The 56,379-nt window shown below is 54.8% G+C and overlaps 4 protein-coding genes across 4 annotated transcripts; 2 read left to right on the forward strand and 2 right to left on the reverse strand.

Annotated features, from left to right (window-relative positions):
- Positions 1-1,850: 1,850 nt before the first annotated feature.
- LOC149810190 (putative peroxisomal acyl-coenzyme A oxidase 1.2) lies at positions 1,851-6,902 on the reverse strand. The gene is given in 9 exon segments (XM_089994394.1): positions 1,851-2,361; positions 2,413-2,998; positions 3,001-3,026; positions 3,364-3,409; positions 3,412-3,682; positions 5,464-5,837; positions 5,840-5,921; positions 6,165-6,369; positions 6,721-6,902. Coding segments are annotated over 9 exon segments (2,283 nt in total).
- Positions 6,903-7,677: 775 nt separating this feature from the next.
- On the reverse strand, positions 7,678-9,867 carry LOC149810191 (putative 4-hydroxy-tetrahydrodipicolinate reductase 1, chloroplastic). The gene is made up of 3 exons (XM_089994393.1): positions 9,694-9,867; positions 8,826-8,972; positions 7,678-8,199 (listed from the first exon to the last, which is right to left on the reverse strand). The coding sequence occupies exons 1-3, from the start codon at positions 9,865-9,867 to the stop codon at positions 7,678-7,680; spliced, it is 843 nt and encodes a 280-aa protein (XP_089850519.1).
- A 3,430-nt stretch (positions 9,868-13,297) lies between these two features.
- LOC149810192 (calcium-transporting ATPase 2, endoplasmic reticulum-type-like) lies at positions 13,298-27,590 on the forward strand. The gene is made up of 11 exons (XM_089994395.1): positions 13,298-13,877; positions 14,409-14,656; positions 15,265-15,730; positions 16,237-16,535; positions 17,368-17,728; positions 18,103-18,520; positions 19,447-19,668; positions 20,039-20,272; positions 20,695-21,000; positions 26,955-27,008; positions 27,095-27,590. Exons 1-11 carry the CDS (start codon positions 13,298-13,300, stop codon positions 27,588-27,590), a joined length of 3,684 nt encoding a protein of 1,227 aa, XP_089850521.1.
- A 15,559-nt stretch (positions 27,591-43,149) lies between these two features.
- Positions 43,150-45,243, forward strand: LOC149810193 (uncharacterized). Its single transcript, XM_089994396.1, has one exon. It carries the CDS (start codon positions 43,150-43,152, stop codon positions 45,241-45,243), a length of 2,094 nt encoding a protein of 697 aa, XP_089850522.1.
- Positions 45,244-56,379: the final 11,136 nt, after the last annotated feature.

A 56,379-nucleotide genomic window follows, 5' to 3' on the forward strand; every position in this document is an offset into this window, starting at 1 on the left:
CGCTGTCTGAAATAATTCAGCTAGCGCGCCCGAAACCCTTTGCTTTCAGCGTTTGCTCAAGCGGAACCTTCCGCGGAGGCTCCCTTGCGCTAGAGCACCCAGAACCCATGCGCGCTCCGGCAAGCATCATGTTTTTTTCGCCACTCGAGGACCTCGAGTCGAGGTACCATGCAGACCTAAGAAACTCTGAATATCTGGCGTAGTTGATGGCATCACTCATGCATTATTCGCCGAAAACAAAGGCCTTCGCAAGCATCCTCCCGAAGTGCGCAATACGCGCGTGGGTAACCCAGCTTCAGGAACCTCTAATGCTTTCAACTTTTGCTCACGTAGAAGCGCCCCTCGCGCTGCCGCGCCAAAAACCCTCGCGACGCTATCACCCTTGCGGTATCACTTAAATGCTCGAACCCTGCGCTTCTCAACCAAGAAAACAAACCGAAAACAAACACGTCAGCCCAAAAAAAGCAGCGTTGTCAACGCCCGTGGGCAAAAACGAATTAGGGGCTTCATGAAGCCTTACAGGGAAGTTGATGCTCATCACCACTTCACAATCACAACGCAGGTAGGCTCACCGCAAAGCATAGTGTGCTACGCAGGCTGCGGCCTATTTTAGCATGCACCGTGCTGACCGGTCAGCTTGTGACGATTCACATAAGTATGGACCTGAGTTGAATAAATAATACTGATCAACTTAGAACAGAGGAATTGCCACGAGGAACTGCCTGAGCCATTGCTATCTACACATCATAGCAATGGACGTAGCATCAAACTACTGCTACGTGATCGATGTTGGCTCAACGTTGGCACATCAAGATGAAGCCAATATCAGGGTCAGTCGTCAAGTAGTTCACATGCCGACAAGCGTCCTGCTGGACGCTCCACATGACATCTCATGGCCACGCTTGTCACAATCCGCTGCTGCTGATGGGACAAACGCTTGCTGCTCAAATAAACATCCATCCATGGCCCCTCGCAGCCCTGCGGTTGGCTATTTAGCTAGCTACAAGGCCATTTCCCTTCCATGACTGATATAGCCACTGCATATTCAGTGTCTGCGAGTCGACATGGGCATCACATCTTTGAGCGCAGCTGTTGCATGCAGGCTTGAGCACCGATTCCCATGCAGGGCCCTCATCGGTCCTATTCAAGGGGCTAGCCTTTGCCATGGTCAGCAGCGCGTTATAAACATCACCGTCTTCTCGTCCCAGCGCGCTGTTGAGCTCGTAGTCAGTGAAACTCCATGCATCCACCAATGCCACTGCATTGGGCCGCATCTCACGCAGTTGGTTCCTTATCACCTGGTGAACCCAGGCCGCCTGCGCACATACGGCTGCTGTTGAGTTGATGGATGGGTGCCACACACAGCTTCTCACGCAACTTTGAGGCTGGCTGTAAGACGATGTATTGCCAGGCATACATGTGGGGGTGCGCACTGAGTAGAGCTATGTCAACCATTCACGCTTGTTCAGGCACACGTTCAGACACTCACAACATACTTTGATCGCACTTCTGACAGCACTGGTCTGATGATGATGATGTATCTACATGAACGTAAAGTATTTACATCACTACTGCATCCACGTCTGCCTCAGCAGATTCGTACAAACCAACAAAGAAGTGAGCCAACCACTGATATTTCCGGAAGGTGCGTCACATGCCAGTGATGCAAGTTGAAAAAGGGCAAACATGAGGGGGCAATGGCCCCCCATTGAATGGGAATCCCAGATGGCTCACGCAGGTGGCATATCGGAAAGAGCTCAAAGGCATGGCGCGTCCATGGGCATAAGTGGTTTGCTTCCTGAAAGCAGCGACCCTGACGCAGCAGGCCAGCACGAGAAACACCCTGTAGTTTAGGGCTCTACCTGTGCACTGGATAGGTAGCCGTCCTCCAGGAAGTCGCCCAAGTGGCGTTGCACAAGGTCAAAGAGCCACACGCGGCCGACGGTCTGGAGCACAGCGCGTCCAGGTGCTCCCACGTCGCCTGAAGCTTGTGCCTTTGCCAAGTACAGCTGAAAGTTTTGCAGCATGGCAAGCTCGCAGTGCGCACGGGCGAGCTTGATGAGCGACGTCGTGCAGCCGTTTGCTGCATCATCTGGGCTCTGCAATGCACTTTCTCCTGCAAAGCGCTGATTTGTGTAACCATTTGAAGACGCTGCATGCAGGCATGGCGAAAAAATGCACAGCATTGCTGGCTCCGGACACCCTTTCAGTGCCGCTGCACAACTGTGGTGCCCCATTGGAAATGGGCTTGATGATTCAACGGTCTTATCCCATCCACAGCAAGAGCTGAATCGACGCTTGGTGACAGGCTGCTTTGTTGACAGAAGACTAACTTTACAGAGAGTGTGGGTCTGGGCAGTGCTTGGCAAAGTGCACAATTCATGAGCAAAACATCAGAACAAAAACGCGTACCATTGTTTATGTCTGATAGCTGTTAGCATTGCCTGCGATATTGTGCCGATTGTAGGAGAGAATAGGCAACTCTGGGCACAAGAGCAGAAATACAATGCCTCTCTCCACGGCACTGAAACCGGCGAACAAGAAGAGGGTGCCACGCTGTCATTGCTACTTTTGAGACAGAGCAACAGCGAGAAGTGCAACGTACCCTGAAGGTCCGATATTGCCTTCGCCGCCAACCTCGCGGCCCGATGGCTCAGCGCATCCACCTGTAAGTCAGCCCGGCTCCAGTCCTGAAGACTTCGCACAGCACACCTGTGCGTGGGCAGCTGTGGCAGAAGCGCGAGGTACTCGCACTCTGGAGGAAGGCTGTCGGTGCTGCCGCCCTTGAGCACGGCAGCGGAGAACTTGTTAATGTAGCGAGCGGTCTGCAGCAGCATGACGTTGTTGTCGCCCTCCCAGGTGCAGTTCTGTACGTACGATGCGTACAGGGTTGGAAGGCCTGAAAGCACACTGTAGCCATGGCCGCCACACGTTCGCCGACATGCTTCAATGCCATCTGCTGTGGTGCCTGTCGTCAGTGCCTTCATGCCGCTGAGAGCGCGTGCAGCCTGGGCAGGACATCAAACCTGCAGGACATTAGCATAACATCCTGATGAAGTCCTCCCATTTGTTGAGAACACGATGCAGCAGGTTCGTCACAGTCAAGCACTGCCAGGAGAGGAAGGAAGACAAGCGCAGTGAACGTTGAGTCGTGCTAACTCATTGACAATGGTCCCTTGAATGCAGCTGCCCTGGGAGCAAGTAGGTCCCTGAGCGTTCCCAAACGGCAGCTCACGTAATATCTACATGTCAACGTGCGTAAGCCGTGTCCTGTGAGACAATGTTTGCACTCCAATCATGCGCAAATGCAATCCAAATCACCATACGTCAGCGAACGAAAAGTACAAGCAAAACGTAACGCACTTGCCAGACTTGCGATCCTCCTCGTACTTCATGTACGCCTCCCACAGAAACTGCCCATGTAATGCGAAACGTAGGAAGCCGCAACGATGGGAAGCAGCGTGGCTGCTGTGTTCTCGTAGTCGATGACCTGAGTCTCCTGCTGCCCAGCCTGCTTCGCAGTCTGCCGACGGACAGAACAGTAGCGTACTGCGATGGTGGCAGCCTTAGCCAGGTACCGAGCCGCAAGGCGCACAATATCGGCTCTCACAAACACCATTGTGCTGTACGACGCCTTGAGGTTGTCCGGAGGAGGGGCAACGTAGGTTCCGTCCTTCAGCACCTGCACATATCGCAGCGTTTTCGTCGGACCCTGTCATTTACGGCTCGCGATGCCTGAAAATGCTTGACTTTGGGGGACAAACATGGGGTTGAACCCCATGCTGGCGAATCATTGACAGATCGGGTTTCAAAGCCTTTGACCTTCAGGTTGCAGTAGCTGCAGCGATGACTGTATTGTGGTAACTAATGTGGTGTCGACACCCTTCCGGCAAGGTAGACACGAAGTAATCAGGCATCTGTGAGGGACTCCAGAAGCATGATGAGTACACCCCATGTATACACCGTACGACCGGTAAAGTTGCTACCGAACGGCAATTGCTACATATGTCCCTTTTGATGATGATGTATCTTCTTACAACACTACCGCATCCACATGGACATTGGCAACTCCAAGAACTACTTGGGAACCCGTGTTATCATTACCACCACCTGAGGCAAGCGTACCTGGACCAGCCTGACTTACCATAACCTGACCTGACATATCTTCTTCGTCTTCGTCTTGTACCTGCAAGAAAGGAGATCAGCCACAGCTGACCAAAATCGACCCGTCAATTCCTTTGGGAGATCGTCGCAACCCACACTCATAATCTTTGTCAGGAGATCAACCCCCAACAGAGATTCCAATTTAGTTGCCAAATTCCCACCTTGTAACCCAAGACCTCCAACCGTTTCAAGAAATTGGTCTATTTTAGGCCACAAGATGGGACAATCCACAGTACAGTGAACACAGCCTGTGTGAGCATCCCCCAAATGCTCATCGCAGTCGTTGCAGTGATACTGTAAGGGATCCACAAACTCGTAAGTTTGATTTTGAAGTCGGCTTCGTAGGGCAAACAGTTTACCACTCCTGGCGCTCATGATAGTACGAGCCCGAATAGAGGGCAAACTGGACAGATATGGTGCAAGACTGCGTGGTTGTTCACCGATGCACGTCCACTTCCATGGCACTGCAGAGTGCGGCGATGCAACAAATCTGGCTTTCCCCCGAATTAGGTGCCAACTCCAGATATTGTCGAGGAGGTGTTGCCTATCAACCTCATCAGTAGGCAACGCCTCTGCTCCCAGCACTGGCATATTCACTGTACGCACTCCCCCTTGAGATCTGGAGGAGGTACGCCTAGCGGCCTGCTGTTTTTTAGGGGCCTTGAAGATGTCAGAGATATTCAGGTCGTGGCAAATGTCCGATGAAAATTTCTGCACCTCGCCTTGCCAATTCGCCCCTGCCCCCTTGGGCGCCCGACGGCTCTATGCCCGGAAAAACGACTCGCTTTTGCCAGTTTACCACCATCGAGTTCCTTGCAAAGTGGACAAATGCTTGTCATAGCATTGTTTAGAGGCATCCATTAGAAGCGAGGGGGGCAGTAGGCCCAGGTCTGTGAACAAGACTTCTGAGGCAACTTCTACGCACTGCAATCCCATCACTGCTCGCATCGCCTCCTTTGCGACGACGTCAAAGCAGCGTCTATTGACTTGTGAGGTTGACCAGACCCCACTACCAAACTTTTGTGATACCAAATGCACCTTGGGCAGGCTGAACACAGCCCTCCATATGGCGCACGCAATAGTGTAACAAGTGCTGCAATCCTGCATTATACCAGCCCTCAGCGGCAGCAGGCGTCTGAAGTTCGGGCTATGAGGGGTTTTTCACAAGTCGTAGGGTATCCTGATATCGGCCCCGTATTGCAAGCACCTAGAATGGGCTGTCTGGCAATATCGTTGAGGCAGCCTGAAGCAATGTACAACCCAAGCAACCTCGTCCATGCCCCAACAGTACGGCCGTACCTTTGAGTACTTCATGAGCATGGCGGTCCGTGGTATTGTGACGTGATCGAAGCGGAGGAAACCGTTGTCGACGCCATTGTATCCGAACTTGGGCCCGATATCGCCAACTTCGATGCCGGGAAGCTTCCGATGCGTCTTGAGGTCTCTGAGCTGCATAATGAACGCGTGCGGCCCATGGTCGCGGTCGTTGATGAAAAGGCGAGCCATGACAACGGCGTGTGTTGCCGTTTTGGCCAGGCCCCCTGGCCACCACTTTGTGGAGGTGAGCGTGGGAGAGTGCACGACAAACGACTCGGTCGCAGGGATGTATGTCGCCGTTGTCTCAAGGCCGCGCACAAAGGTTCCGTGGCCAAGTTCGGTCTGCGCGTATGTGCGATGATCTGTAGTGCGTTGCACTTGGGCAGCAGCTCTGCCTTCTGCTCTGATGTGCCCTGCCCCATAATGGTTGGTATGAACATCTGCATGCACTTTCGACAACTGAGGTTGGCAAAGTATCTGCATGATCAGACAGATGAACTCGCCCTTGCAGAAGGCTCACAATATGCGCTCATGGACGACCTCATCAGTACAAGGCAGCTCCTGATTCCTCCTGTGGCATTTGCACCCCAACTTTAAACTGCGATGTCCATCAAGTTTGCATTGCTGCATAATTGCAAAATGGGGCATGTCCTGCTGCGACTGTGCCACGGTGACGAGCGTACCCCGATATGCAGCTCCAAACCCCCTGGCCAGTCTACCATTGACCTGATCGACAGGGCATCCTCTATTGTGAGCCCCTCTTTGGACATCTTCATCCAGATGTTTACAGCCGCCCGCAAGCCCCCCACGTACTCCTCCTCGCGCGTCAAGAAGTAGCGTCGTGACTTGTCTGCCCAGGGAGCTTGAGATAACATGTTCGCAAAGCTCCTCCTGCACAGCTTCCGGGCCGTTGGCACCCTCGAGTGCTGGGTATGTCGGGATACAACCCTACATAAGTTCCCCCATGCTTTTCAACAATGACTATGCCAGAACATGACCATACACAAAACTATCGAGGAGACAGTGCCACTTTCACACTTTTGCCTCATTTCACGTGGAGGCACAGAAACCTCACGTCATGTTCGATTGTGGTCATAATATTCGCCTCATACCGGCCACCAGTGCTGCGCACAGCTACACAAACAATAAACTTCACCAAAGACGAGTACATGCAAAGAACACGCATTCATAAACACAACACGATAGACGCATGGAATTCATTCACAATTGCGATGGAACCCTGACCTTTTCAGGAGGTTGTCTTTGCCCCCATATAGATGCGCTGCTAATTCGGCAACGTCGAAGGAGGCTTTGGATCTTTCATTGATGATGTCTTGCGTGGGTTCAGGCGCGGTTCCTTGCATTGTGCGGCTGACGCGAGCCTGGATTTCTTGCACATCCGTGGACGTAGTTTTCGACATGTTGCAATGGCTACTGTGTAGCGATGATGCATGCTTGCAGCAATCTTGCGAAACTCTTCACAGACATAGAGCCATGGACATGCCGACATGAAAGTTGATGTCATATCTGGGGGGCTGTGTAATGCCCTTCGGTCAGGCCGAGTCCTCGATATATTTGGAAGGTTTTCAAGTTTTTTTTCAAGCGCTTCACTGCCAATCTCTTTGCAACGCCCTGTATCTCGCATCCCATGGAGACCCTCCCCAGATGATCACCTGCCCTTGAAGCAAGATGCAAGGACGCTGTTGGCCATGCCGGGGGCGATGCAAATGGCCTGTCTCTTGGATTGCTGCGTTTGTTTGCAGTGAACCGTCTCATCTAACGTCCACAAAAACATGCCCCTTGCGAACACCAAATCAATCAAGTACACCGATTCCGTTGAGGAACCAGCCCAAAGAAATGCACCACAACCCGCCTGCAGTAAATTGTTGCATGCAGGAATGTAGGTATCTCGAGATAATGCAGTGATTCAATCTCATGCAGGCAAATACTCATCATTAGACTAATGATTAGTAGGCACCATTTGTACAAGAGTTAGGTCATTCTACTTTAGTCTGCAAGCAAATACTTACACCTTTGCAACAAATTACAGGCCAACAGTCCAATGAACTGTGCAGTGGCGACTTTCCTAGCCCCAACCCACTGCTACGGTTTATACAAACATTCCTCAAGTGATTGGTTTGACATTACTAAAACGGTCGCACAATCACAACGAAAAACGAACACGCACACAGGCAGCTATCGCATGGAGCCAGCTCGAAGCACGTCAATCATGTTGAAAAGCTTTTTCTCGGACTTGTGCTCGATCATGCGATGAAGGAATAGTGCGGCATCGACAGTGCCCTCGGCATAGATCGTTCTGCCGCACACATTGTGCTGAAACTCGAAACCAACGGTGCCGTCCGGAGACTTGAGCCGATATGTGTGGAAGGCGTGGCCATCAATGTACTTGGCAGGGACATGCATTTTGTCCTGCTGCTCGCTGACATCACGGACCTTTTGTATCTGGTCCACATTGAAGTCGATGCCCATTTGCTGGAAGGACTCTACAATCGCTTTCGCGGTTCCGCTCGTGTCCGCTTTTGTCCGTTGGTGCGACTCGAGGACCTCGAGCGTGTACCCCGCAAACGCCCCCGGGAAGTTCTGTGCCATGCTCTCCATCATTGCTTGAAAGGCAACCACCTGCTTGCCCATCTGTGGTGCGATGACAGCGTACACTCCTGCGGCATCTGTGTCTGCAGCTACGCGCGCAACGGATTCCTCAAAATCCAGACAACATTGGCTGTTACAAATCGGTGCTCATTCCACACCTCTCCGGTATAATTCGGTGGACATTCCGTGCCAATCTGTGTCGTCCATATCGATCACCACTGCCGTAGGCATGTACCATTGTTCACACCGACACGTTCTGCAATGTGTTTTGGGCACCTACAGGTTCTCGAATTTGTCATTCAATCCATGTGTCTGTGGCCCTGATTCAAGACAAGACGAAATCGTTGCGCAAACGGTGAAAGTGATCAATTGTGATATCAGAAATACTATTCATATTCAGTGCAGTTGATATACATCTAGACTGCAGAATTTGTATGCCATCATGACTTGTGCCTTATGTGGCTTGTACAGATCCACCTTATAAAGGCCTCGTGCATCGTGCACAGTTTCATCCCTGGCGTGCCCTTGATCAAATACTCATCACTGGTCTCTCAACATCACATCACCCAAGCTGCTCGGGCCGAGCATCGCCATACCAGACAAGCAACACAGCAAATTGTCGCACGGGAGGCCCTGCAAACTCTACGTCGATGAGAGTAAAGATCCACCAGTATGACGGCTACAACGCAAGTCATGAAAACGAATACGAGATGCTGTAAGAAGGGTTGCCGTACCAGCTTTGCTCGATCCCCTCCAGTTGTGCCCATGACAAAGGGGACATTGTGGTGGCAGTAGAACTCGGCGTTGTCCATGACAGCGCTTGGCAACGTGTAATCAATGATGACAAGTCCCGGGTACTTCGCTTTGACATCCGACATAACCTGAAGACAGACATAACCGTGTGCAAGCCAGCCAACAAGGAGCGAGGCGTTTGTCTTTCCCAACTGCGAATTGTGTCAAATCACTGGAGCTCCTTGCACAGAGCTGCAGGGAGAGGAAGTGCGCACTTTGTGACAGCAAAGGCTGATGTTCCTGCCGGTGACATGGAGACGATGGGCAAGCGGACAGCGGGGATCAAGTCATTCCATGTGTGCTTGATCCTTGACTTGATGTACATGCCTTTCCAAAAAAACAAGCACGCAGGGCCTATGCTTGGAAGATTGGAAGTGGCATTGCGTCCCATCCACTGTGACAGGCATCATTGAAGCGCATAGTGCTATTTGAAAACCAGTGCTTAGCTAGCATGGAGTGATGTCAAATTGTCGCTTACTGGAACAGCCACAACTCGCCTGGCTGCCCTACTTCAGATGGCATGCTCAAGAAAAGACTGCCATTAAAGCACATGCATGCACAGCATCTACAATGGATCATTTTGCAATCGAATAAGGCCAATCCCGATGCGGGGCCATCAAAGATCACAAAGATGGCGTTGCCAGGACACCTGTAGGGTTCAATACGATTGCGTGGCTCGCGCGCAAACCAAGGGCAAGCATTCGTGACGAATTTCTGCACAGACCTACAGAATGTTGAGATGCACTATCGCTTTGACGAAAGCACTCAAAAAAATAAAGTGCATACTCCCAAGACGCAATAGGGTCGCGCCTGTGCTCGTTTCTCTGGCGTTACTCGCTCCACAGGAATTCCAGAAATTCCAACGTTTCCAACTGCGACCCCAGTAGAATGTCCACAGAATGTGAACGGCACCAATTGGAGACCAGCACGAACAACTGCCTCCGCTGTGGCGTGGCCCATTTTACCAGTGCAGCTATTCACCATGATGGGCGGAGAACTGGCTGTACATAAATGCGAAGAGCGTCGAGCATGCATTTGAAAGGGCTCCACAGATCTGACGCAGCAAAAAGGTCTCGACCCCATCGGTATTTTGGACACCCGCATTTGTCCCGACTTCAATGACATCGTGCATGAAAATGAGGGCATCAAGCGTGCATTCCAGCGCAGCCGAGAAACACAAGTTGAGCGCTTTCTTGGCACAGCTCTGGCATGCAGGTTCGCTGCCCACCCGCTGTTGCACGGCTTTCGTCAAACAATCGACACAGACAGCAATCAAAACACACCATGCCATGATGTTGGCTACGGCTACGTCCGTAGCTATTGAGCATCACCTCCCGAGCGTGGCATGTAGTGTTGGAAAAAGAGTTTGGTACATTCGCTCGTGCAAGCCTTTATGACAGAAGCCAGACTGGTTCAAACACACAGAGTAAATCAGCACACTGCTGGATTCACAAGACTTGTGACATGTGCAGGCAGGATCTGGATTCAGGATCTGGATCGGGATAAATGACCATGTGACCATGCAAACAACTCGACCCTTCTCCTTGGATGACCTGCGAACATTCACAAAACGGATAACAACTGAAATACGTAAGTGTATTCATAAACATTGCAATTACAAGCGGCACTCTGCCAATCCACTGAGCGCTCCCCGGAGGAAGACGCGACGTACCCCATAGCAACAAGGCATACAGCAAGTGCAGGCAACGGTGAAGCCTTTGCCAATATTCACTGACATTCTCAGTGGAACTACTGTACATCAACTCGATGCTTACTGCCAAGATTGTCTCGGCTCCGATGCGGGCAGGCCACTGCCAACACACGGCCTCAACAAAACCAAGGAGCTCCCGCAGCCAGGTTGTGTAAGGCGGCGCGTCGACGGGGAGCACGGCATGTTAGATCTGCAAATACGTGGACGTTGGCAACTTCACAATATGAACGGAAAGAGGCAGATGCTGCATCACCCCCCGCCAGCTGTTTGTAGGTTGCAATAGTGCAGATCGTGCAGCTGCACGATGCAGGGGCAGTGTGCGCTGTGAAAGTTCTTACCATTTTGTGCGGTCATCAGGCTGCCTATCCTTGTGCAAAGACCGCAAGGAAACTCAGCGCTCCAAGCTCATCTCGACCATCCATCATTTTGCGCAGGACCATGTGGCATCCGGAGAGCTGAAATTTGTGTAACTGTACGTCGGCTGACAGTATCAGCAACGGCTTTACTAAGGCGCTGTCTTGTCCGGGTTTTGATGTTGGTCTGGTTAGCCTTGGCATGCTCCGCGTGCGAGACACACACAGTAAACTTTGCACTGCGCCAGACGAGCTGCATCTTGATTACTTGATTGATGGGTTGCACCCCAAAAGGGATGTCCGCATACATGTCTCGCCCATCTTGTGTTGTGCATCTTTGGTCGCGATATATATTGACCCGTTCACTTCGTCCCATTGTAGTCTATACCCTCTGACCCCTCCCACCGCTTGCGCAGTGCCCGACCCATTGCAGGTGCGCCCCTCGTCAAATGACACCTTTGATGCCATTCCGAGTGGCGTGAGGTTACGAAAACCGCCGGGGTGAGGCTTGAGGCATTCCGTTCGCCATCCGAATGCCACCTGCCCACCTGTTATGCAGCTGTGGTGGCACCAGGTGCCCTTGCACGCTTGACAAGACCGTCGGTGGTTGAATAGTGTGTTGAGAAACAATTACCGTCGAATACTTATTGTATTTACACAATTATGAGGTGCTAGAACAGGCCACATGTATAGGACTGTATGTGAACAAAGACTCTGCATAAGTTCTGGAAAGTGGTACTGACGAGTGTGCTGGAGGAACTGCCACCAATGGATGCCCTCAGCGACATCGGACTCCCAGATGTAATTCGGCATCGCTGCTGTGGATTGTGAGTGGGACGGCGTCCGAACGGCAGCAAGCACGGCGCGCTCATGATAGCCATCGCAGTCGGCTGTAGACTTGTGTCAAGCTTCCTTGTGTACGTAGCAAAGAACCGGAAAGTGCAAGTGCCAATGCTGATGATTGAGTTCGCAGCGGAGGCGACCAACCTCCATGCGGCTTACCTGGCTTATAAGCACAGCAGTCCCCAGGTTCAGTACTCGTCCACCACTTTTCTCCTCATCTCGACCCTTCTCACCATAGCCTGCTACGCTGTCAACATGGCGATGCTTACGCAGTCAGTGTGGCAGCATTACTCTGTGGTCAAGAAAGTGGAAACGATGTTTAGAACGGTCAACAGAGTTGCTTGTGAATCCGCTCTGCTAAGCACTGTGCAAACCGCTGATGGTGTAGGCGTGGCTAACGCCGAATGTAGCACTGATAATGAGAAGCAGGCTACAGTCTTCCATGAATGAACTTCGAGGTTGCAAGGTCAAGCCATACCGCATACAGACAGTTCCCGGCTGTAAATCAAAATCAGAATCAGATGTGGTTTTGTGTACGCCCGGATTGAACGATAGCTGCAGCTGCGTCAACTCAGGTGTTCCGGGCGACGCAGTGCAGTGTGCTGTGGGAGAAAGACAGCGTACATCTGCATGCTTCTGGCACAAAGCAAGAAGTCAAGCCTGGACCTGCCGAATATATCCTCCTACATGGTGCTGCACCGCAGTATAGCTGTTCAGCAAAGCGGGCGTGAGCTACATGCTGGCGCTGCTTCGTGGCCAGAGAACCATCTAGAAGTTTACCAAAATTGCTGCGCACAATATATCCCGCTAACGGACCTCCAGGGAGCAAAGTTTAGCAGAAGTTCCAAGCCATTTCAACGCTATTCTTGCAGCGCCAAACTCGACTGCATAGCATGGGATTGGCGCAACTAACTGCGCCTGCGCCCACGCGTTGAGGTTCGATTCCGACAAGCACAACTGTAATGCTAATACGAGGCATTTGGAACGGCATCTTAACAACACAGACACGACAGTGCATCGCAACATTTACCCACATCCAATCGTGCCCCTCGTGTAGCAGAGACACGTGTCCGTTGAGTTCTTTTGAAGGACACGTGTCTATCATGAATTTAGTGTGCATCTGGAGATCAGGCGTAATCTTGTAACGGGCCGTCACATGCTGTAAGCACGAAAATCGTCTTCATGCTGGGCGGCACGCTGTATATTTGATTTTGTGCGGCGTTTACTATTTCTGGCTGCCTCGGAAGTCTGACTCGGCATAACTGCAACTTTCTGGACCCGTCATTGTCTATGCCATAGGCACCCAACATGTAATGCCTTGCATGGGCACTGGAAGGCGGAACTGCGTGCTCTTTCCAAATTGACTTGATTGTGTCGGCTTGTTATAAGCCTCACACGCACGACACACTCGATTCACACGAGCTATCCTGCCTGTACTTGCCCCGACCTAACTGGCAAGCGCATTTAGCCAGCAGCATTGCTGCCGATCCATACATATTCCGCTCGCATGGGTCGCCCAGAGGATACGGAAAATGGTGGCAGTGCACCTTACCCTGCTTGGAGCAACAGCGCTGCCACAGTATTGACGCATTTTGGAACCGATCCAAACACTGGCTTGTCCGCCGATAGCATTGCTGGTATTCAGAAAGTACATGGTTTCAATGAACTGGATAAGGAGCCTGGGAAGCCGCTATGGAAGCTGGTGCTGGAGCAATTCGAGGACATGCTTGTTCGCGTCCTGTTGCTGGCAGCGTGCGTGTCCTTTTTGCTCGCATTCTTTGACGGCAGCGAAGAAGGCCTCCGCGCGTTCATTGAGCCATTCGTGATTCTTCTCATCCTTATCCTGAACGCTATCGTTGGCGTCTGGCAGGAGTCAAATGCAGAGAACGCCTTGGAAGCGTTGAAGGACATGCAGCCCGCCTATTGCAAAGTCGTCCGCGATGGCAGGCTCATCTCAGAACTCCCAGCACGGGAACTGGTGCCTGGTGACATTGTTCATCTGGCAGTCGGTGACAAGGTCCCCGCAGATCTTCGTATTGTGCGCATCAACGCGGCGACTCTGCGGTCTGAGCAGGCTTCATTGACTGGTGCGCTTATAGGGTTCTGCAGTCAGCTCTACTTGCACCCGCTTCTCACATGCGGCGCCCAATAACGGCTATACTAGTGTCCCATATGTCATCATACAAGCAGGAGCATATACCGTGCTCCAAGTATGTCATGCTATGCTCCTGTGACACAGGCTTTGTGAAATGACATGCAAGTTCTTACTTTACTAGTCCCCCGCCAACCTGCACTCACTACCGCCTGATGGCTGACTCCTAGCACCTGTTCACATGCCCCTTGCTTCAACACACCAGATCACTCCAGCATCGGCCGTTTCCACGCCCCCTTGCTGACGGCCAGTGGTCCTCTCAATGCGTACCTTGTCATGAATGGCGGCAACAACAGCCTCTGTCCCACTCAAAAAGAACAGCGATTACAACCTACACTGGTGCTCAGGCATAGCCGTTGACCTTGATATCTGTCCGAACAAGAGCCATTGCTTACACCGTGTTTGCCGCCCATGTACTCACGCCGTTCATCCCAGCCACAATGACCAATGATGATACCGAGTGTAGGCGAGTCGGTTGCGGTCAGCAAGACAGAGGATGCTGTTGCACAAGCGGACTGTGAGATCCAGTCAAAGGAGTGCATGCTCTTCTCGGGAACAGCCATTGCAAATGGTTCATGCGTCGCCGTGGTGACAAGCATTGGCATGAAGACAGAGATGGGCAAGATCCAGGCAGACATCACTGCAGCTGGCGACGAAGACTCCGACACACCACTCAAGCGAAAGCTCAACGAGTTCGGTGAACTCCTAGCTCAGGTAGGAGCCTGACTGCTTCGGTCAGGCCACACATGAGCACAATCGCTGAAAGTGCAGTGGGATGCATGCATTCGCTACACACCTGAGTTGCCTGACACGCCCCTGTGAGGAAGTTTTGTCTATCAGATGGTGCATTTGTGCCCCATGGGTAGGCACAATGTACGACGGATGTATGTACTTCTGTTGTTGTTTGTACTTGTGTGAATTGCCTGTGTCTGATGTGTCTTGGCCCGTTCTCACAAACCATCGGTACAACCATCAGCGTCCTTCATCTGGCACGCTTTGTCTTCAGCATGGCATGCCCATCATCAGAGACATCATGTGCCGAGCCATCATGTGCACATGAGCATGCTCAGTCGATGCCAATGGTGCACTCTACATACCTCAAGACGAACAAGAGTCAGTGCTTCGCCAGAAAGGGTTTCAACCCCTTTTCATGAGGGATGAAAACTCATGAAATGCATGAGTTTTCTTCCCCAAAACTCATGCATTTTCGGGCATCTGGACCCCCCACATGTCCGGGTGTGGCGAAGCACTGCCAAGAGTGAGGTATTTGGACTCCTCAGCATGTCCATGCGTTGTTCATCGGCCTGTGCCTCTTGCTGCAGGTCATCTTCTACATCTGCGTGGTGGTCTGGGCAATCAACTACTCCCACTTTCTCTCTTGGAAGAACCTTCCAGACAGCTTGTTCCCAGACTTCTCCACCGTCGAGTTCTCCTTTGCCAAGTGCACGTACTACTTCAAGATCGCCGTGGCGCTCGCAGTGGCTGCGATCCCAGAAGGTCTCCCAGCAGTCATCACCACATGCTTGGCCCTAGGCACAAGGAAGATGGCTAAGCAGAATGCTATCATCCGGAGGCTTCCGTCGGTGGAGACCCTCGGCTGCACGACCGTCATCTGCTCCGACAAAACGGGCACACTGACGACCAACCAGATGTCCGCCGTCCAGATCGTGGTGCTTTCGAGTGAGAAGAACACCCGCACGTACGACGTCAAGGGCTTCACCTACAATCCCAACGAAGGTGGGGTGGTCGACCTTGGCGCCCTCGATGTTGCGCTGGATTCCGTGGCAAGTGCGCTCCTTCACTTCTCCTTCATGCATCGTTCACGCGGATACTCTCCTTCCTCCGCTGTCCTTTGCTCTGCTGTCCGTAACGAAGGGCGACCAGTTTATGCTCCTGTTGTTGCGGGACGCTGATTTCCTATGATAATAGGTTTGATGATGAGAGCACTGGCAAGAACGCGACTATGGCTTTCCTGGCACAGGCTCTGAAGGCAACCGACGGAACATTGACAGATGAAAGGTGACCATTGTGGAGTGTATAGCTCGTGCGCTTAGGGTTGTGCAGAGGCAGAATGCAGCAACAGTGTGAACACTCAGAATCATTACGATGTTGAATAGCCTGGAAGTGAGCTATCGTGTGTGTTGCCACCACAGAGTGTGCTGGTTGAATGGGAGGCTTGCACCTAAGCCACCCTGTGAGCGAGCTGAGAGTATTCCAGTCTTGCGGATTCGACCTTGCAATATCACTGAAATCCAATGTTGGACGCCTCGACCAACAACACGAGTGCGGCGCAGACGTATGTGCGGTGTGCAACGAGTCGAGTCTTGAGGTTGCAAAGGGCGCGTACAAGTGCGTGGGCGCTCCCACCGAAGCAGCGTTGGTGGTGCTGGCAGAGAAGCTGGGCTTACAGAACCACAAGATGTCGTTGCAGCTACAGGAGCAGCGCAAGGCAGACCCTGAGGCCCACCCCATGCCCCTAACGGCCCACCGCCGCACCAGCTCCCCCTCGCTCGCTCTGCTCGAATTTGACCGCCGCCGCAAGTCCATGTCTGTCATTGTCCCCGGCCCCAAAGGCTCTCAGTTGCTCGTGAAGGTGCGCGCCCCACACTGACGCACTTTCTCAGGGTGGGAGACGACCTGATGAAGTGTTTGCTTTGCAACATGCATCCTATGTCGCCCATGCAGTCCAAGGTATGGTCACTGATTTCCTAATGTCGGTCGGTATCAGCACCGCGTTGAGATTCATACACCGGCTCCATACAAGCAGATTGTCAGATGTTGGAGCCATGGGCAACAACGCTCACTCGGAAGAAGTAGCGTTGCATTCGTGGTGGTCAGTGCGCGTTGATAAGGGTCGGATTCGCAGTTGCAGGCTTGGCAGCACAGGTGTGACCGCCTGTGCTTGCATTGGACACAGTTAGGTGATCCCACACATGCCAAGTACTGAGTAGCGTGCCTTGCCTTTGTGATGGTGTTGTTATGGTGATTGCCTGTTCTTCGTAGCTTCCGGATGAGGTTTCCGCGGCAGTGAGCACTCTATCCGTACGCGCCTCGTGCGCAGGAACCGTTTCACTCCACTACCATCTGGCAATGCGGTAGTGCTTTCAAGGCAGGATTGCCTGTCCCGATCGCTGAGGTTCCTTGAGCTGTTCTGTTCATACCTGAATATTTGGTTGCTTTCGGCCTGTGCCGACTAGTTCTTGCTCTTACCTATGCAGTGATGTATCGTTTTGTTGAAGCACGTCGACTGAACCATCTCCGTCATGTTCAAAAAGGGATGACCTCGCTGCATGTCTTGAACCTGACGGCGACACTACAGCATCCACATGGGCATCGGCAACTCCAAGTAGTACTACCATTACCATCACCCGAGGCAAGCGCACTTGGCATAGCCGACCTGGCATGATGGTGAATACTGCCTGCAGGGGGCCGCAGAATGCGTCCTAGAGCGCTGCAGCAAAGTGATGCTTCCAGACGGCCGTATAGTAGCATTGACGCCAGCAACTCGAGGGCTGGTCGAGCGGAGCATCTCGGACATGGCAGACGCTGCGCTGCGCACGCTGGCACTGGCGATGCGTGACCTCACAGGCACATCGTTGGCATCCTACGATGGCAGCCATAGCCACGCTGCGCACGCTGAGCTTGCGGACTTGACCAACTACGAACGTATCGAAAGCGACATGGTCTTCCTCGGCCTCGTGGGCCTGCAGGACCCCCCTCGTCCCGAAGTGCGGCAAGCCATAGCCGACTGCGGCGTTGCAGGCATCAAGGTCATTGTGATCACAGGTATGCTCTCTGTGTGCTCTCGTCTGCACACTAGCTAGTCACAGGCATACATTGTCTGCTGTTCATTCCCAATCCACCCCCCCCCCCTTCCCAAGTAGTTCTTGAAGTTGCCAAGGTCCATGTGGATGTTTGTAGTCTTGTAAAAGGAACATGACATGCCCACTTGACTCATGCTTTCTCTTGCCTGCCGTGCTTCAATAGTGGATCGTAGTGACCGACGCTTGTACAGCTGTTCCAATGCCATGTTGACGATCCCTCTGCAGGTTGGGCGTACTGGAAGCCAACCAGCGCACCGTCCACGTATGTCCGTGTAAAGTCGTCGCTGTTGTGCTGCAAGCTGCGAGGCACGCTGTAACAGACTCGCCCATGTGCAGGCGACAACAAAGCGACCGCCGAGTCGATCTGCCGCAAGATAGGCGTGTTCGACGACAACGAGGACGTGAGCGAGGTCTCGATGATCGGGCGCGACTTTGTGTCGCTACCGCATTCCAAGCAGCTGGCCACGCTCTCTTGCGGCCGTTCCTGCTGCTTCTCAAGGGCAGAGCCTCGCCACAAGCAGGACATCGTTCGAGTGCTCAAGGAGATGGGAGAGATCGTTGCGATGACTGGTGATGGCGTGAACGATGCCCCCGCCCTCAAGCTCGCCGATATCGGCATCGCCATGGGCATTGCGGGCACCGAGGTCGCGAAGGAGGCGTCTGATATGGTCCTTGCCGACGACAACTTCTCAACGATCGTTGCTGCTGTCCGCGAAGGCCGCTCCATCTTCGACAACATGAAGGCCTTCATCAGGTGAGCCTCCACACGGCATTCCATGCAGAGCTGCCCATTGAAAGAGAAGGCGATGGTCTCTCGTTTCGCACTCCACACCATCGGTGTGGATATTGGCAACTGCAGATCATGTGTTGAGGTATAATCTCGACCGTTCCATTTTGCCACAGTGATCGCTGTCGTTCACCAATGGAACGACTTGAGCACGTGCGGGTCATATGATGTCTGCAGACAGCATCTGTGGATAAGGACAAGCTGTTCAATGCATAGGCGTTGATATAAATGCATACGCCTGGGGAGCGTTCATTACCAAGTATGCCTCCATTGCACGTCTGGGAGGCTACGTTCTGTATTCAGCATTCAGTACATCGCCTAGATCGGCAGCACACCACAGCACTGGCTGAAAGCACACCAGCCATTCGCAGAAGAGCATCATGGAACGTCATCGCTCGACACATTTAGGCTCGCCATTCTCAAACCAATGCCGCTTTTACGAGCCCAGACATGGAGGGTATGTCGATTCATCAGCGCCTGCTCATGTCTGACGACATGAACAGGCGTACAGATATACGAGTACTGCTCCAGTACTCTGCTGATGGGCGGGAGCTGAGTTCTTGGTCTAAAGTGTCCACACGGGGTGGGTTGGGCTTGAAACATCTCTGGTAGGCGACTCTGGTGCTGCTTGCGTGTGCCATACTACCGATGATTGTGGCATCATGCTTGTACAGCATGGGTTCTTTCCGGGGTCGTCACTGAACGTGAGTGTAACGCACTATCCCTCACCCGATAATCAGTTACTGGTGTATGCCACTAGGAACCACACCTTGCCACCCTTGTGCAAGCTTTGTATGCACACCATCACGAAACACCAGTCGAAACATCAGTCTGTCGACGACCCACAGACAAGTGCGGATGAGTCAGGGTATGTGTGTGTGTGTTGCGAGTAGGTACATGATCTCATCCAACATCGGCGAAGTGGCGTCGATCTTTATGACGGCTGCATTGGGCATGCCGGAAGGCATGATTCCTGTGCAGCTGCTTTGGGTAAATCTCGTCACCGATGGGCCTCCAGCCACCGCACTCGGCTTCAACCCCCCTGACAAGGATGTCATGCTCCGCCACCCTCGCGACCCCAAGGAGCCCCTCATCACTGCGTGGGTATTTGTCAGGCATGCTATCCCACCAGCCTCACTGACGCTGGCACTGTGTGCGACGAGCACGCCATGATGACATACCCGATGTACATGTATGTGTTGATAAATATGTATTTACTCGATGTGAACCTTTCGGCGCCACCGCATCCCGCATTGTCAACTTTTTGAGCAGCTTGAAAGCGTCACCCTGGAGGCATCTTGGTCAGGGATTGCGAACAAGTTTGCCTCCTCGATTGCGGGCACTGTGACTCAGCTGAGAGCAAAGGTCTGTGCCATTTCGGATGTTCACGTGGTCTTCGAGATGCGTGCTCGGATTCACTCGTTTCTCTTTCATGTATCCTTTGACCATGCAAGCACTGTGCATATGACTGCATTTGAGCTGTAGGTACATGGTGGTTGGAACATACGTTGGATTGGCGACGGTGGGCATATTTGCTGCGTGGTACTTGTACCCATCCCTCGCTGGCATCCCGATCACCGACGACGGCCACACTAACATCTCGTGGCACCAACTGACTCACTTCAGCCAGTGCAAGAGCTGGTCCAAAGCTGACTTCAATCCAGCCCGCTCGTACACACTAGCAGGAGGGAGCTCTGTCACCTTCGACGAACCATGCGAGTATGTGTCTCACCCACCATCCACCATGTTGTCATCGATTGCGTTTCTTCCAGCCCACATCTGCAGTGGTGATGTTTCTTGCATCATCACTGCATCCACATTGACTCCAAATGCAATCCTTGTGAAGTAACAACCAGCTTGATCATATTGTATGGTATACCACAGCTTTACCCAAGTCCACTATGACCCGAAGACTGCGGTTGACTCATCATCTCATTGTATTGTGTAGCTTGCGTTGCCACGCTGCATCTATCGTGCACGTCCGTGTTCGCTCTTGTCCTCGGACACTACAGCGCCAGTCCTCGTCCGCCATAGAATCTCCTGCTGTGCAAATCAAGCAGTGTAAGTATCAGGCGTGCTGATGCACTGCCACATGGGACGTATTGGAAGGGACGCGCCTGATGATGGGCACTTGAGTGCAGGTACTTTGAGGAGGGCAAGATCAAGGCATCGACGCTTTCGCTGACGGTGCTGGTCGCCATCGAGATGTTCAACGCGCTCAATGCTCTCTCGGAGGACTCGTCACTGGTCACTATGCCTCCTTGGTGCAACCCGTGGCTGCTAGTGGCAATGGCCGTTTCCTTCGGGCTTCACTTTGTCATCATGTACGTGCCGTTTTTGGCCGGCGTCTTTTCCATCGTGCCATTAACTGTCAACGAATGGCTCCTTGTCGTCCTCTTCGCATCACCTGTCCTCTTGATCGACGAGGTTCTCAAGCTCCTTGGCCGCCGCTTCTTCCATCCCATATAATGCGTCACTTAGCAGTGCATGTGACGCTGAAGTGCATGTGACTATGCAGTGCACTGTGCTAGTTTGGTGACACATTAGATAGAGGGTATGCCAGGGACACAGCCGATAGGAGCGTCCAGAGGCCTGTTAGAACCAAGGTTGGGTGAGCTAGCATCCCTCCAGTGATTGTAGAAAGGGTCGAAGGTCGTGTCCATTGCGGGGTGCTCTGTCTGATGGGCTCAACATCACATCAAACCGATCGCTCTCCTGGGACAATGGTGAGCTCATATTCGCGCAAAATTATAGACAATGAGCTACTGCAGATCAAACGGTGACCACATGTGTCAGCGACTCATGACTGACTTGTGACGTTGCTCGGTGTTACTCTTTTCTTGACCATGCCATCTTCCCTACCATGCTTTGCGGGACAGCTGCAGTTGATTGAGCTCGTCGTGAGCTTTTTTTGCTATGTTTAGGGGCCACGAATGAAATGGCTATGTTTGCACGCGCCAATGGCCACGTAACTGCATCATTCAACATGTTTGCGTTTTGGGAATGCCTGATCCAGGACTCACCATCCAGATTGGAGTCTCGAACAACGGAAATGGCGCTGATCGGCTCTTGTCCTGAATGCAATCTGGCTGTGCAATGCATATGGCCTGGTCACTTGCAACGGTGTGCTGGAATCCATATTCATGTAAACCATGTATGGAAGCAAGCAATGTACGCATGCGGCGTAAATTTATTTGCTCTACCATGCGCCACTCGTGACTTCAACTCCAGACCGTGATCAATCGAATGTTCTTTCGTTTGCTACATCCAGCTCTGGCCAGATACAGCCGTAACTGCCGTTGGCTGCGAGCACATGAATGCGTTGCTCTCCCCCCATTGTGCCCTGCACTCTGGATTGATGCATCCCTCTGGATTTGATCAGGTATGATGCCAACTTTACGGCTGTCACGGTCACTTTTTTTACCTCACCGCGAGTTGACATGGTGAAAGTACGTCCAAATTCTCAGCTCTGGCTCTGTGATATATCGTAGTATATTAGCCATTCGGAACTTTTTTTCGAAGCGTGACACGTCACATTCATTATTTCTCCATCATCAAGGAGAAATCGCCCAAACGTGACATGTCACATTCATTATTTTTCCGTCAATAAGGAGATTGCAATCAGCAGCGCCGCAGGCGAAAAGATTTGGGAGGTACATCTGTGATGAGCAAGCATCTGCCATTGCAAGAGTTCAGGTGCCATCATGCTCATATGTAACGTCCATGTGCAAGCAAGGCATGGTTATCATCACCCCCATATCAAAGAGACAATTGCAACATCCTACACCACTACCAGTACCGTCCAGTTTGCGGCGTTGACCCGTGAACTTGGACGTTGAAGCCTTGGTCGGGTCATAGCCTGCTGGTTCCTTGCGCCCGGCTTGTGCCCTGCCTTGAGCCACCTCACCTGTTTCAACGTCACTAACATCTACCAGGAGCGCTGCTTCTTTCTCAAGTTTCTCAAACAGGTAATCATCAATGCGATTCCATTCTTTCTCATCATGTGCGGCTTTTTCAACAGCTGTCATGTCCTTCACCTTCTTGAAACACAGCAATGACTGCCTGAACCGGCCCCAGACGGGGCAGACGGTACGTGACAGCGCATTTTGGAACACTGGTGGTTTCCGCAAGTTCAATAGGCTATATATGCTTACATTCATGACAGTTTTCATCCTGGCTTGCATATGCAGCGTGCCATGAGTAGGCCAGGGTACAGGGTTACCCCTCGTCCATGTGCAAGCAAGGCCACGGTACAGGGTGCCGCAGGCACCTCGGAAAATTGTTTGGGTCAGCTTCACGCGTGACATTTATTATTTCTCCGTCCATATGGAGGTGTTTCCCCCTAGGGTGACGCGTGACACAATATAATTGTGGACACGGTAAGGAACTTTGGCCCAGCGTGACGGGTGACTCTCCGAATGGCTAACATACTACGTGCTCCTTGAGTATGGTAGTTCTGTGCTGTTGTGCGGCCGTTTTTGGCTTTGAATTTTCGAACGCGTATGTCTTGGTGGTTATTGCGGCTTCGGTTGTGGTAGTTTCTCCTCTGTGTAACGGAATATACTACGCGCTCGACACCCCCCTACCCGCCCAAGATAAGTTCCTCCTGCTCAGCAAATCCGCGCAAATGCGCCTCGCGCACCTTCCGCGAGTCATTCCCTGGCACCTTGTCAACGCCGCAACTGGCCGTGTCCAGGAGCGCGCCGCCCAAGCCACCTTCAGCATCATGCAGCGCCCGGAGCAGGCCGATGTGCGCGCTGGGCAACTGACACTCCCGCTTTGCCTCAGGGGCATGGGCATCCGCGCCACCGGCGAGTCAGAAGCCAAAGCCTCCTTTTTCTCCGCGGCAGCCATGACAGAAACCACCATGCGAGATGGCCCGCAGAAATTTCGCCCTTTTGCAGGTCCCAATGCTCCAAACCTCCAACAAGACTGGCAAGCGCTACACGCAGCCGGGGCGGAACACTCGCTGTGGCCCCCCGAAGCGATCGCTGTCACTCAGGAGACAATCGATTACGTCCTACCTGCCGTCCAAAGGACATTTGCCCGCTTCGTGGCTGAGCGCAAACACGCCGACCTCCTTGCGTCTTGTGACGCCGACACCGACGACGGCCTACGTAACATCGCCCGTATGCACAGCTGCGCCTGCCGCCCAGCTTCCATTTGGCTGGACACCCTCCCCACGGCAAGGGCGCTGCAACTTACGGACCCCGACTTCATCAGCTCCATGCGCCACCGCCTCGGTTTGACGCTGCTGCCCACCCACACCCCAGGCTTACAGTGCCGTTGCGGACGCTATATGCATGCAGGTGACACTGACCACGCCATGACTTGTCGCTCTCTCGCGGGAGCAGTGATGTTGCGCCACAATATTCTCATCGGGACTTGGCACCGCATTGCTCACCGCGCGGGGGTTGCCACGTCAGTGGAGCCGCTTCTTCGCACACTGCCTGGCTTTCAAGGTGCCGGCATCGCAGCTCAGGATCAAGCACGCGGAGACATTCTTGCCGTATTGGCAGATGGGCTCACCGTCCTCGACGTCTCAGTGGTGCATCCAGCAGCGGCCTCCCATCTACAGGCTGCTCGCACGGCGGGCGGTGCGGCAGCTGCGCGCGACAAGCGAAAGCGCTTGAAGTACCAGACCGCTGACCCCAACGGCTACACCTTTGTCCCATTGTCGCACGAGTCCTACGGCCGACTGGGAAAGCCGGCAACTGAGCTGCTCAACATCCTGGCCATTGCTGCGAGTGCCGCGGGCGTCGTGCTCAAGGGCGATTTTGTTGAGAGCGCATTGCGTGAGCTCAGTGTCTCTTTGTGCAGGGGGAATGGATTCATGTACAGAAGCGGCCTAGGAGTTTTTGCGACCTTGGCTGGTGGAGCTTTCGAAGAGGGCCTGCTAGTTCCAATTGCTGATATTCCCTGAGGGGTCTTTGTACCTTTCCGAGTGTGTGTTGGTTTACTGGTACAGCTCGAGCTTTGATGATTCTGCTTCTCTGTGCAATGAAATGAACTACTCGCCCTTTTGTTGGCGGTGACACTCCCGCTTGCCGCCGACAGTTCGCTTTTTCAGCCTGGGTTTCTGTGTTACCGGTTACTCTTTGGGCGATGTGCAGGTTTGGCGTTGCGGTTGAAGACAAAGGTTTTTTCCTTGGCGGGAGGGTGGTTTTTCCCCCGGGCTTTTTACCAAGTGAATACGGTGAAAGTCCGGTGATGATCTTGGTTTTCCCTTTCTGTTTTCCACCCTCCCGCCTTGGTTTTTTCCCTTCCTTGACGGCGCTCTAAAGACTGCCTCGTGAGGAGCGCATCGCTGAGAACGGTTGGCGGAGCATGGTTCTGCCATACTTCGCCTTTGCGCGCAACCGTACTTGACTCCCAGCCAAGTCGGTTGTGCCACATTCGTTCTGGTGCCCCTTGAGTATGGTACTTCTGTGCTGTTGTGCGGCCGTTTTTGGCTTTGAATTTTCGAACGCGTATGTCTTGGTGGTTTTACAAGCGACAGGGCGGGCAAACTAGGAAAGACTACCAAAACACGGACGAAAACCAAAGGAAAACAAAGCACACAACGACACAAACAAAGCAACTAAGGAAGACGGACATCGTCCGGGCCCTCCATCGGCTCATCACAACCCGGCTGGAAGTTGTGCCCGACACGAACGGCAATGCGCGAGAGAGAGTTGTAGTACATGCGCGCAGGTGGTTATTGCGGCTTCGGCTGTGGTAGTTTCTCCTCTGTGTAACGGAATATACTACGGTAGGCAAATGCAATGGCATTCAGAATCAATACAGTCAGATGTGTGCAAAAGACGAGCTCACAGGCACACGTAATCACAGGCACAGGCATAGTCCAAGCAGAACGAAAGTATACTGCGAGAGCTGAGACCGCATAGCAGTCGAGGCCTTGTATAGGCAAAACAGGCTGTTGCTCTCCCAGTATGTTGGCCCAATAAATCGGAAATGTTGCTTAGCATTTTTCCGCATGCTTCCTTGGAATTGTTGCTAGTTTAAGAAAACTGTGACTATCTGATCTGTAAGCATCTCGCCAAGACCTTATTTTATCTGTGAGGTACCATGACTACCTGACCCTGACGCCGCGCTTCTGACCGTCGACATGGCCAATGCTTTCAACGAGGTCGACCGGTCTGCGTTGTTCACGGCGGTACAGAAGTATGTGCCTGCGCTGCTGCCGTATGTGCAATGGTCGTACGGTGCGCCCACCGACTTGCACATCGTCGGCGCCCCAGCCGGCACGGCCCCGATCCAGTCGCGCACGGGGGTGCGCCAGGGCGACACCCTTGCCATGCTGCTCTTCGCCCTGGTGGTGCAGCAAATCCTGGAACGCACTCAGGCTGCTGGGCCCGCGGTTGCCGTGCTGGCGATTGCGGATGACGTCAACCTGGTCGGCAAAGTCGACGCCCTACGTGCGGCGTTTCACATGCTCACCGGGGATCGCGGCATGCCCAGCGTTGGCCTTCGCGTCCAGCCCCGCAAGTGCGCGCTCACTGCAGGGCCTTCCATGGCGGTTGCGGGTTTGGCCGCTGACCTGGGCATTCAGCACTGCCCCAACGGTGTCACTGTGTGTGGCACGCCCGTTGGCACGGACGCATACATTGCTGCCGCCTTGTCTGCCCGCGCGGACGTCATCATCGAGCAAGTGGGCAAGCTCATGGCGCTGCCCGTCAGCCATCAGGCGCAATTTGCCCTGCTCCGGTCCTCTCTGTCCATGCGCATGGCGCACCTCTTGCGCACGGTCGCGTGGGACCGCCTCCAACCCAGTGTTGTGCGCGTAGAGGATGCCATCATGGCAGCCGCCAAGACGCTCCTCCAGGTGCCTGAGGTCGGTGCGGCGTCTGCGCGTGCTGTGAAACAGCTCCGGCTCCCTCTTCGGCATGGGGGCTTTGGCCTGCGCGATGCGACACCCCTCGTCGCGGCCGCCGCGCTGGTGGCAGGAGCTTCCAAGGCGCAAGCGGCTATGCAGAATGGTCCTGACGTGTGTCAGCCCTTCTCGCGCGAGTTGCGGCCGGCGTTGCTGTCGGCGTGGCAACGCGTCTACGACGACGCCGCTGGCGAGTGCGAGTGGGAGGAGAGCGCCCGGGACCTGCCGGCGGAGTTCGTGCTTGAAGCCCTGCCCGGCGTCCAGAAGGCCGTGTCAAGGGTTGTGGGCGATCGTGCGGGCGCGGAGATGCTCGAGGCCTGTGACACTAACACCGTGGAGGGCCAGCGGGATGCGGCGCGCCTTCGCAGTGCCTCCACTGGCACGTCGTCGGGCTGGCTTACTGCGCTGCCCGTGTGGTCGGCCCTGCGTCTTACTAACGCGGAGTTTCGCATGGCAGCCCGGCATCGGCTCGGTTTGGGGGTGCCGTCGCTGATCGACGTCCCTCCATGCACCTGCTCCGCTGGCGACTCGACGACGCCGGACCACGCTCTCTCCTGCAAACACAACGCTGGCAAGGCAATTGTGCGCCATGATATCTGGGCTTCTGCCTGGCGCCATGCCATCCGCCGCGCTGGTTGCGCATCGAGCGCGGAGCCGCTTTACAGCAGCCTTGGGGCCCCGGGGGCGCGAGGGGCTGCCACTCAACGTCGGGGCGACATCCTCGTGGTCTGGCCTGATGGTGGCGTCCGCATCCTGGACTGCGTCGTCACGCACCCGGCGGCTGCATCGTACGTGCGAGACGCAGCGGAGGCTGGAGGGTCTGCGGCTGCGAAGGCTGAGGCGAGGAAGCGGCCGGAGTTCGCGGAGGTTGGCGAAGGCTCTGCGTTCGACTTTGTGCCGCTTGCTGTTGAGTCATACGGCCGCATGGGTGTCGCGGCGTCGCGTTTCTTGTCGGAGCTTGGCGACCTGGTGGAGGCGGCAGGTCGGGTGTCCAAGGCCGCTTTCGTACGGACTGTGCGTCGGGAGCTCAGTTGCGCCCTGTGCAAGGGCAATGCGCGCATGTATTACAACTCTCTCTCGCGCATTGCCGTTCGTGTCGGGCACAACTTCCGGCCGGGCTGTGATGAGCCGATGGAGGGCCCGGATGATGCCCGTCTTACTTAGTTGTTTCGTTTGTGTCGCTGTGTGCTTTGTCTTCCTTTGTTTTTCATTCGCGTTTTGGTGGTCTTTCCTGGTTTGCCAGCCCTGTCGCTTGTAACACACCATGACTACCTACATTTCCAAAACTATTCTCTGTGAGTTCCGACTGACTGTCATACATCCATTCAAAGGACATGTGATTCTACTTCTCTAACCTCAAAAGCAGCGATGCATGCATTCTTGCAAGATTCCCTGAAAAGTCAGTGCCGAAATGGCTACAAAATGGAGCATGGCAGGACGTCGCTGACCCGTCACATTTCTCCCGTTGAACCCCATGATGATCTGTATGCGCCATTGTAACATCTCACACGTCCCTCACAACCCCACATCACTGGCTGCCACCCCACCAACCTAAGTTGTGGGGCGGGTCCGGGTATCCGGCCGGGTGGAGGCCTGCGGGTTACCCGCTGCGGGTGTATTTTTGGCTCGCGGGTAACCCGCCAGTTTCAGGAAGTATTGACCGCGAGCCAGCCTGTACGGCTCGACGCGAGCGAGCTACTGGGGGCGTTGCCCAGAGGTGCCCCCAATAGCATGCAACTCAATGAATACAGTACAACCGTTGCTTGTTACTCGGCGTTTGAGTTGGTTTAGCTGTTGGAGCGGCATGACGGCAATCGCGACAGGGTTGATGATTCATACAACACTGCGTGCAATAACAGGGCAAACGATGACAATTTAGAGGTATTACACTAGACATCCCACACATGCTCTACAGACTCCTCCTCATCATCAGATTCAACATCCTCTGCGTCGTCAGCGTCAGAAGTGCACAGCTTGTTGATCCACTCAGCCTCAGATGCCTCTAGCATCGCAACTGTCTTCTCACCAATGCAAGCAGCAATGCGCGAGTTGGCATAGCAGAAAAGCATTTTCTCCAGCTTCTCAGTACCGAGCAGGGTACGCTTGTTGCCTATGATATGCTTTAACGCCTTTGCATGTGTTGTTCAGCCAATGTCGGGTCGTCCAACACATATCAAATTACGATTTGAATATTTCGCGCCATATGCCAGATGCTCGCGCGGAAAGGGCAGTTTGCGGGTGCACCCGCGCGGGTGCGAAGCTCGCGGGTTACCCGCGACGGGTATATTTTCGGCTCGCGGATACCCGGCCAACAACATAGCCACCAACTCTATAGCAGAGCGGAGCCTTTGCACATCTCAACGAACAGGAGTGTCAGCATGGCGCCCATCGCCAAGCGGGCGTGCACACGCTCAATGTCCTCGGTGAACACATCGTCGGGGATGGTGTAGGTCTCACGCAGAGACGATAGGTAGTCACCCTTCACACCCTGCAAGCATACATTTGTTCCATCAGTGCAAAGCTTGTGCACGTCAACATGCCAACATAACAAGTCACTCACTACGACTCACACCACGGCAGCCGGAAAGTTCCAATACGTTATGATTGTGCAAGGTGAGAAACAAACCAAAACACAGCCTTGGAGTCCCCAGGCAATATCACACACAGGCAAGTTCAGGGTATAGATGCTGCCATGCTAGATGGTCAGCATGCGCATGGCAACAGCTGTTCAGTTTCTTAGCATCAAACGCAGCAAAAGCTACGTGTGCGCTTTCTTGCATGCTGTGCATGTGCATCCAGCAGGGAAAGCGCCTGTCAGGAGGCATGTCCACACGATGGGTGAAGAAGAGTTCAAGAGCAGAATGCTTATACACACCTTCACAATCGGTATGACGGAAGCTGCGGTGAGAATGACAAGCAGCGATAGAACCGCTTGAGGACCGGCTGCAAGCTGATTCAGCACAGGCCCGGCACCAAGGAGCTCTGCAGATGCTGCGGCGACAAAGCCTGCACACAACTCTCCTCTGAAGACTGCAAGAAAGCATTTCAAGATGGCTATAGCAGCACGGATTCGCAAACTGCACTTGCTGACAGTCAATGTGGATTAGTCTACAGCCATTGTGCGGAACGTCATCATAAGCATCGAAAAAACGCTCACTCTTTCTTGCCCAGTTTGACGCTGATGGCTACAATCTCACACTGGTGTGGTGTGTGGAGTGGCCAGCTATCTCAAAGATAGTCTGAGGCTGCCCTGCTGCTCGAAACACTCTTGTCCTGCCACCCTTGCGGCAGGCGCACATGTGAGGTGTAACAGCCATGATTTTCAGGATTTGAGCTTGTTTCCTCTTTCCACTCTACACACGTACATGCGCTGCAGTTTGTCATGGGTGCTGCGCATTCACGACGCTAAATCATGCCCAGAAGAACCTATGTACTGATGGCTGCAGGAGTCACGTATTTTGTGCCCAAGTACATGCATTTGGTCCCATAAGCTGTGCAGTAGCGTAACACTTCAAGCCTCCTTGAGAATGGACTGATCGCTACAGGCCGCGCAGTCGCCTTGGATACTACATGCATCCTGGCCCCGTGCCCCGTCACTTACCATTATATTGGATTGATTCATGTTGACCTGTTACTTGACTCGGTTCCCCTGGCCTGCAGCAGAAGCATGAAAACAACAGGAGCATGGGACAGCACACCGAGCATGGCCGCCCGCCCATTGATGACTTCCGGAAGTTCCTTCCACCCATAGCAGCGAGAGTACACCTGGTCATTGGCAACCTTCTCCACGTATTCTTTGTAGGGGCCCCTGCAATTTCAATATCAGCTCGCGCAAAGGCAACGCCCGGTGATTGAAATGTGCCCATTGTTGAGCCTGCGCGAAAAGAAACAAAGAGGGGCGCTGCTATCGTAGCTTTGGTTTCAATCCCAGACAAAAATGACGTGACCTGATCATATGGCGCAAGCGTCAATACGCACCACTTTGTGATGTCAAAGTCCTTGGCGTTCAGGAAGTCCAGCACGGCAATGCCTTGTTCGGGAAGCCTGCACATCACCGACATTGTATTGTGTATCGTGGCAAAGTTAAAAAGCCCCAGACTATTTCCGAGGATCATTGCACCAACGACGTTACGCGCATATGCCTGTGCGATCAAGGCAGGCATTGGATTCGTACCACTCTGGCTTTGGGAGCTGGTCCTTCGCCGCCTGCGTGTCACACACTTGGTTCACACAAATTCGATTTCCAACGTCATGACACGAATGCGGCACATTCCCGACAGCAGGACGACCAAGACCTTGCGGACTGCAACATCGAATAACGAAACTGGCACCTGCTGAACTTCCACTACGACGGCAAAGTTGGCGGGCAGGGGTCACGTCATATATTCATCACGCACCGTGCGTGATGGATACGATCTATCTCCGCGCCCATTGCGAGAGGACACGAACAGCGAAGTTTTTGAGGCATCTGAAACTTCCGAAACAACATTTAACTACCCGCTGTAATAATGATGGTTTACACTTGACAAAGCGACGACTGACTGACATTCGACCATCGCGCACAGCACGTGCATGCAGTAAGCATGCTTGATATACTTAGTTGACGGAAAAATCGATATCCACAGAACGCTGAACCACGTTCATGTGCCTGCAGTACCCCGAAGATGTTCGTGACTACATCGACGGCCGTGCACAGATCATCCGTACAGATGGCTTCGGTATATGTCAAGTAGAAATGTGTGCACTTCCAACATGCCTAACAGATGAAAGAGCGTGAGTAAAGCCTAAGAGAGTACTATACATGTACATCTTTGTGACCGTTTGGCCAGTACTCTACTGCCTAACCCAACAGTCACACTGGTTGCGAACTACACATCAGCTGTCAGTCATATTACAGCGGCCGTGGCTAGCGTAAATGTGGTGCGGGGCACACGTGCATTCTACATGCTAGGCTTCGCAGCTGCTCGATGGCTGCCGCGATAGTCATATGGAGTGCTAGACATGGCGCAAGACATTCAAATGTGCGCGCCAGGGTTCTGTGGCGCTCAGCAACCAGAATAAATAGACTCACCTGGCAGATGTTGACACGGCGAATAACACGCAACGACTGCGTCACCTTCAATTGCAACTTAGAGGCGGTGGAAAATGCAGCAGCCATGGTCCTGGTTGTAAGGAATGGGTGGCAAGATGACTTTGACTGAATGTACTACTGAAACGACTCCGGTTGCACGATGGAATGAATCTAGACGTTACGTGCACTTTCAGAGTGTAAGAATGAACGACGTGCGATTGTGCAGCACCTTAGCATGCTCCTGGCTTCAAAAGTGAATGAATATGATATGCCTTGTCAGGACTATCTGCAAGCAACCCGCGCCAAGCATCACCAGGCTGCCATGACGTTCATTTTTTCAGTATAACCTCCGCCTGGGCTTGGTTTGACCTCATAGCTCGTGGCTGAAACAATGTCTCGCGAACAGCATTTCTGACCGTAATTTTCAAGTGCCGCTTGCGTCCATTCATTGCTGCCCAGTTACTCACCCACTGGGCAGCATGCACGCACACACTCTTGCACTTCACGCATTCGAGCACTCGATCATTTCATGTTTTGATGCTTTCTAATCAAGAGGACATGTCGAAGGACAGCAGCTTGGGTTCGGGAGGAAATGAGTGGAAAAAGTCGCTGGCAATCGTGCTGTTACATCAAGGAGTGTCAGGTTTGAAGACATGCATCGCTACGATTATTCGAACAGTGCAGATGTCAAAGCCTTATGTGCTTTCGGGCGCTCGCACGGCAAGGGAGATGGCCATATCTCTTGCAATGTGCATTAGGGAGTTGGCACAAACGCCAGGGGCACAAGCACTTGTCAAGTGGCTTTACAAGCTGATTAAATGCGCCTTCCATGTTGTGTATCTACCCAAGGGTGCAGTGCGGACAGTTCTGGACCTGGACCTTTTCTATGGATTCATTCGGTACGTGCTCCTCGATAAGTTAACAACGCTTGTGTGGATACGTTTTTGCGTTGCTTACGTGATGCGAGCTGGTGCTGAATACATAAAGATTATCAGAGAGTTGTATCGCAATGTTGTTTGTGTTTCGCGTGCAGGTACAATGGTAGCATGACATGTCAGATTGGGTTCGCACTTCCGACACCAGCCCAAAGGCAGCTTTCAGCTGGGTCGACGTTGCTCGCTGGAGAAACCCCCTTGTTGACGAGGGAACGCTCTCATACAGTATGCTTATTGCAAGAGCAGACGCCTCGACGTCCGCTTGCCAACGAGTACTGCACGGAGCTCAACACTGCGCAGTCCTGCAACACACCCCAGCGCCACAGGTGTGCTCACGACATTTTGGACGCTCAAAGACTGTTTTGACCTCACATGTAACTAAGAAGAAGTATCACTCAGGTTCGTCAAGAATCAAGGAAAGCCAGTGCCATTGGCAATGGTTGTATTTTTCCACACCATTGTGATGCAGACGGTGGTGTCCATGGGGCAGGGTTTTTTATTGGGACAGTCGTTGAGGATGAGGTTCACGGACACGCGGATGTGTCAACTTCCCTCTGTAACAGCCTGCACAGCCTGCAAAGCGTTTCATACACTTCAGGCAAGCTTTCTCATCAACAAAGTCCCCACAAGGTTGTCTCGACTGTCCTTGGTACCTTGGTAAGTTACCTTGCAGCGAACTGGTGTTTGCAGTGACACTGTTGGCAGCATCTAAGAACCGTTTCATGCGTAGCGCAGTCATGCACATCAGGCAGATACAACACGGTTGAAAAACACTCAAAGCTCGGTCATTCTGCACAATTCAGCTCTTCTATTCGCCTCATGTTCAAGATGACATTGCGTCTCCTGCAATCGATGGCCCCACAAGAGATGCTACAAGTTGCTGCATGCTTAAAGTGCATAACCGCAAGGAAAGTATAAGAGCGTATGCAGGCTCGGGGAGCCGAAAAGTCTGCGGCACTCGGACGCGCCGAAGAGCCCCAGCGCTGTCATGCCAGCAACAGCGGCGGTGGCAGACTCGCGTCAAACACCACGATCAAGATCTGGTAAAGAAACTACTGCAGGGGGGACCAAAGCTCAACTTGTAGAGCAGGTCGAGGAGTCCGGAGTCAGCAGCACCAGCGGCAGGGCAGGACGGCAACATGGGCGGCGCATTCACAACAGCAAGGCCTCTCCGGCAGCTGCCCGGGCGCAGCAACCGTCAAGAGGCTTGCTGAACGAACTCTCGAGCGTGCCGCTGACCACTCATGACAGCCTCCAGTGCGCACCTTCCTTAAACCAGCTAGCGCCGGAGGTCGCCTACTGCTGCGAAGGTCCGCTGCCGAGTGTTCCAGCGTCTCTTGCGGCCATGGTGGTTGCGGTCACCGGTGACGGGACTGCCCCGCTTGCTGAAGGCACGCTGCTTGCTGATGCCACTGATCGTCGATGTCGGACGCTTGATGAGCGGCACTTTAGATAAATGTCTGCACCCTATGGCTTTTCGGCCATAAGGATGATGATGATGATGATGTATCGGCGCTCTCTTCAAGTTTTAGCTCGTTCGAGCGGCCCGCGCGTTTATGACAGGCTTGCTTGTTCCGGCCGCTGATGTTCAATGAGCTGTATCACTGTGAATGTGCTGTCTTTGTTGCTTGTTGACTATTTCCTGCCATTATCTATGTGATGTAGTGATGATGTATATTTTTTACGACACTACCGCATCTACATTGGGCATTGGCAACTCCAATAATTACTTGGGATATAGCAATATGCTTCAGTCCTTAAGTGCTCCGTCTCTGTGAATATTGAATTTGCCTCGGCCCATGCCGCGCATGTCCTTGGTTGGCTCAACGATGACGGTGTTGTAGAATCAATTTTTGGTGGGTTGGATGAGGGCAAGTAAGCTTGTATCTGTGGGAACACCGCACATACGGGTGAAATAGATGCAGTATACAGTTACATAGTTGCATTCTTTCAAAGGCACGCCCAGGGCAGACCCGTGGCACACTTCGTAGCACAGTATTTATCCATGTGGAACACCACGGCACGCAGCCGGTTCTCTGCATGAACGAAATCGCCCTGCATGGACAGACACTTGAATTTGTGGTGAACACATCATCGGTGCGCATGTGGGTGTGTTTGTGTTGTACGTCACCATCACGACGCACTGTGAAATGCAGGGGCCGCGTTCAAGTGGACTGCGCCCAAGATTGGGACAGCGTTCCGCAGCGCTGCCAACACGATCTCAGACGCGTTCCGAATTGGTGGGCAGAACAGCGCGTCATCAGTGAGTCAGCTGCATGCGGCACAGACCCTCCACCACATGCCGTCCCTTGCAAGGCTGTTGCCAAACGGCCCGGTCATGTCCGGACGCAGCAGCGCCAGCGGCACAGCAGACGATGCCGAGCGTGGAGCGTTCATCAACGGAGCACCAACCCACACACACCCCTCCAGAGCCCGCTATGACTCAGCCATGAGCCCCACTGGGAATGGCAGCGACGCCTCCACACTGCAGGAGTCTGCGAGGCATGGCAGCGTATCTCGAGGCAGTGGTATCAACATCGGCAGCACCAACACAGGCAGGGTGTACCCAAGCCAACGACGCGGCCGCAGCAAGGAGTGGGCGAATGATGACTCAGATGCATCGGATGCGGGGAATGCCTTTTACAGCGATGGTTACGCGGCGACGGACATGTACAGTGCTCGCGAGGCTCTTGACAGCACGACAGACTGCGGTTCAAAGCACACGACGACACCCGGGCAGGCTGATGGCCCCCGACATGTGGCTCGCTCACTTTCGATGGGCTCGCTGCCCAGCGTCCACAGCACTGCTTCTGTTTGCTCGAGTGTGGCTACGCCTGGCCACCTCCCCTCCCGTTTCAGCAGAGTGGCTGAGCTGCAGTCTCCCGCGTCACGCCACAACAGCCGCCGGGTTGGCGCCGCGAGCACGACATCCGCCGCCGTGGATAGCTCAATGCCTCGCACCCCTGACATCACGTCTGCGTCACATCCCCCTGCGGACCTTGGCTCCGCTGCTCGATCCAACTCGGTATCGCGTCGTTCACAGGTCCATGCTCAAGAGCCTGTGTTGGCAGCTGACAGCGCGAGCTGCCCGGAAAGCGTGGGAGATGGATCCAACGACAGCAGCCTTGTCCCTGCCAAGCGTGCTGACCAGAATTCTGGAGGGGGATCGCCAGCTCCTGCGGAGGGACAACGACATTGTGGCGTTGTCGCAGACTACAGCACTCAGAGTAGGGATGCGATCGAAGCACAACTCGCAGCAACCAGCCACCTCGTTCCTGTGCCCACATCGCTCGACCGGGAGAGGCGAGACGCTGCAAGCCCATCATGCGAATTGGACTCCGTGCTGAGAAAGGAGTCAGAGGACGACTCTACCACCAGCGCCATCGCATACAGCAATACTGCCGTGCAGCCCTTGCCTAAGGAAGCCGGGCGTGAAGCAGATGGTGCAGCAAAGTGCTCCACCGCAGAGCTTGAGGAATGCTCTCCCAGCCAAGACGGCCAGCCGGCAGAGCTGCGCTTTACTCCACAACGGCATGAGCACAATGGCAGATCGCCTGTGAGGTCGGCTGGGTCCTCAGCGCTCAAGCCGCAGCGCAGCACGACGTCCACAGGCGTCGTGTCATTGCCGCTCGCCGTCCTACGACTGAACGACTCCACGTCGGACGAGACAGCAACCCTTTCGCCCTCCATCTCGCCGTCCGTCAACCAGCCCACTCCCACGGCAGACGCTCCCCCGCCTCTCAACGCCTTTGCTTCCGACGCTGCCGACACTGCAGCGCAGCTGTTCGCCCCTCAGCCAGCAAGCCCCTGCATGGTCTTTGGTAGTCCCAGACAGCACAGCGCTCCGCCTCGTGAGTCACCCGGCAGCTCCCTCTTCAAAGGCGTGGTAATCAATGCTGCGGCTGGGCTGTTTGGGCCATCCTCTGCCCAGGCTTTTGTCAGCTCGTGGGGGTCTGCAGGGGAAGCGTCGCCCAATAGGCCCGGGCCGGGAATCCCTGCGCCAGCGGACGTCCGGGCCGGAAGGCCTGGGAATCCGCCTGAAGCTGCTGCGAACGACTCACCGGCTTCCAGGGCCGGCCCCGATTGCGCAGTCTGCGGATCATGCTGGCGTGTGTGACGAGGATGGGGCAACGGACGGGGCGCCAACAGCGCAGATCCCGGCATGGAGGCCTGCAGCTGCCTCTGGTGATGATCGGTCCAGCACGGGCACTGAAGATGACGCGACGGATGAGCCGCCGAAGCCACGGCTGCACCCTGCGGGCCGCCGCAAGCTCCGCAGCCGCTGGAATACGCCGCAGGGGCGAACGTGGCCGCGCCGCAAGACTGTCACCGACGCCAACGAGCTCTTTGCAACGCTGGAAGGCGTGCGTGAGTTCGCCACAGAGGGCGACGCCCTCGTCTCACCGCCACAACAGGTCGACAGCACGCAACCACCACAGCTGCCTCTCTCTGTTGAATTCATTGGCTTGCAGGTGGGTGCAGACGGCCAGGTTGCGCCACTCTCGCCACGGTCACGAAACCTTTCGTCGCCCGCAAGGGCGCACCAGGAGCAGCAAATTGCACAAGTTCCTTTTTGTGCCGCTTCCCTTGAGTCTCCTCGAGAGGCATTCTCCATGCGCCTGAAACCGCACAAACTATCTTCCAATGCTCCTTCGCCGTCAGAACCCGTGTATGGGAAGTGATGGGCGCTTGTGACTGCACAGAACCGAAGCACAATCCCATGTTTTATCTCTGGATCGGTAGCTTTTGTGTTGGTTTGCGCCAACTCTCTTGCTAGTTTTGCGTCCATGGGTGGTGTGCACGTTGCTTGATGGCACACACCATTCTCATGACTGGTCAGTCAATCGTTGTTGCTTGATCACTTGCCAAATGCTGGCAGAGCGCAAGCAGTGCGCAGTTGTCTGTTTGTTCGCCACCAGTGGCAGTGGGGCAGTGACACTGCTGCTTTGGTGACCCACAGACCTGCTCAGCAAAAGCTGCCTACCGTAGTATATCAGTCATTTGGTTGGGTTTTGCTCCAGCGTTACCCGTTACATTTATTAAAAAGTCGTCTGTTGGGTTGAACCGCCAAAACGTTACGCGTTACAGTTATAAAAAAGTCGTCTTTAAGTTTGAAGAAATGGCTGGCGCCGCAGGCGAAAATTTTTGGAGGACACGATGGTATGGACAAGCATCGGCAAACCGAACCCTATCGATGCCACTCTTCGATCAAGCGGACTGGTGCAACCTGGGCCGACAGGGCCATCTTCTTTGCTCGGAATTTGATTTGACGTAGACGACTCTTTTCTTTTGTCTAGCCTTCCCTGTGGCACAGGTTGTGCTACCACCTCGCAATCATCACTGCTGTCGCTAACATCTACCGGTACCCACGGCAATGCTTTCTCAAAGTGGTAATCATAAATGCGAGCAGCTTCTTTCTCATCACATGCGGCTTTCTCAGCTGCATGTCCTTCAGGCAAGCAAAGGCAGGCATTGCTGTGTTTCGAACGTGAACTGGCCCCAGGCGGGACAGACGGTACGTGACAGCTCATGTTGAAACAATAGTGGTTTCTGCAAGTTCAAATGGGCCCTTATATGCTTACATTCATGACAGACAAGGGCATTTCTGGCGTTCTACGAATAGGCCAAGGCGCACAAGGTGCAGTAGGCGCCCAGGAAAATTTCAGGACTGCGTGACGCGTTACATCTAATAAAAAGTCGTCAGTATAGTTGTCTTTTTCCCCCTAGCGTTACGCGTTACCAATTTAATTGTCGATAAGGAAGATTGGCGAGCCCAGCGTTACGCGTTACCAACCAAATGACTGATATGCTACGGTAGTCTCTGCTCGATATGATGCTCGCCAAGGTGTTAGTTTGAGGTGTTTTGATGACGTGACTAAGGCGGCTAGGATTTGATCCAGGCGCAAATGGTCGAGCGGGAATAAAAAACGTCTGCTACCCTGCACCGTACGTAGAATGTCAACCTCATGGCGAACAGCGTGACGGCGTAACTTTTATTATGCATCCGTCACTTCGGTGGAAGTCCCCAAGCGTGACGCGTGACATATTATTATTCATTCGTCACTATGGAGAAAGCAAGCACTGGTGCCGCAGGCGAAAACCAAGTATTGCCTGCTTCACTTTCCTGAAGCGCCCGCAGACGGAAGGTTCGTGAACAGCATGTTGAAAGGATGCAAGTTAAACTTGGTAGCAAACATTTTAAATACATACACCGCAGGCATCATTCTGGTTTACACATGTGAAGCAGTCATGGTGCTCTGCGAGTACACAACGTGCAGAAGGCACCTTGGAAATTATGCTGGCTACTCAACGCCCCAGTAGCTGGGGTCCGTCTACGCCTCCGTCTGCGGACAAACGTTGGACAATTCAAATATCAGCGACCTTTACCATTTGTCCGTCGTTGTGGTCTGTGTGCATGACGTGGAACAAGTATAATCATGCTGCGTGGAAGGACGAAGGGCCCCAGCGTGACCCACCACATCACCTGGTCAGTGTTTCGCCCGATTGGGGTCAGACCCCCTAGCGGCCCCCAAACAAATAAATAATTCAAGGTGAAAAGGGGTCAGGCCCAGATGGCTTATTAAATAATGATGTGCAGAAAAGGGGTGCTGGCCATACCGGAGTAAATTTCATTACACAGAGAAGCAGAATCATCAAAGCTTGAGCCGTACCAGTAAACCAACACACACTCGGAAAGGTACAAAGACCCCTCAGGGAATATCAGCAATTGGAGATACCGGAGTAAATTAGACCGATGGCCCTGTCACGTCACGCCAGCGGAAAAAAAGGCCACTTTTTCATAGGGTTCATTGGTGTCACGCGTCATGGAAGATAATTCCTGGGCCATAAAGTTGGCCCAATAAGAAACTGTCACGCTGTCACGATCGAAAAAAATTTCTTCGGCCTGCGGCCACATTGTAACCTGCAAGAACCCTGGCGACTGTACCCTAACCTATTTCGAGATAACAACGGTGCCCTAGGGTACCCAGCTCGACGTAGACCTGCAGGTACATAGACGCCACTCGCAAATGAATCTTTGTTTTCTTTCATCATGGTGAATTCTTGTTTGGGGTGAATGGCAAAAGGACCCAAGGCTTGTTGGCCTTGGGGTCCTTTTGCCATTCACCCCAAAGCCACTGGGCCGGTGGGGCTGACGATTAATCGTCTAAGCTCAATGTTGACGTATAGCGTGACGATTGAGCCGTGTGCATGTGCCTTGTTGCGTGTACATCAAAAGGATTGTGATTGGTTGGTCGTATGACTAAGACATTGCGCCGTGTGTGACGTACATTGTTGCTTTTTGTTGCCAGGAATGGTTCTGTGTACCGACGAGGTAGTTGTGTGAATGCTTGCTGATACCGACGAGGTTGTTAGGCTCGTTACCGCGCAATACACTACTAGAAAAAAAAAATCTCGCCTGCGGCACTGGGCCATAAAGTTGGCCCAATAAGGAATGTCACGGCGTGACGTTTTGCGATTTGGGCCATAAAGTTGGCCCAATGAGGAATGTCACGGTGTCACGTTTTCCAAACAAAGGTCATCGGTCTAATTTACTCCGGTAACAGTATATTATCTAGTCAACTGGATCAGGGGTCAGACCCCCATGTCATAATGATTGAGCAGCTGAATCTTGGGGTTAACAAAATCAAAATTTTTACCAACTACATTAATAGCGCTTTAAAAAAAGTAATAATAATCTGTCACGCCAGCAGAATTTCACGCAACGGTCAAATTTACTACGGTAGACTGACAGCTTTTTCCACTTCCACCGTTTGCCGCCGCCATCGCTGGTTCTGGCACGATTGACTGTGGGACCCACACTCAGACGCTTCCCTTGGCGTCGCCCTCCGTCTTCCCGCAGCCCCTTGTTCAGCTGCGTCCTTTCCTTACTCACTTCATTTTCAAGTCTATCGTTAGCCTGTTCGCTGCGTGGTTCCTGCGGTTTGGAGTATCCCAGGGTCTGCTTTGTTCTTCAGGGTTTGCCTGCTTGCCACTTCCGAAGCCATGGCTTCTTCCTTTTTTGAGCGTGAGTGCTCTATCACCGTGCTCCTTCGTGACCATGTGGCTTCTGTCGCTTCGCCGGTGGTGATCGTGCGTGTCCTTTGATGATCGTCCCGCTCGCCGTGGGGAACCCTTTGTCGCAGCTTGGGTTTGCGCATTTCCAGTTACTCCCTGCCCCTTTGTCCTTCAGGATCAGTACCGCACCTGGCGGGCAACTCCCTCGCCGCAGAGGTTTGAGGCACCTCGCGGGCCCCTTGCCCCCAGGCACGCTCCGGGCGTGCCTGCTGCCATCCACAGATGTGCAAGCCGCTGCCATCCTACTCCTCACGACCGCGCAATCTGGCACTCGTCGCCGCCGTCGGGCCCCTGCACCGCCGCAGTGGGCATGCCAGGCGACTCGGCTTCAGACAATGACGATGACGTCGATTTCGACAGCGCAAGCCCTCACGCTGCCGACCGGGACAGCGTGAGCATAGCCCTTCCAAGACGGCTATGGCCACGAGGACCGGTGACGGCATCGACCCCGAAGCCGGCTCCTGCGCCCACGCGTCCGCGCAGATGGCCGGCTCTGCCTCTTATTATCGGCTGCCATGTGGGGAAGATGGGTCTGACGACCCGGACCGGGTGGCTCTTGCTGAGGTCCTGTGCCTCCTGGAGGCGGACATCATGCGGTTCACGGCTTCTTCTGCGGATGGTGCATCTGCCATCGTCGTTTGCATGGGCCCTCTCGCTGCCTCCGTTTCTGTCTCATGGCCTTCGGCCCTGGGTGCTGGTGGTTTCCCTGAAGCGGCAGCCAATCGGCCCCGTGTGCTGCCCCACCGCCTCCTCGGCCTCCCTGGACCACCACCGGTTTCGTCAGAAGATGACTCTTCTGAGTCAGAAGAGGCATCCGGCTCGAGCTCGCGCATGGACGAAGAGCCCTGAAGCACGTCCTGGGCTCTCCACTCACATCGGAGCTCACAAAGTTTGTCCAGCTACGTACCCTCGCTGCACGTGCTTCTCTGCCGCCCCGTTGGGGTACTGTTGCTTCGCCCTAGTGCACTTGCCGCCTTTAGTCGCTTAGCTGTCCTGGCGCGTGTTGCCCGTTAGGTTCTTGTGATTCGGGTGGCCCTTGTGACTCTTGCGGTTCTTGAGGCTCTAGTGGCACTCACGGCCCAAGCGACCCCTGTGGCACTCGTGGCCCCCGCGACTCCCTCAGCCATTTGCGGCTCTCGCAGCCCCCTGTCCATTTCTTGGTGATGATCGTCCCGCCCGTCACAACGGGGCCTTTGTTACAGCTTGGGTTTAAATGTTTCCGGTTACTCCCTTGAGCGTTGTGCAGGTCTGACGTGGTGGATGAAGACGAAGGTTTTTTCCCTGGCGGGAGGTCGTGGTCTTTTCCCGGGGTTTTTTATAGGGTGATAGCGGGTTAAAAGGCCGCATAGATGATCTTGGTTTTCCCTTTTTGTGTTTCCACCCTCCCGCCGGGGTTTTTTCCTTCTTTGACGACGCTTCGGAGGTGGCCGTGCGCCGCGTCTGCTGTACGAAGAGTGTGCTGCCGAGGAAGGTTGGCGGAGCATGGTTCTTCCATACTCTGCCGTTCGCGCGACCGCACTTGACTTCCCGCCAGTGTGGTTGCGCCCGTTCTTATTGGTCCCTCCTGAGTATGGTGGTCCGGTGCTGTTGTGCGGCCGTTGTTGGCTTTGAGTTTTCGAACGCGTGTGCCTTGGTTTTTGTGGCGGCCCCGAGCCATGGTATTTCACCTTGTCTGTGTAATCAAATTTACTACGGCGTCTGCTGTACGAAGAGTGTGCTGCCGAGGACGGTTGGTGGAGCATGGTTCTTCCATACTCTGCCGTTCGCGCGACCGCACTTGACTTCCCGCCAGTGTGGTTGCGCCCGTTCTTATTGGTGCCCCCTGAGTATGGTGGTCCTGTGCTGTTGTGCGGCCGTTGTTGGCTTGAGTTTTCGAACGCGTGTGCCTTGGTTTTTGTGGCAGCCCCAAGCCATGGTATTTCACCTTGTCTGTGTAATCCAATTTACTACGGCCGTCAACATTACGCTCGACACTCTCGTCGACGTACTGCGAGGCTCCCGAGAGGATCAGCTCCGGGCCCCAGCGGCTGGACCTATGAACACATTAAGGCGGCGACAACGGCTGGCGAGCACCTTCTCACCGCCGTTCTACGCATCCTCAACACCATCGTCGGCGGCGCCCTGCCCCACTTGCCGGAACTACTCGACAGCAGGCTTATTAGCCTGGAAAAGCAGGGGGGCCGCGGTCTACGCCCCATTGCCATTGGCGAAGTCTGGCTCCGACTGGCCAGTCTTTGCGCCATGGCAGCTTGCCCCGGCGCTGGCGCTGCCCTCGCACCACTACAGCTAGGCGTCGGCGTCAAGGGTGGCAGCCAGATCATCGGCCACGCTCTCTACAGGAATCGCAAGCGACCCCACATGCGTCACCCTTCAAGTGGACTTCGCAAACGCCTTCAACACTGTCTCGCGAGACGCTGTCTTAGCCGCCGTGGCAGAGCGTCAACCGTCCATGGTGCCCTTCGCTGCTTGGTCGTACTGACAAGCCAGCCACCTATTCGTCGACGGATCCCCAAAGGGCGAAACCCCTATCTTGTCAGAGAGCGGCGTCCGTCAGGGCGACCCATGTGGCGGATTCTACTTCTCCCTCGCCACTCAGGGCCTACTTGAAGCGACACGCGCAGCGCACCCCGACGCAGCCCCCATGGCCTACCTCGATGATACGTTCCTTCAAGGCAGTCCCGCAGCCGTCATCGCCGCATTCCCTGCTCTACGCGACCTCAGCGCAGCCATCGGGTTGGGCGTGCACCTCGGCAAATGCGGAGTATACTCGGTATACTCGGTCATGCTCGGCCTCGGTAGCGTAACCCGTGGCGCGCGCGTGATAGCGTCGGCACCATTGGCGGATACGCACTCTCCCGCCGTCATTGCTGCGCTCCGTGAGAAACACCCATTCGCTGAACCGCCGGTCCTCGTGGAGGACGCCACACTGCCCTTGCGTATAGACGCTGAGTTGCTCGAGCGCGCACTCAAACGCCTTGAAGCCAAACTCGGCTTAGCAGGCGGGCCCACTGGCATGACGTACAAGCACGTCGTGGCGGCCACCAAAGCCTCGTCCGCAGCCTTCAATGCCACTCTGGCCTTCGTCAACCTCATGCTCACAGGCACGCTGCCGCGGCACTCGTCGCTGCTGGACTCCTCCCTCGTGGGCCTGCAAAAGCCAGATGGGGGCGCGCGACCCATAGCGATAGGAGAGGTCCTGTACCGCCTCACCGGCCTATGCGCAATGACAGCCTGTGAGCAGCTTGGGCGCTCGCTCGCGCCCCTGCAGCTCGCGGTGGGCGTGTCAGGCGGGGTGGAAGCGCTTGTGCATGCGATCCGCTCGGCGCTGGCTGCTGACTCCGATGCCGCGCTTCTGACCGTTGACATGGCCAATGCCAATGCCTTCAACACGGTCGACCGATCTGCGCTGATTGCGGCAGTGCAGAAATACGTGCCTGCGCTGCTGCCGTATGTGCAATGGTCGTACGGTGCGCCCACCGACTTGCATGTCATCGGCGCTCCAGCCGGCACGGCCCCGATCCAGTCGCGCATAGGGGTGCGCCAGGGCGACACCCTTGCCATGCTGCTCTTCGCCGTGGTGCTGCAGCCCATCTTGGAACGCACTTGGGCAACCGCGCCCGCGGTTGCCGTGCTGGCGATTGCGGATGACGTCAACCTGGTTGGCAAGGTCGACGCCCTCCGTGCGGCGTTCCACGCGCTCACTGGGGAGAGCGGCGTGCCCAGCGTTGGCCTCCGCGTCCAGCCCCGCAAGTGCGCGCTCACCGAGGGGCCTTCCATGGCGGTTGCGGGTCTGGCCGCTGCCCTTGGCATCCAGCACTGCCCCGGCGGCGTCACGGTGTGTGGCACGCCCATTGGCTCGGACGCGTACGTTGCTGCCGTTTTGTCCGACCGCGCGGACGGCATCATCGAGCAAGTGGACAAGCTCATGGCGCTGCGCGTCAGCCATCAGGCGCAATTCGCCCTGCTCCGGTCCTCTCTGTCCATGCGCATGGCGCACCTGTTGCGCACGGTTGCATGGGACCACCTCCAGCCCAGCGTCGTGCGCGTCGAGGATGCCATCATGGTAGCCGCCAAGACGCTCTTCCAGGTGCCTGAGGTCGGTGCAGCGTCAACACGTGCCGTGCAACAACTCCGACTCCCTCTCCGGCATGGGGGCTTTGGCCTACGCGACGCAACGTCCCTCGTCGCGGCCGCCGCGCTCGTGGCGGGAGCCTCTAAGGCGCAAAAGGCCATGTCGAATGGTCTTGACATATGCCAGCCCTTCTCGGGCGCGCTGCGGCCGGCGTTGCTGTCGGCCTGGCAACGCGTCTTCGACGACGCTGCCGGCGAGTGCGAGTGGGAAGAGAGCGCCCGGGACCTGCCGGCGGAATTCGTGCTTGAGGACCTGCCCCACGTCCAGCGGGCCGTGTCGAGGCTCGTGGGCGATCGTGCGGGCGCGGCCATGCTCGACGCCTGTGACACCGACACCGTGGAGGGCCAGCGAGACGCGGCGCGCCTTCGCAGTGCCTCAACTGGCCCTTCGTCAGGCTGGCTTACTGCACTGCCCATGTGGTCGGCTCTGCATCTCACTAACGCAGAGTTTCGCATGGCAGCCCGGCATCGGCTCGGCTTGGGGGTGCCGTCGCTGATTGACATCCCTCCGTGCACCTGCTCCGCTGGCGATTCGAGAACGCCGGACCACGCTCTCTCGTGCAAACATAACGCTGGCAAGGCAATTGTGCGCCATGATTCCTGAGCTTCTGCCTGGCGCCATGCCATCCGCCGCGCTGGTTGCGCGCCGAGCGCGGAGCCGCTCTACAGCAGCCTTGCAGCCCCGGGGGCGCAAGGGGCTGCCAGTCATCGTCGGGGTGACATCCTCGTGGTTTGGCCTGACGGTGGCGTCCGCATCCTTGACTGCGTCGTCACGCACCCCGCAGCTGCGTCGTACATGCGAGACGCTGCGGAGGCTGGAGGGTCTGCGGCTGCGAAGGCTGAGGCGCGGAAGCGGGCGGACTTCGAAGCGGTTGGCGAGGGCTCCGCGTTCGGCTTTGTGCCGCTTGCTGTGGAGTCGTACGGCCGCATGGGTGTCGCGGCGTCGCTGTTCCTATCAGAGCTTGGCGATTTGGTAGCGGCGGCGGGTCGGGTGTCTAAAGCCGCTTTTGTCCGGACCGTGCGTCGGGAGCTCAGCTGCGCCCTTTGCAAGGGCAATGCGCGCATGTTCTACAACTCTCTCTCGCGCATTGCTGTGCGTGTTGGACGCAACTTCCAGCCAGGATGTGATGAGCCGGCAGAGGGCCCGGTTGAGGTCTGACTTGCTTCGTGTTGTTACAAGCGACAGGGCTGACAAAACAGGAAAAAACACAGAAACTAACACTGAAAACAACGTCACAAACTAAGACAAAACACACAAGAAAATCAGCAACCTAAGCTACGCCGGGATCTTCCTGCGGTGCATCACACCCTGCATGGAAGTCCGAGCCGACGTTCACGGCGATACGAGAGAGGGACTTGTAGTACATGCGCGCGTTGCCCTTGCACAAAGCACAGCTGAGCTCCCGACGGACGCCACGTACGAAGGCAGCCTTGGACACCCGGTTCCCCCCCCCTGCCGCCAAGTCGCCAAGCTCCGAAAGGAAACGCCAGGCGGCGGAGCCCATGCGGCCAAACGACTCGACGGCGAGTGGGATGAAGTCGTAAGCGGAGCCCTCCTCAAACTCCTCGAAGGCTCGTTGCTTCCGCAGGTCTGACTTGCTTCGTTGTTTGTTTGTGTCGCTGTGTGCTTTGTCTTCCTTTTTCTTTTCTTTTGTTCGTCTTTCGGTAGCCTTTCCTAGATTTGCCGGCCCTGTCGCTTGTACTATGAGTACTCGGTGACCACGCAAGCCGCACTGGACACGGCAGCAGCCCTCGCCATCCCTCACTGCACCGACGGCCTCGATGCCGCCGGCATCCCCGTGGGCACAGATGCATACGTCCAAGCCTATGCGAACCTGAGGGCTGACATCATCTGCAAAAGCATCGACAATATGCTCGACACCCCCCTCCCCGCTCAAGACAAATTCCTCCTCCTATCAAAGTCTGCACAAATGCGCCTCGCGCACCCACCGCGAGTCGTCCCGTGGCACCTCGTCAATGCCGCGGTCCGACGCGTCGACGACCGCGCCGCCCAAGCCACCTTTCACATCATGCAGCGCCCGGAGCAGGCGGACGTCCTCGCCGGGCAGCTAACACTGCCGCTCCGCTTCGGGGGCATGGGCATCCGCACCACCAGCGAACCAGAAGCAAAGGCCTCCTTCTTGTCTGCAGCAGCCATGACAGACACCACCATGCGCGATGGACCGCAACAGTTTTGCCCTTTCGCAGGTCCCAACGCACCAAGCCTCCAACAAGACTGGCAAGCGCTGCACGCGGCCGGGGCGGAGCACTCGCTGTGGCCTCCCGAAGCACTCGCTGTCACCGCGGAGACCATCGACACCATCCTACCGGCTGCCCAAAGGACATTCGCGCGCTTCGTGGCAGAGCGCAAACAAGCCGACCTCCTTGCGTCTTTCGACATCGACACCGACGACGGACTACGCAACCTCGCCCGCATGGACAGCTGCGCCTGCCGCCCGGCTTCCATTTGGCTGGAAACACTGCCCACGTCAAGGGCGCTGCAGCTCACAGACCCCGACTTCATCAGCTCCATGCGCCACCGCCTCGGCTTGACGCAGCTGCCCACTCACACTCCAGGCTTACAGTGCCGTTGCGGGCGCTATATGCATGCAGGTGACGTTGACCATGCCATGACTTGCCGCTCCCTCGCGGGGGCAGTGATGTTGCGCCACAACCTCCTCATTAGGACTTGGCGCCACATTGCCCACTGCGCGGGAGTCGCCACGTCAGTGGAACCGCTTCTTCGCTCGCTGCCTGGATTTCAAGGAGCCGCCATTGCTGCTCAGGATCAAGCACGCGGAGACATACTAGCCGTGATGGCGGATGGGCTCACCGTTCTCGACGTCTCAGTGGTGCATCCAGCAGCAACCTCCTATCTACAGGCTGCTCGCACGGCGGGCGGCGCGGCAGCTGCGCGTGACCAACGGAAGCGCTCGCGATACCAGAATGCTGACCCCAACGGCTACACCTTCGCCCCGTTGTCGCACGAGTCTTACGGCCGTTTGGGAAAGCCAGCAACACAGCTGCTCAACTTCCTGGCCATCGCTGCGAGTGCTGCAGGTGTCGTGGTCAAGGGTGACTTTGTTGAGAGTGCGTTGCGTGAGCTCAGTGTCTCTTTGTGCAGGGGGAATGGATTCATGTACAGATGCGGCCTTGAAGTCTTTGCGACCTTGGCTGGTGGAGCTTTCCAAGAGGGCCTGCTACCGTAGTATATTAGCTGTTTTGGTAGTCTTTCCTAGTTTGCCGGCCCTGTCGCCTGTAAAATAAATATTAGCCATTCGGAACTTTTTTGTTTCGAAGCGTGACACGTCACATTCATTATTTCTCCGTCATTAAGGAGAAATCGCCCAAACGTGACATGTCACGTTCATTATTTCTCCGTCAATAAGGAGATTGAAATCAGCAGCGCCGCAGGCGAAAAGATTTTGGAGGTATATCTGTGATGAGCAAGCATCTGCCATTGCAAGAGTTCAGGTGCAATCATGCTCATATGTAACGTCCATGTGCAAGCAAGGCACGGTTATCATCACCCCCATATCAAAGAGACCATTGCAATATCCTACACCACTACCGGTACCGTCCAGTTAGCGGCGTTGACCCGTGAACTTGGACGTTGAAGCCTTGGTCGGGTCATAGCCTGCTGGTTCCTTGCGCCCGGCTTGTGCCCTGCCTTGAGCCACCTCACCTGTTTCAATGTCACTAACATCTACCAGGATAGCTGCTTCTTTCTCCAGTTTCTCAAACAGGTAATCTTCAATGCGATTCCATTCTTTCTCATCATGTGCGGCTTTTTCAACAGCTGTCATGTCCTTCACCTTCTTGAAACACAGCAATGACTGCCTGAACCGGCCCCAGACGGGGCAGACGGTACGTGACAGCGCATTTTGGAACAATGGTGGTTTCCGCAAGTTCAATAGGCTATATATGCTTACATTCATGACAGTTTTCATCCTGGCTTGCATATGCAGCGTGCCATGAGTAGGCCAGGGTACAGGGTTATCCCTCGTCCATGTGCAAGCAAGGCCACGGTACAGGGTGCCGCAGGCACCTCGGAAAATTTTTTGGGCCAGCGTCACGCATGACATTTATTATTTCTCCGTCCATATGGAGGCTTTTCCCCCTAGGGTGACGCGTGACACAATGTAATTGTGGACACAGTAAGGAACTTTTGCCCAGCGTGACGCGTGACTCTCCGAATGGCTAATATACTACGGCTAATATACAACGAGGACGGGCTAAGCGCACCCGGGCCCGCCTTCAACGCTTACACAACCAAGAGAACATTGCAGGTCTCCTCAACGCTGGAGCACAGGCCGAACCGCAGGCCGAACCGCAGGTCGCACAACGCGCCCCACATGCCGCACATAAAGTGGCTGCTCGAGCTCACCGCCAACTGACGCTCGGCAGCGTCACACGAGCAGCCAAATGCTTGGAAGCCCTTCCGATCGCTGCGCCACCGCCGCCAACATAGCAGCGCTACGCGCTCTACACCCCACCGCCCCGCTCCAGTAGTACCGCCGCCCACAGCTGCCGCAGTGGAGATAACGCTTGACACTCTTACAGACGTGCTGCGAGCGCTCCCCAGAGGGTCAGCTCCAGGCCCCAGCGGCTGGACCTATGAACACATCAAAGCAGCAACACAGGCTGGCGAACACCTCCTCACCGCCGTCCTACGCCTCGTCAACGCCATCGTCGGCGGCACCCTGCCCCACTTGCAGGAATTACTCGACAGCAGGCTCATCGGCCTCGAGAAACCGGGTGGGCGCGGCCTACGCCCCATTGCCATCGGTGAAGTTTGGCTCCGACTGGCCGGGCTTTGCGCCATAACAGCTTGCCCCGGCGCCGGCGCTGCCCTCGCGCCCTTACAGCTGGGCGTCGGCGTCAAAGGAGGCAGCCAGATCATCGGCCATGCCCTCTACGCAGGGATCTCCACCGACCCCACCTGCATCACTCTCCAAATGGACTTCGAGAACGCCTTCAACACCATCTCACGAGACGCCGTCTTAGCCGCCGTGGCAGAGCGTCAGCCGTCCCTGCTTCCCTTCGCTGCTTGGTCGTACCGACAAGCCAGCCGCCTGCTCGTCGACGGAGCCCCCGAGGGCGAAGCTCCCATCTTGTCGGAGAGCGGCGTCCGTCAAGGCGACCCATGCGGCGGGCTCTACTTCTCCCTCGCCACTCAAGGCCCACTTGAAGCCATACGTGCAGCACACCCCGACGCAGCCCCCGTGGCCAGACTCGACGACACATTCCTTCAAGGCAGTCCCGCAACCGTCATCGCCGCATTCCCTGCTCTGCGCGCCCTCAGCGCGGCCATTGGGCTAGGCGTGCACCTCGGCAAATGCGGGGTATATTCGGCGACCACGCAAGCCGCGCTGGACACGGCAGCAGCCCTCGCCGTTCCTCACCGCACCGAAGTCCTCGACGCCGCCGGGACCCCACTGGGCTCAGATGCATACGTTCAAGCCAACGCAAACTCGAGGGTCGATTAGCATCTGCAAAAGCATCGACAACATGCTCGACACCCCCCTACCCGCCCAAGATATGTTCCTCCTGCTCAGCAAATCCGCGCAAATGCGCCTCGCGCACCTACCGCGAGTCATTCCCTGGCACCTTGTCAACGCCGCAACTCGACGTGTCGAGGAGCGCGCCGCCCAAGCCACCTTCAGCATCATGCAGCGCCCGGAGCAGGCCGATGTGCGCGCTGGGCAACTGACACTCCCGCTTCGCCTCGGGGGCATGGGCATCCGCGCCACCGGCGAGTCAGAAGCCAAAGCCTCCCTTTTGTCCGCGGCAGCCATGACAGAAACCACCATGCGAGATGGCCCGCAGAAATTTCGCCCTTTTGCAGGTCCCCAACGCACCAAACCTCCAACAAGACTGGCAAGCGCTACACGCAGCCGGGGCGGAACACTCGCTGTGGCCCCCCGAAGCGATCGCTGTCACTCAGGAGACAATCGATGACGTCCTACCTGCCGTCCAAAGGACATTTGCCCGCTTCGTGGCTGAGCGCAAACACGCCGACCTCCTTGCGTCTTTTGACGCCGACACCGACGACGGCCTACGTAACATCGCCCGTATGCACAGCTGCGCCTGCCGCCCAGCTTCCATTTGGCTGGACACCCTCCCCACGGCAAGGGCGCTGCAACTTACGGACCCCGACTTCATCAGCTCCATGCGCCGCCGCCTCGGTTTGACGCTGCTGCCCACCCACACCCCAGGTTTACAGTGCCGTTGCGGACGCTATATGCATGCAGGTGACACTGACCACGCCATGACTTGCCGCTCTCTCGCGGGAGCAGTGAGGTTGCGCCACAATATTCTCATCGGGACTTGGCGCCGCATTGCTCACCGCGCGGGGGTTGCCACGTCAGTGGAGCCGCTTCTTCGCACACTGCCTGGCTTTCAACGTGCCGGCATCGCAGCTCAGGATCAAGCACGCGGAGACATTCTTGCCGTGTTGGCAGATGGGCTCACCGTCCTCGACGTCTCAGTGGTGCATCCAGCAGCGGCCTCCCATCTACGGGCTGCTCGCACGGCGGGCGGCGCGGCAGCTGCGCGCGACCAGCGAAAGCGCTTGAAGTACCAGACTGCTGACCCCAATGGCTACACCTTTGTCCCATTGTCGCACGAGTCCTACGGCCGACTGGGAAAGCCGGTAACTGAGCTGCTCAACACCCTGGCCATTGCTGCGAGTGCCGCGGGCGTCGTGCTCAAGGGCGACTTTGTTGAGAGTGCATTGCGTGAGCTCAGTGTCTCTTTGTGCAGGGGAATGGATTCATGTACAGAAGCGGCCTAGGAGTTTTTGCGACCTTGGCTGGTGGAGCTTTCGAAGAGGGCCTGCTAGTTCCAATTGCTGATATTCCCTGAGGGGTCTTTGTACGTTTCCGAGTGTGTGTTGGTTTACTGGTACAGCTCAAGCTTTGATGATTCTGCTTCTCTGTGTAATGAAATATACTACGGTAGTTCCAATTGCTGATGTTCCCTGAGGGGTCTTTGTACATTTCAAGTGTGTGTTGGTTTACTGGTACAGCCTGAGCTATGGTGATTCTGTTTCTCTGTGTAATCGAATTTACTACGGTAGGCCAGCCTTAGCCTGCTTCGAGCATCACCGCCCCCATGATGGGAAATGGGAGATGTTGAGTATGATGAAGCAATGCAAACTCAAACTTTGCTTCTTGCAAAGAGTTGGATTGCTTTGTTGTCAGCATCAAAGCCATGTTGCTGCATACAGCAGAAACAGCAGAGGCATGCCTTTTTCTGAAGCCATTGGTATGATCACTGGCATACGCTGTGGCAACGTACCAGCCATCCCAAAAATCCATGCCGGGTACAACCAATGCGAAGCGCAGACAGATTGCAACAATCGCATCACTCATGGTGGCTGCCAGCTACCCATGATTCAAAATCAATCAACAATACAACGCACAAGCACCACGTCGCAAAAGCACGCAGCCAGACAAGCTGCGGCTGGCAACCCGAGGCATATCAAAGTTGGGGACTCTGCACTCCAGATGACCAAACTGGCGGTCAAAGCGCCACAGAGTGACGTGTGCTAAGCTGCGCACATCACAGGTAAATCTTTCGCAGCTGCTTCTCGGTACAAGACTTGCGGCAGCGCGGGCACCTCTTGAACTTCTTCAGGCACGTCCTTGCGCACTCGTCGTGGTAGATATGGCCACAAGGTAGCGACGCCACGGTGTCCTTCATGGGGTCTAGGCAGATGGCGCACTTGATGGAACCATCCTCGTCATTAGGAAGGGGGGCTGACTGGGTCCCGCGGCTGCAGGGTCTGGCGGTGCAGTCCTTTGAGGGCCAGCTTGATGCACGTGCAAGCAAGCCACGGCTTCCTCCCATGCAGCTGCCGCAGGTACCAAGTATGGAGCAAATGCCACTGGAGGTAGTTGCCGCTGCATGGGAGGCAAATTTCGCGGAGAAGGCACAAGTCGCGGCAGTCTGGCGGGGTTGGGAGAGGGCACCGGGGCTTGGAAAGGCAGCGGTCCTGTTCCAAGGCGTGCTCCAGGCCTGTGCCGATTTGCAGCCCCCCCTGCATCGCCCCTCACCCGCGCTGCGGGTGTCGATGGAAACGCTGTAAGATCTACTACGGCTCGTGGCGCAGCTGGCACCTGCACACATCCCAGACCGTTATGAGCAAACTCCCACACACACAACCCTGAGATGTCCGGGTCATGTGCTGAAGATCTTTTGATTCAGGCTGGTTTCCACATGCTTCATTGGGTGATGGCATTGGTGACACCTTTTCGCAGGGTGAACTTCCGGTTCTGCCAATGTGTATAGATGCGGTAGTGTCATAAGACAATGCACCATCATCAACCACCCTCAGAGTCATACCATACAACTGTAATCTGATGATCGGTCAGGGATCATCAGATAAGGGTTTGCTGCTTGCCTGCTCGCAGCAATGACATTGGCTTGGTGCACATGGCCATACCCAACGATCACCAACACGGGCGGGCAATTAAGTGAGTGGAAGGTTGCGCAAGCTCTATTCAGCGAACGAAATCGGTTTGTGTGGCTTCGTGGACTTCCAAATCGTGCACATTCGAAGCAGTCAATAAGTAAGTCAAACGACTGTCCTTACTGTCGTATGAACCAATCTTCAACCTTCAATCTTACGACCACAGATGTGTGCGCCTCTTCACATTCGCCTCATGGGCCAACTAGCCAGCAATGGCAACGGCTCAACCTGCTGCCAACTGATAAATGATTGTCTTAGTATGGGTTTGCAGACATGCAAATGCACAAGTATGTCGATTTCGTAATGAGGGTTTTTGTTACTTCCATTTAAAATGCCATTGTGATCTGTGTTGCAGACCCTGCAAGCAAATATTGATGATGATACAACGGAGTAGATCACAGCTTCCAAGCCATCTCAATGTGGTACTGAATTCGAACGTTCATAGGCTCGAAATTGCACATACTTGATCATTGTGCTATCTCGATAAGATGATGTTGAGGTGCTGTCTGGCAACTTCGTCCGACGTGGTTGACAGACTGTGATCCGTTTCTTTGACCTCCATGAGCAATGGCTTCGAAAATATAGGGCTGTGTAAAAGCGTACGTTGGGTGCACAATTGTTGGATCAAGCCCCAATTTGGACATCCCGTATTAGTTCGTCACAATGGACTAGCAAAGTCAAGGCGCGAGATGCTGCTGGATCTTGAGCATTCGCCAGCCAGCCCATGATCACAGGCATCATCCCCTGGTGCGCGGAAGCCGCAGCTCGGGACTGGACGAAACCGGCCGGTACCAGACAGACAACCCCTCTTGGCTACGCGTTCACCCCAAGATCATCGACTGAGACGTTCCGGCGATACGACAAACTAGTCTCATTCGAAAAATGCGCATCTGCAGCGGACGTTGAGTGCTTGAACATCAACCGACACGCAACCTGCACATCTGCGCTTGGAACGAGTGCTCCCACTTTCAACGGCTTGCCTACGCACTTCCAGTAAAAAGGACCAAGGCACTCAGGATGACCGCATAAATCAGGGCATCGCCCTTGCATAAGAGAACAATCAGTTTGCGCGACGCGAGGCGCTTGCGACAAATTCCTTGCAACGCTTCCCGACAGAGCGAGTTAATCGGTTGTGTTGCACCCGAGCGTAGATAATCATAAAGCATCATAGCATAATAGCTGATTGAAGTTGCGCATTCGCAATGTGTACGTACAATGGCGAATCAACAGGGATACAAACACAGAGGAAACGGGGCAGTACCCTATTCGATGGACCTGCGGCTGCAGTATGGTCCATAGGCTGCGCTACAGCCGTCCTCCGACGCTTTAACGGGCCCTGCAAGTGACGCGTCAGTCAGGCGAGTGGCTGAAATAATCAAGACAACGGCGACGAGCTCACCGAGCGGCTCGACGCAGCCAACATCTCTGTTAGCGCTCAAAAAGATTGATTACAAAGGCGAGCGATCGTGACAGTAAGGCCCGGGTAGCCAATACCCCGTTGCAGCACCTTGGCTGGTGTCAGCCAATCGCAATTCGGCAAAAAGCTCACTCGCACACTAGCCTAAATTACGAATGGCCTAGGATGACACAAATTTATGACCCGGAAGCTTAAGGATGCAATCGTAAGGCCAGAAAGCAGAAGGCATGAGGATAAAACAACGCACGTAGTTTCCCCATGTCACCAACGCCAAGCCCACAAAGGGCAACAGCGGCAGTGCTTCTTGACATGCACGCTGGAATCAAGAACGAAACAGTAGGACGGAGTTGTAGGAATGTCAATGTCCGGTCTTATTTCTGCTTGTGCCTATGTTGCACAGCATGTACAGCAGGCGCTGTTCCAACGCGCGTGAACCATTTCCAAACGCTTGCGAGATGCGTCTGGAAAGGTAGAATAAACCAAGAGATGGCAGCAAGGGTAAGCTACAGCAACAAAGAGGTGAGTTCCTGCTCTGTGCAAGTGAAGATGCGACGCACTTGAATGGGCTCCTCGTCGGACAAGTCAATAACCTCCACATGTCCGTTACGTCGTAGTTGATTGCTATTCATGATGATACATCTGTCGCACCAGGTTGAACATTAAGACCCCGCAACGTTGCAACTGCCTCACCACGCCACAGCCCGTATGTGACAAATGCGCCAACTGAAACTGCAAAGCCTAGGTGTCCCCTATACCCCACATGCGTATCATCCGCGTCTCACTTGTCACATGTTGTCATAACGGGTGCATTACATGTTGGGGTACAAGTTTTCGGAGGGAAAACATATCTCACAAAAGGCTGACTGGAGGGAAAGGACACCAGGACGCGGGAATGTTTCACGCACTGCTTCACTTCCACGAATTCCGTAACTCGCCAGCCGTCCGCCGGCATGGCGCTCAAGAAGATGTTGCCATCGTAACCTCACTGCGTGGCAGCAGCATGCCTGCTTGAGGCCGAGGGGTATCGAACACGATGTGCACTTCTCGTCACTGGTGATGATGACCCACGTGAGGTCCAGCGCCCCAGGACTGCACGTTCATAGCCCTGCGGGCAAAAAAAAGAACGCTGATTTGTGGGCAACTGATACTTTCGAGCATGCCCGTCAGTACCGCGTCATGAAAGCGATACAGAGACTTGGTACTCCGTTGGCTCGTGCATGTGGTGCGCGAGCGCTCCAATGGCGTTGGGTGCACCCCGTTCGTCAATGGAAAGAGCACCGACCCGTGTTGCTGACAAGCAGACATTCGACCTGCGGTGACGTGCATGCATATGACTGCCAAGACTGTACATGTATGCATACAACTCTCCCATTGCATTCTAAGGCTTTGTGGAGCTGCATTCTAAAGCCGAAACAATAGTATGTACACGTTAAGGCCAGCGTTGGCGACCTGTAGGCGACAGCTGGCTGATCTCCTCCGTCCCTGACACTTTATTGTTGTAAATGCAGCATGCTCTGGCCGCGGAAGCAATCAAGGAAATTTGTGCAACGTGCTGCAGATGAGATGGGCACCAAACTCATATGCGCGAACCTCTTGCACAACAAAGGACTTGATCATATGTTGATCAAGTCCTGCATACAGCACCCAACGTTCGTGCCCTTTTCGAAAACAAGCATAGCTGTGCACTCCTTCGACGGCATTGGCGTTCACAAGCAAGAGCCTGCATGGTCAGCTGGCGTGCAAGTCATAACCCAAGGTTGGGAAATGGTATGCTTTGAAAGTGCTGGCAGTACAGCACTCGCTGATTGTAACCTTGTCAAGCATGCACCCAAACAAAGGCCTGCTGA

This window comes from Nuphar pumila, unplaced genomic scaffold (genome assembly GCF_984573655.1).
Source record: "Nuphar pumila unplaced genomic scaffold, dmNupPumi1.hap1.1 HAP1_SCAFFOLD_481, whole genome shotgun sequence".
NCBI lineage: Eukaryota > Viridiplantae > Streptophyta > Magnoliopsida > Nymphaeales > Nymphaeaceae > Nuphar > Nuphar pumila.

Bases quoted from the DNA above. Each gene is read 5' to 3' on its own strand.
- LOC149810191 (XM_089994393.1), bottom strand. From the start codon at position 9,867: ATGGTGAATAGCTGCACTGGTAAAATGGGCCACGCCACAGCGGAGGCA. The intron at 8,973-9,693 runs GCGCGACCCTAT...GTCTGTCTTCAG, and splicing joins CGCCAGAGAAACGAGCACAG to GTTATGTCGGATGTCAAAGC. The intron at 8,200-8,825 runs GTACGGCAACCC...CTGGATTTTGAG, and splicing joins GAGGGGATCGAGCAAAGCTG to GAATCCGTTGCGCGCGTAGC.
- LOC149810192 (XM_089994395.1), top strand. From the start codon at position 13,298: ATGGGTCGCCCAGAGGATACGGAAAATGGTGGCAGTGCACCTTACCCT. The intron at 13,878-14,408 runs GTGCGCTTATAG...TACCGAGTGTAG, and splicing joins TGAGCAGGCTTCATTGACTG to GCGAGTCGGTTGCGGTCAGC. The intron at 19,669-20,038 runs GCATGCTATCCC...TTTGAGCTGTAG, and splicing joins ACTGCGTGGGTATTTGTCAG to GTACATGGTGGTTGGAACAT.
- LOC149810193 (XM_089994396.1), top strand. From the start codon at position 43,150: ATGGCCTACCTCGATGATACGTTCCTTCAAGGCAGTCCCGCAGCCGTC.